Source organism: Loxodonta africana, chromosome 7 (genome assembly GCF_030014295.1).
Source record: "Loxodonta africana isolate mLoxAfr1 chromosome 7, mLoxAfr1.hap2, whole genome shotgun sequence".
Lineage (NCBI taxonomy): Eukaryota > Metazoa > Chordata > Mammalia > Proboscidea > Elephantidae > Loxodonta > Loxodonta africana.
In genome coordinates, this window is record NC_087348.1 from 25,360,433 (window position 1) to 25,421,380 (window position 60,948).

The 60,948-nt window shown below is 37.4% G+C and overlaps 1 protein-coding gene and 3 pseudogenes across 1 annotated transcript; 1 reads left to right on the forward strand and 3 right to left on the reverse strand.

Annotated features, from left to right (window-relative positions):
- Positions 1–4,751: 4,751 nt before the first annotated feature.
- On the reverse strand, positions 4,752–5,917 carry LOC135231858 (olfactory receptor 5AL1-like). The gene has a single exon (XM_064289057.1). The coding sequence runs from the start codon at positions 5,915–5,917 to the stop codon at positions 4,976–4,978; it is 942 nt and encodes a 313-aa protein (XP_064145127.1). The 3' UTR covers positions 4,752–4,975.
- An 18,524-nt stretch (positions 5,918–24,441) lies between these two features.
- LOC135231859 (olfactory receptor 5AL1-like) lies at positions 24,442–25,409 on the reverse strand (annotated as a pseudogene).
- Positions 25,410–32,118: 6,709 nt separating this feature from the next.
- Positions 32,119–58,906, forward strand: LOC135232062 (olfactory receptor 8U3-like; annotated as a pseudogene).
- Positions 44,192–53,759, reverse strand: LOC135231765 (olfactory receptor 5AL1-like; annotated as a pseudogene).
- Positions 58,907–60,948: the final 2,042 nt, after the last annotated feature.

The following is a 60,948-nucleotide window of genomic DNA, read 5'->3' on the forward strand; positions in this document are numbered from 1 at the left end:
ATTATTCTTCTGTCTTCCTTACTCATTGCCCAGCTTCTGCACGTATATGATACAATCAAAATTACCATGGCTTGGGTCAGGTGCACCTTAGTCTTCAGGGTGACATCTTTGCTCTTCAACACTTTAAAGAGGTCCTTTGCGGCAGATTTGCCCAATGCAGTGAGTCTTTTGATTTCTTGACTGCTACTTCCATGCGTATTGATTATGGATCCAAGTAAAATGAAATCCTTGACAGCTTCAATCTTTTCTCTGTTTAGCATGATGTTGCTTATTGGTCCAGTAGTGAGGATTTTTATTTTCTTTATGTTGAGGTGTAATCCATACGGAAGACTGTAGTCTTTGATCTTCATCAGTAAGTACTTCAAGTCCTCTTCACTTTCAGCAAGCAAGGTTGTGTCATTTGCATAATGCAGGTTGTTAAAGAGTCTTCCTCCAATCCTGATGCCCCATTCTTCTTCACATATTCCAGCTTCTCAGATTATTTGCTCAGCATACAGATTGAATAGGTATGGGGAAAGGATATAACCCTGAACCACACTTTTCCTGACATTAAACCATGCAATATCCCCTTGTTCTAGCAGAACAACTGCCTCTCGATCTGTGTACAGGTTCCTCATGATCACACTTAAGTGTTCTGGAATTCCCATTCTTTGCGATGTTATCCATAATTTGTTATGATCCACACAATCAAATGCCTTTCAATGGTCAATAAAACAAAAGTATATATCTTTCTGCTATTCTCTCCTTTCAGCCAGGATCCATGTGATATCAACAATGATATCCCTGGTTCCATGTCTTCTTCTGAATCCAGCTTGAATTTCTGTCAGTTCCCTGTCGATCTACTGCTGCACCCCCATTTGAATGATCTTTAGCAAAATTTTGCTTACATGTAATATTAATGTTACTGTTCAATAATTTCCACTTTCAGTTGGATCACATTTCTGGGGAATAGGCATAAATATGGACCTTTTCCAGTTGGTTAGCCAGGTACCTGTCTTCCACGATTCTTGGCATAGACGAGTGAGCACTTCCGTCACTGTATCCATTTGTTGAAACATCTTAGTTGATATTCTGCCAATTCCCTGGAGATTTGTTTTTTGCCAATGCCTTCAGTGCAGCTTGGCCTTCTTCAGTACCATCGGTTCCTGACCATATGCTACCTCTTGAAATGTTTGATTGCTGATCAATTCTTTTTGGTATAAGGACTCTGTATTCCTTCCACCTTCTTTTGATGCTTCCTGCGTGTTTTAATATTTTCCCCATATAATCCTTCACTATCGCAATTTGAGGGTTGAATTTTTCCTCAGTTCTTTCAGCTTGAGAAACGCTGAGAGTGTTCTTCCCTTTTGGTTTTCTATCTCCAGGCCTTTGCACATGTCATTATAACACTCTTTCTTCTCAAGCTGCCCTTTGAAATCTTCTCTTCAGTTCTTTTACTTCATCATTTCTTCCTTTTGCTTTAGCTGCTTGACATTCAAGAGAAAGTTTCAGAGTCTCTTCTTACATCCATTTTGGTCTTTTTTTTCTTGTCCTTTTAACGACCTCTTGCTTTCTTCATGTATGATGTCTTTGAGGATTAGACAGGTTAATCTATGAATTTCTTTGAACAAAATCTACAGTAAAAAGTTCTATGTAAGTGTTCTTTTTGTGACTGTTAGATATATGTGTTTGTTATATGTAGTTAAAGATGAGCTCATTGAGCTCTCAAAGGCTTATCAGTCTTTAACTAAGAGGAATACAACCTGGTGGGATTCTACTACTTGCCAGGCACTTAATCAATAGCCCTACTAATTCCAATCAAACAAACCTAAAAGGTTGGTGAGATATCATCTGGAGTCAATTCCAACTCATGTCTACACATGAAATTTCAGATAGAAATCTCTGCAAATACCTTGGCAAAATGGCTGATAACTAAGAGAAGCTTAAGTAAATAGCTTTATTACAAATATTGCCTACTACATTAGCCATATCACAATGACATTTTCTTGTAAACAAAGGAATTATTACTATTTTGTATCTACAATGGACTAGCAGTATAATTTCAATAAAAATCAAATTGATTGTTTTTGGATATTGATATTAAAATTTTAGACTTTGTATAAGACTTTCTTAGCCTTAGCTACTTTTCAACACTTTTCAGCAGGTTGCATGAGAACTGCCTTGTTTTAAACAGAACAGAGTCCTCTCCATACAACATAAGATTTTTAAACCTCACATTTGCATAAAAGAGCATCAGCAAGGTCTAAAATTTCTACACTATTCGTAATAATAACAATAAAATTGCTAGCATTACTTGACTTTTTTCTAAGTGAGTAGCATTTATCAATTCATTTAGTCCTCTTATTAATACTAAGAAGTACATACAATTATTATTTACAATTTTATAAGCATGAAAAGAGAAATACAGAGAAGGTAAATAAGTTATCCAATGTTACACAGCTAATAAGAAATAGTTACATATTCAAGCTCAATATGTGAAAAATGAGAATTTACAGAATAGATAAATTAAGTGGTCTTTAATCCTTTGGGAACCCTGGTGGCGTAGTGGTTAAGTGCTAGGGCTGCTAACCAAGAGGTCAGCAGTTCAAATCCGCCAGGCGCTCCTTGGAAACTCTATGGGGCAGTTCTACTCTGTCCGCTAGGGTCACTATGAGTTAGAATTGACTCAATGGCAGTGGGTTTGGTTGGGCTTTTAATCTTTAATCAAAAAATAAATAATCCAAAAATGCATGAAGGTAAAATTCCTTAAAAATATGCTCTAATATAATTATAAAATTATTTTAACATAAGTTTTTGGGAATACTTTTAGAATTTAACTATTCTCATGGAGCTTCATTTACACTTTTTTTGTAGACTAGTTTGTAATTCCTTCATATTTTCTCAAATGTATTTCTTATTTAAGAATTAGTTTAGAGATACCCATATTTGGATGCCTTCCTCTTGGCACTTTATTTGGTCTGTTACTAAGCATAGGAAGTTGACATTTTACTAGATTGGCAATCACACAGCTTGAGATCCATTAGACATCATTTCTCCTAAAGACCCAACTTATAGATAAGAAAACCATGCCTCAGAGTTGTTCAGTGTCTCTTCCTTATATTCTAAACCAAGACAGTTGAGCAAATGGGACCCAGTGACATCAAAGTGTCAAAGTGGAATTCAGTTTTCATAATATATACCGAATCTGGCTATGGGGGCAAGTGGGAGATTCCCAGACACATTTGAAGTTAACGTCACTGATAGACAAAAGGGTGATAAAGAAGACAGAAGGTCTCTGCCACTATGTATGGTGACCTTTTCCTTCACTTTATTTTTCAATTTATATGAGTAATATGGGGGGAAGGTCCAGGTTCTGTGCCAGACTCAGGCTCACATATCTTTTTGAGCTTACAAAAAATTTTTACTGAAATATACTTTCTGAGTGATTTTGTGAATCGACATTCACTTTTTAAAAAATATTCCAACAGTGTACAACAGTACTTGGAAGTATAGAAAAGTAATTAAAAATTGAGCTTTCTGATTTGACAAAACTAGATTCAAACCTTGGTTCTTCCAGATATTAGCTACGTGCATGTTAGTATATTGCATAAACTACCATATTCTCTTGATAGAATGGAGAATTTTATCTCAGCCGGGTATTATGAAAATTGAGACCATTGGTTTAAAGCACTGCGCTAAACACCTGACACAACAAAAAATCCAACTGATGTTTGCTCTAATTTTATTTTAAATACTCATAACTGAGTAAATTAATAATTTATTAATCTAACCTTTACTAAATATAACAAGAATGAATCGATTTTTTTTTTAGAAAATGATGAATATTATCAATAATATTGAGTAGTAGGTATGAGGGAACTGCCCCCCCTATAAAAAATCAGTTCAAAAGATGTTCATTAACTCACATAAACATAAATTTAAAAGTGCTGAATTGCTTTAAAAGATCAAAAGAAAATAACTTTTTGGTTTTCATAGTTTCATTTTGTGGATTTGAAAATGAAGTACTTCAAGTTGGCAACTATTTCCAAAAAGGCTACTCCATTTTCTAAGACCAAATCAAAAGACTCATTAATGCAATTATAATGTTAAGGATTAAATGTAGTAGCCAACATTTATGAACTGTGCAATGTCTTTCATATTTATAGCCTGGTCTAATCTTCACAATCAGTCTAAGAGAAAGGAACTATTACTGCCTTCTGCAGATGAGGCAGTTGAGATACACAAATGTGAACTAATTCATTCATCACATTAACTGGAAACGCTAAAATTCTTAGCCAAACTGTTTGAATGAAGAATCCAAGTGCTAACCACACTCTTAGATAGACTAGGCCTAACCACATGTGCACATATAACAGGCAGTGAATTATAATGACAGGAAGTGGCTCCAATGAGCTAAACTGATACTGAATTGGTGCCACTCACTAAATGTTCAGTGTCATGGTAACTCTCCTAGTGTTACTGTTCCCAGTGGGATGCAGAGAAAGGAGAGTGTTGGGAAAATTACCCAGAGTATTCGAACCCAAAATTCCTGCTTTTAAATGTTGGCATGTTTTCCAGATAATCTATGCAGTAGGTTTGCAAATTAAAATAGCAGATGTTGATCTATTTTACTCTAATTCAAGTTTCTCAATATTCAAGTTTCTCAATTTCAGATAAAATAAGTATTTCTCAATACTTTATTGATGAAGAATATCATGGTCGAAAAGGATTTCACTCTCTCCTCTTTTCCTCTCTCTCTCCCTCTCCTTTCCTCTCCTTTCAAAAACTCTAATAAAATTTATAAATCTCATTTCGTGTGCAAATCATTGGGAATAAACAGTGGGTGAGACTCACCATGAGTCTACAGAGCTATTCCTTAAAAACTGTGTTTGAACACTCGAAGTAAGGGGGTTTTGTCATTTGTCATTTGCCAGCACTGTGACACTAGACAAGACATAACTCTAAGTTTCCTGATCCCTGCCCTATGATTCTTCATTTATCTGATAGCCAAACACAACTTTTCCTTAATTCCCTTCAGTGCATTTTTTACCTCCTGGTTTCTCAAGCTATAGATCAGTAGGTTTAGCATGGGAATCACCACCACATAAAACACCGAAGCAAATTTATCTGAGATCAGAGAATGGCTTGACTTGGGTCGTAGGTACATAAAAATGATGGTCCCATAAAATATTGTGATGGAGGTCAGGTGAGACACGCAGGTGGAAAAGGCTTTCTGTCTTCCTTCAGCAGAGTGGATCCTAAGGATGGCTGAGATAATGAAGCCATAGGAAATTAACACAATCAGTAGAGAGAAAAGTGTATTGAACCCAGCAACAATTAACAACATCAGCTCTTTGACTTGGGTGTCAGAGCAGGCCAAAGCAACCAAAGGAACATCGTCACAGTAGAAGTGGTTGACCACATTACAGTCACAAAAAGATAAATGGAACGTCTCCACTGTCTGTACAAGAGCCACAGTAAAAGCATACACATATGTAATAACAACCAGTTGAAAACAGAGTTTTCTAGGGATGAGAATGACATAGAGTAAAGGGTTGCAGATGGCAATATACCGATCATATGCCATGATGGAAAGCAAGTAGAATTCGCAAACTACAAATGTGATAAAGCAACACACCTGGGTGGCACACGCATAAAATGTTATACTTTTAACTTCACACAAAAAGTTCACTAAGGTGTTTGGGGTGACAGATGAAGTAAAAGAAAAATCAATAAAAGCCAGGTGTTTGAGAAAAAAATACATGCGTGTGTGAAGCTGAGGACTGATTTGGATTAGCACAATCAAACCAAGATTACCCAGGACACTAATTAAGTAGATCACTAGGAAGACACTAAAGAGAATGGCTTGAAGGTCTGGGTTATCTGTGAGTCCCAAGAGGAGGAACTCAGTCACAGCTGAATGGTTGCCTTTGGCCATGGAAATATCACAATAAATCCCTACAGAACAGGGTTACGAGTAATCTTGAGTCTGTTGGCAAAGATCAAGCAGATGTTAGAAGTTGGTTCTGACCCCCCAGCAGAATCTTCACGCTAGTTCTGCATTCAAAATAAAGCATCTGTTCTAGGCAGGAATTCCAAAACATGAAATTATTGTAAATTATAAAAGTAGAAAAGTAGTATTTTATTTAAAATTTTATATAACTGAAAAATCTATTTTTTATCTGTTTTTAATAGGAGGAGAGTTTTTTGAACACAGATGTCAGAATTTTTTTTTAAGTTATTGAAATACCTTTAATAAAAGTATAATAAATAAAAATAAATTTCAGTTAAAAGGAAATTAATTTAAAAAATCATCCCAAAATAGTTCATATAAAAGGTCAGATTTAAAATTTTGACTACTGTTGTTCTCTGGACCATAAATTCAGGATACTTTTTTTTTCCTCTTCCCTGTAATTCTTAGTTTTTTGTTCAGTTGTGTATTTTTTCTCTTTTTGGATTAAAGGAGAAAAATGGCATAGAAATATGGATAGCATCTTTCAATTTGAAAATTGTATAACCATATAACCAAGTTAGACAGGCATTAAATGATTCAGAAAGCTCATTTATGGTGGATCTTCCAATGTCCAAATGCAAAACAAGGAAAGAAAAACATCCTAAAACGAGTTTGTAGAAATGCAAGTCGCCTTCTAGCTAATTAAAATGCAATCACTTTTAATGAACTTTACATGAGCACAAAGTGATTTGCCTTTCTAACTTTTGCCTCCGATTATATTTCAACTGAACTGAACTCATTGCCACTGAGTCCATTCCAACTCATAGCGACCCTATATTTATTTATATCAAGATTATAGATTGATAATATAGCTATCTTTATCTTGAGATATACAAACTCAGGCAGATAGTTTAGGTTTTATTTATGGCTCTTGACCAGCAGGACATGAAAAAGAATAACTCACTAACTAGTCCCAGCCTTGAATCCCTAACCTCAACTCATAGTTTATTCAAATGATTTCCTTTCAGAGAGGAAAGAATTGCCCCTTTGACCAGAAACAAAGCAGCTTTGAAAGGCATCCCACATCCATGTCAAATGCTTAGAACAGTGCCTATCTCATACTATGTGCTAAATAAAATTTAGCTCTTAAGAGTATTAATATTATTTACATTGAGGTTTACTCTGCAGAAACGTGTGCAATCTCATCATAGTTATGGATGTATGAGTTTGTTTTGCAATATTTTGATAACTGTTCTCCCTTTGCCTTGCTAACTTTTGATCTTGAATCACTGCCCCTCCTGGTTCTTATTCTCTCTAATACTAACATCTCTGTGATGTTTTCAAATATGTGTAGATCTTGCTTTGATGTGACCAAATTCTCCAACATCTTCAATCATTTTATCCTCCCTTGCTTGTGCTACAGCTGCAATCCAAGAGGTCGGCAGTTTGAATCCACCAGGCGCTCCTTGGAAAATCTATGGGGCAGTTCTACTCTATCCTGTAGGGTCGCTATGGGTCAGAATCGACTCGACGGCAGTGGGTGAGTTGGGGGTTGCTTAAACTAAAAGTTGGCTCCCCCTTGAAGACCTACTTCTCTCCAGGCCACCTGTCCACAGGCTGCTCAATTTGTAACCATCCACATATTTCTAATTTGGAGGTGAGATAAGGCGTATTCATACTCAGAGCTTTGTGTTTTTTATTTATTGTTACATCTTGCATTTGAGTAAACTCTCCTGAATTTTGAGGCTAATACCCATCATCATTGTTATCACTTATATATTCCCAGGTCACTCCTTATGTACTGAAGATTTTAACACCAGGATCATTCTGTCCCTTTTCCATAAAGTTGGCATCAGTGCCCACACAGACCACACTTTTAATGCATTGCTTCTTGAATTCTTGAAATCTTGATATCAGTGACCCGAAAACCAATACCCTTGAACTTCCCACTCTCATGGCTCCATCTTGGATCTTGTCTTAGCTGGAAATTGATTAAATGCTAAATATCCAAAATTAAGACATTATCTTAAGATCACAAGCATTTACTCTTCCCTATAAACATCTCAGTATGACAATACAACTTTTCATACCAAAGCTGCACTCATATCGCTATTTCCCACTAGTTATTTGTCTTTTATTTTGTCACCTCCTATATTTAATTCTTCCCCTACATAGCTTAGATTCCATGATTTATTACTACAATTATTCTTATCAACATCCTAAATATCCTTGTCTTATTTTTCTCAAGATACTCCAAAATCTAAATGTTTTGAAATGTTCTCTTCACAATTGTGCCTGAAGTACCAAGAAACCAGTCAGACAAAAGGGAACAGTTACAAGCTTATCACACTCAAAAGTAGCTACTTACTTGTGTCCAAAAGATTGGTTTTTCCCTAAATCAACTATCTCTTACTTTGTAAGTAGCTATTATTTTAGACTCTTTGAATTTCTTCATACACTTCTATGCCATGCCCCTTACTCCCAGTAGATGCCAAAATTCCAACATAAGAGAGAAATTTAAAGTAACAACAACAGAACAACAACAACAAAAAAAATCAACTTCTTTTGAAAATTTCCACAAACCTACCTGCTTCCCCATTTTTCATTTCCTTTTTTTTTTTTTTTTTTTTAGGGGAGGGAATGTTCTATTGCTAATGTTGTTGTTAGGAGCCATTAAGTCAGGTCCTGCTCATTGTGGCCCTATTTACAACAGAACAAAGACTGCTTGGTCTTGCACCATCCTCACAATAATTGCTATGTTTGAGCCCATTGTTGCAGCCACTGTGTCAATCTATCTCTGCCATAATTCAAATGCATAAATTCTCCTTCAGTCTTTCTTATTTATTGTCCAACTTTCACATACATATAAGGCAACTGAAAATACCATTGCTTGGGGTCAGACCCACCTCTGTTTCTAATACCAAAACTTATATTTTGATCACATACTCTTTTGCATTCCATATCTTCTCCATTTGCAAATTTATTCAACCTTTCACATTGATCTATAAATAAAGTATACGGTCAAACCTCACCAGCGTTCTTTCATTTCTGTTCCTCTCCCTTTACCTAAGTTACCCCTCTACCTTGCTCTTGCCTTCACTTCTTCTTTGCCAAACACCCTAGAAAAGTCACCAACATTTACCCTGTCTTTCACATTCATATCTTGACCTACTGTATTATTGTCATGTTTTTTCTCAGTGTTGCTTTGAAATTGCTTTCATCAAGTACACCAACACTCTCCTTATTTCCAAATTCAATGAAGACTTCATATTGACTTCTCTGTAGCATTGGACACCACCGACATTTCCTTTTATCCTTTTGGCTTTCACGTCACCAGAATCTCTGGGTTTTTCCACTCTTTTGTCCACTTTTACTCTCTTTGATGGCTACGCTTTCTTTGTCCATATTTTAAATGACTCTCTTGCTTTAGAGTTCTACCCTAAGCCTACCCGTTTCCTTTTGAGCATTCTTGTTCAGAGCTCTCCTTTAATGATACAAAGATGATTGTCATTTATGTACTGATGATGCACAAATCTAAATATTTAGGCCAGATTTTTCTCTAATGTCCTCTGTATCATGTATTCTTTTCTTTATTTAGACTTCTATCATGTCTTTCCTGGAGGAAAGGCCTAAATATTACTCCGTAACTTTTACACTAGTGTCTAGTTTTAGAATCCTCTGTACATACGGCAGCCTGAAAGTTCTTCCCAAATTTCAAATCTTAGTTTGTTCTGCAACTGACCTTAGGATAAAGTTCAAAGTCCTTAAGGTGGCTAAAGCAACCCTTGAAAAACAAGCCCCTGCTTTGCAGACTAATCTCATTTCTTGTAACATCTCTCATGTAATCTCCATGCCTCAGCCATGTGGCTTTAGTTTCTCAGATATGACCACATATTTTGTACTTAGTTTTGTCAGAATACTCCATTCTTTACCTTCATTCCTCTGGTTGGCTACTTTCTTTCAACTTCTCCTTCCAATCCCATGTGAAATTTCACTTCTTTCTATAAGCCTTTTATTATCTCTCAAGTGTTCGTCTGAACAATTGACCACCAGTTAATTTGTCTGTAACCTACAATAAATTTCAAATTCTTGGTAAGCCAAGATGCTTCTAGATTTTCCTCAGTTTTATCTCCAATACGCAGTATGACTCAGCAATTAGTAGATACTGCAAATGTACTTATAGAATAATTGAACAAACAAATTCAAATTTTGTGTTACTCCAAACCCTTTTTTACTATCTTAATTACCTTTAATATTTTTTTCCTACTGTTTTGCTGTCTTTGAGTAATCTACAACAAATCCAAAAATAATTCAGTCAAAGTTGAAGCCAATTCCGGGAATGCCAACAATACTTACTGTTACTTAAGCACTGTTAGTACATTTTGTACGGTTTGTTAGTCCCTCTAGGGCCTTTTCATTGTATTACATCATTCTTTAAACTTTATGAAAAACAATGTAATGATGTCTCAAGAGCATAACAAATTACCTTATGATAGATCTGTTGGAATCCAATTTGCCCCACAGTCAAGGAACACCTACTTGAAATGGCAGATCATCTTGCTGAGCCCAAGTCTAATAATGAATAATTAATTAACAAAGATCACTTTAATGTTTTGGAAAACAACATGAAAAATGTTTAATTGTACTTGGTTTACCTTTTTAGACTTTAATATTGGTCTTTTTAAATTTATGAATTCAATAAATGGTCATGTTATGCATTAGATCAAAGTATATTAACCCACTCCTAAGTAATGATTTGGATTGTACCAAAGATCCAACACTGGATGAGAAACTGAACCTGTTGCAATTAACAGTTAGCATGAATTTCTTATTGGCCTACTGGTGTATTTAGCTCAATTTCAGAGAATCACTCTTGAAAGTTCTGGTCACAAACAGTAATAACTTCAAAAGAACTCTTTTTTTTCCTGCACTGTGCTGGAAAACATTTAATGGTATACAAATCAAACCCACTAATGAACTCCATTCATTCCACTTCACGCATATATGTATATATAGAATAATAAATAGAAAAATGAATAGAAGATAGAAAAATCATAATCAACCCCTTCTTTTTATACAGTTTTTTTTTTTTTGCACACACACACAATGAAACTTATTTACTGTGAGTATTTTGTGCAAGAAACATTATTCTCCTGGTTCTTAATAATAGTATTCTGGGTGGCACTGTGGTTAAGTGCTCGGCTGCTAAACTTAAGATCCACTGCTCAAACCCAGCAGCTGCTACATGGGAGAAAGATGTGGCAGTCTGCTTCTGTAAAAGTTATAGCCTTGGAAAACTCTGTGGGACAATTCCACTCTGTCTTATAAGGGTTGCTATAAGTTGGAACTGATGGGAACAGGTTTGGTTTTGGTTTTTCTTTCTCGGTATCATGAATTTATCAACTAGAACAAAGTTATCTTGAACAGAAATTTTAAATTTCTAATTAACCTGTAATGATTACACTAATTGTAGTTTTTCCACAGAAATGTGAGAGAATTTCAAGGAAGCTTTAAAGACATTTGGGTCTGAGAATCTGTTGATTGTTTTCGGAAGATATTTTAAATTTCTTTCCATCTATCAAAACTACTAAGTCTATTTCCAGGATTATATGGACAGGCAGTCCAGATGTTTATATCACCTATCTCTCAAGTGTTGTGTGTTGTGCAAAGTTCTTTCTGTCAATCCAGGCATGGGTTAGGGATTCCCTACAACCAACTGATGAGGTTAGTATTTGGGCGTAGTCCACAGATGGTTGTTACATTATGTAAGAACTAGTTAGAAATAAGCTGGTGTCTCATCCCATATCCACTTAGATGTGATAGTCCCAGTGGGTAAAACATTTAGCTGCCCACTTGAGCTGGAGAACTTATGGCCTAAGGCATGGAGACTTACTGATTCATAAAACAGTGGTAAACAGGCCTGGACAGTTGGTTAGGGTACTTGGAGTAACAAGTCTGCAAAACATGGAACTTTGAGGAAGAGAACTTGGCACAAACCATGTCGATATAAATTTTTAACTACTAAAGAGTACGTGTAGCAGGGGGGATTTGCAACCTTGAGCAGGATTAGAGGATCTGCTTTATGGATGGAAATCACCTTCTCTTCTCTTTCACAGAATGTCATGTTCTGTTACTCCCAGTGTTTTATCCAACTCTCCAGGGGTATTTCTCACTATTTATGAATCACTAGGAATCCACTGGTGTACAGAATCAATACATATTTTGTATACAAATCTGCCTTCCCTAACTGCAGTGTCCCAGGGAGTAGAATCTTCCAATGGCTTAAACCCATTGCCGTGGAGTCAATTCTGACTCAAAGAGACCCCTATGAAAAGAGTAGAACTGCCTCGTAAGTTTCCTTGGAGCAGCTGACCTTTTGGTTAACTTTGGATTTGTATTGTTGACCTTTAGGTTAATAGATGTAGCACTTAACCACTTGGCAACCAGGGCTCCAATCACTTAAAAACAGCCATATTCATTGGTAAGGTAATCTACACAATATTGCTTCAGAAGAAATACATTTTACAACATTAAAAGTTTAACACGACCACACATAAATTGATGTTAAACATGAAGTGGATGGTCAATCACAGTGAAGTAAGAAAATTCATTATTTTAAGATACTGTATTTTTCATCTCTATTGTTGAAACATCTGATGGTCAAAGAGGGTTGACACCTTTTTTCTATTTTAGTATTCAACAACTAGACAGACATTTGTGAAATGCCTACTATCTGTAAACCCGAAAGGATAAAACAAAGTGCAAGAAAAGTAACTGCTTTCAAGGAACTAGATATTAGGAAACTGAGCTCCAGTGGACAAGTGTTCCCACATTGTACAAGCCTTGACTCAAAAATCTCCTAACTCTGTATCTTGCATTTTTTTTTAGTGACAATGAATCTCACTACTGATTATTAGAATACATTTTTTCAATAATTCTATTTAAGGCCTTTTTTACCTCCTGATTCCTCAAACTGTAGATTAACAGGCTTAAAGTGGGGATCATCACCCCATAGAACACTGAGGCACATTTGTCTTTATCCAGTGAACGGCTTGACTTGGGCTGTAGGTACATAAACATTAAGGTCCCATTGTACATAGTAATAGAACATAGATGAGGAACACAGTTGGAAAAGGCTTTCTGTCTTCCTTCAGCTGAGTGGATCCTCAGGATGGCAAAGAGAATAAAGACAAAGGTGATGAGAACAATAATAAGAGAGTAAAACACATTGAATCCATCAATAATTAACAGCATTAGCTCTTTGGCATGTGAATCAGAATAAGCTAAAGCAATCAAGGGAACATCATCACAGTGGAACTGGTTGACTACATTAAAGTCACAGAAAGACATATGGAACGTAACCACCACCTGTATAACTCCCACTATAAATCCATAAATATATGTGCCAGTGAACATTTGGATTCCTGGCGGTGCAGAGGTAAAGAGCTCCAGTGCTAACCAAAAGGTCAGCAATTCTAATCCACCAGCTGCTGCTTGGAAACCCTACGGGCCAGTTCTAATCTATCCTATAGGGTTGCTAGGGATTGGAATCAACTCGATGGCAATGGTTTTTTTTTTTTTTTTTTGGAGTGACCATTCGAATGCAGACTTTCGCAGGCATGAGAACTACATAGAATAAAGTGTTACAGATGGCCATATACTGATCATATACCATGACAGTGGTAATAATTCCCAAACTGAAAATGTGATAAAACAACACACCTGAGTTGCACATTTAAAAAGGTACTTTTAAATTCACCGAAAAAGTTCACCAGAATGTTTGGGGTAATAGAGGAGGTGCCATAAAAATCAACAAAAGCCAGATGACAGGGGAAAAAATACATGGGTGTGTGAAGCTGAGGGCTAATTGGAACTAGTACAGTCAAACCAAGATTATGCATGACTAAAAACTAAGGAGATCACTAGGAAGGCATCCAAGTGGATGAACTGACTCTCTGGATTGCCTGTAAGTTCCAGAAAGATGAAGTCAGTCACTGCTGAGTAATTGTCTTTGGCCATGAAATAGATACTTTACAGGAAAACCCACCAGGCCATATGGTCTGAATAATTTTGATTCTATAGAAAATGATCAATTCGGGTAGGGGAAGGTGGCCCTGGCTCTCCAGGATGTTATATTAAATTCTGGTGAAGGAGAATCCTGTTATGTTTAAACATTACTTCTGCTGTCAGTGTGAAGGGATTTGGTTCAGGCAGAAATTCCAGTCCACTGGGGAGTTGTAAAAGAAGATATAGACTGTTTCAATTAACATTTACAATCAATAATATAGCAAAATTTATATTGTATTTTCTTCAAAAAATAGTAAAAAAAAAAAAACATTGAAGCATTAAGAATGTGAATGGTGTTCAAAACATATTAAAATGATTTTTTGTGCTGTAAGTTTATCTCCAAATTTTATGGATTGAATACACTAATTTGCAAGTAAATTATGAATTACCAGAATTAAGTGTGGAAAATGTAGTATGAGAATTCAAAAGCAAAATACTATTTTTTAGGTATAGCTTTTAAACATTCAAAAAGAAATTTTTTTTTGCTTACTTCAATTTTTTCCCTTTTTTTTGTTCAATAGACTTATAAGACTAATATTAGGAAAAAATGATTGTTAATTTTCTGTCTTTAGCTCTTTTACAACATAAACATTAATAAATAATTTTCCAGATTATAAACAGTTTCAGATGTCGAAGGCACATTATTTTTACCCTCTATCTTTAAGCATCTATATGATATAAAGTGTAAAGCATTTGGGCAGTGTTTTAAAAAAGCTAAATTCCACAGAACATTTCCACAAACCTAAGGAAACACTGGTGGTGTAGTGGTTAAGTGCTGCAGCTGCTAATCAAACTGTCGGCAGTTCGAATCCACCGGGTGTTCCTTGGAAACCCTATGGGGCAATCTATTCTGTCCTACAGGGTTGCTGTGAGTCAGAATTGACTCAATGGCAGAGGATGTTTTTCCTTTTCTTTAAACTGGGTTCTGAATTTTGAAAGCAGACAGAATTGAAATCACTCCCATTCAGAGCAGAATATAAGTTAACTTGACTTTTCTTTTTTATCACATTGTCTCAGGTTACTTCAACCTTATAGATCCATAAAAACCCATTGCTGTTGAGTGGATTCGACTCATAGTGACCCTATAGGACAGAGTAGAACTGCTCCATAGAGTTTCCAAGGAGTGCCTCGTGGATTTAAACTGCGGACCTTCTGGTTAGCAGCTGTAGCACTTAACCATTACATCACCAGGGTTTCCATAGATCTGTAAGACAGGGAAAATATAATCAAATATAATCCCTACTCCCTTAACCTTTGACTGCCATCTACTCAGAACCTTTATCACAGTAACTTTTTCATTTTTTGTCTCCCCTTTACCACTTTTCAACTAAATATCTTGTAATATCTACCTCCACTTTCTCAGTTATACTTAGAACTCAACCTAGTGTAATTTACCTTCCTTTTCCATCATTCCACTGAAATTCCTTCACCAAGTTCACTATCAACCTTCCTGTTCCCAAGTCCAATGAAGGCTTTTAGTTTATCTGTTTGTTTTTTTCCCTTTGGCAGCTCTGTAGCATTAGACTCTGTTGAATATACGTTTGGTTTCTACAGCAAAGTGGTAGCTGATTTTGTTTACTATTTCTTTGATTCTCTAACTTAGAAGTTCCTTTTCTATTATCTGTGCTTTAGATGATCTGTTTTTTTGGTTCCCCCCAAAGCTCTTCTGCCCTTACTGTTTTATACTTTCTTGATTTTATTCATTCCAATGTCCTCAGTAGGCATCTATATGCTGATTTTGTCTGTCTGTCTGTCTAACCCTCTGTCTTTCTCTCCATTTCTCTCTATTAAATCAAACCAAACCTGTTTCCCTGAAATCGATTCCAGCTCGTGACAACTCCATATGTCACAGAGTAAAACTGCTCCATGCATTTTTCTTGACTGTAATCTTTATAGAAGCTGATGCCCAGGACTTTCTTCCATTGTACTCTTGGGTGGATTCGAACCTCCAAAGTTTAGGCTAGTAAATGATTGCAAACTGCTTGTGCCACCAAAACAAATCTGTTGCCATTGTGTCATTTCTGACTCATAGTGACCATATAGGACAGCATAGAACTGCTCCATAGGGTTTTCAGTGAGCAACTGGTGAATTTGAACTGTTGACTTTTTTGGTTAACAGCTGATTTCTTAACCACCACGCCACCAGGACTTAGTAGTAAATATCTACCATAGTTAAAATTCTCATTGATACCTTTATCCCCCCATATGGTTTCCTCCGATATTGGTTTGACAGGAACCACAATAAATCTTGAAGTTTTATAAGAGCAACAAAAGAAAAACTTATGTATTCTCTTTTAAGCAAAAACAAACAAAAAAAGAGATAAATTATAAATATACCTCTTCCCTGCCACCATCTTTCAATGAAGATTGTCTAGTTAATTATTATATTACGTGGTAGCCTAAAAGTTCGATCCACCAGGAGCTCCTTGGAAACTCTATGGGGCACTTCTACCCTGTCCTGTAGGGTCTCTATGAGTTGGAATCGACTCGACAGCAGTGGGTTTTTTTTTTTTTTTATGGTAGCCTTATAATTATCCTCAACTAGGGTTCAAATCATAACTTCATTATTGGAATTGAAAGAAAAGACTTTGTGATAAAAAATTGAATGTATTTAAATATCATATTTGCATTAAAAAAGCCAGTCAACATTCAGTAGATTCTGAAACACCGTGACCATGAGCGTGTCAGAGTATATCTCCATAGGGTCTTCAATAGCAGGTTGAGCAATGGCTCATTTGACTTTTCTTCTGAGGCATGTCTTGATGGGTTCGAACCTTCAATCTTACGATTATCAGCCAAGTACATTAACCATTGGCACCACCAAGGAACTCCCATTAAATTTTTATGAGCCTAGAAAAGATAATGGTGGCAAAAATACTGACATACCAGCTGTGGTTGACTCAAGTGGTTTAAATTAGGTAATACATAATTTGTTTTAATCAAGATCATCCCTTATTTTCTAAAATTAGAAAGAAAAATAACTAAAAATTTTTTTATTTTGCTTTAAGTGGACGTTTACAAATCAAGACAGTCTCTCATACAAAAATTTACATACACCTTGCTATATACTCCTAATTGCACTCCCCCTAATGAGATAGCACACTCCTTCCCTCCACTCTCTCTTTTCATGTCCATTCAGCCAGCTTCTGACACCCTCTGGCCTCTCATCTCCCCTCCAGACTGGAGATGCCAACATAGTCTCATATGTCTACTTGATCCAAGAAGCTCGTTCTTCACCAGTATCATTTTCTATCCCACAGTCCAGTAGAATTCCTGTCTGAAGACTTGGCTTTGGGAATGGTTGCTGTCTTAGGCTAACAGAAGATCTGGGGACCATGACCTCTGGGGTCTTCTAGTCTCAGTCAGGCCATTAAGTCTGGTCTTTTTATGAGAATTTGGTGTCTGCAGCCCACTGCTGTCCTGCTCCCTCAGGGGTTCTCTATTGTGTTCCCTGTCAGGGCAGTCACTGGTTGTAGCTGGGCACCATCTAGCTCTTCTGGCCTCAGGCTAAGGCAGTCTCTGGTTTATGTGGCCCTTTCTATCTCTTGGCCTCATAATTACCTTGTGTCTTTGGTGTTCTTCATTCTTCTTTGCTTCACGTGGGTTGAGACCAATTGATGCAACTTAGATGGCTGCTTGGTGGCATTTAAGATCTCAGATACCACTCTCCAAAGTGGGATACAGAATGTTTTCTAAATAGATTTTATTATGTCAATTGACTTAGATGTACCCTGAAACCATGGTCCCCAAACCCCCTCCCCTGTTATGCTGGCCTTCAAAGGGTTCAGTTTATTCAAGAAACTGCTTTGCTTTTGGTTTAGTCCAGTTGTGCTGACCTCTCCTGTATTGTGTGTTGTCTTTCCTTTCACCTACAATAGTTTTTATCTACTATCTAGTGAAAAGCCCTCTCCTTCCCCCATCTCAACCATCAAATAATATTTTCTTCTCTTTTTAAACCATTTCTTGAGTTCTTGTAATAGTGGTCTTATACAATATTAGTCCTTTTGAAACTAACTAATTTCACTCAGCATAATGCCTTCCAGATTCCTCCATGTTATAAAATGTTTCACGGATTCATCATTGTTCTTTATCAATGCATAATATTCCATTGTATGAATATACCATAATGTATTTATCCAGGCATTGGTTGATGGGCACCTTGGTTGCTTCCATCTTTTTGCTGTTGTAAACTGCTTCAGTGAACATGGGTGTGCATATATCTGTTCATGTAAAGGCTCTTATTTTTCTAAGATGTATTCCAAGGAGTGGGATTGCTGAATTGTATGGCAGTTCTATTTCTAGCTTTTTAGTGCCAAATTGATTTCCAAAGTGGTAGTACCATTTTACATTCCCACCAGCAGTGTATAAGTATTCCAGTCTCTCCACAACCTCTCCAACATTTATTATTTTGTGTTTTTTGGATTAATGCCACCCTTGTTGGAGTGAGATGGAATCTCACTATACTTTTGATTTGCATTTCTCTGATGGCAAATGATCATGAGCATTTCCTCAAGTATCTATCTGTTAGCTATCTGAATGTCTTAAGCGAAGGACATGTTCATATCCTTTCCCCATTTTTTAATTGGGTTATTTGTCTTTCTGTAGTTGAGTTTTTGTGCACTAGCAATGACTTCTTCATTGCAAATACCTTCTTTCACCAACATAAACGGTGACTATACACATGGGCCTCACCAGACGGAGTACACAGAAATCAAATTGACTACATCTGTGGAAAGAGACGATGGAAAAGCTCAATATCATCAGTCAGAACAAGGCCAGGGGCCAACTGTGGAACAGACCATCAATTGCTCATATGCAAGTTCAAGCTGAAACTGAAGAAAATCAGAGCAAGTCCACGAGAGCCAAAATATGACCTTGAATACATCCCACCTGAATTTAGAGACCATCTGAAGAATAGATTTGATGCATTGAACACTAGTGACCAAAGACCAGACGAGTTGTGGAATGACATCAAGAACATCACCCATGAAGAAAGCAAGAAGTCATTGAAAAGACAGGAAGAAAGAAAGACCAAGATGGATGTCAGAGGAGACTCTGAAACGTGCTCTTGAGTGTTGAGCAGATAAAACAAAAGGAAGAATTGGTGAAGTGAAAGAACTGAACAGAAGATTTCAAAGGGCCTCACCAGAAGACAAAGTATTATAATGACATGTGCAAAGAGCTGGAGATGGAAATCCAAAAGGGAAGAACACGCTCGGCATTTTTCAAGATAAAAGAACTGAAGAAAAAATTCAAGCCTTGAGTTGCAGTAGTGAAGGATTCCATGGGGAAAACACTAAATGATGCAGGAAACATCAAAGGAAGATGGAAGGAATACACAGGGTCATTATACTAAAAAGATTTAGTCAATGTTCAACCATTTCAAGAGGTGGCATATGATCAGGAACCGATGGTACTGAAGGAAAAAGTCCAAACTGCTCTGAAGGCACTGGTGAAAAACAAGGCTCCAGGAATTGATGGAATATCAACTGAGATGTTTCAACAAACAAATGCAGCACTGGAGGTGGTCACTTGTCTATGCCAAGAAATGTGGAAGACAGCTTCCTGGCCAACTGAGTGGAAGAGATCCATATTTATGCCTATTCCCAAGAAAGGTGATCCAACCGAATGTGGAAATTATAGAAAAATATCATTAATATCACATGCAAGCAAAATTCTGCTGAAGATCATTCAGAAATGGCTGCCCCAGTATATCGACAGGGAACTGCCAGAAATTCAGGCTGGTTTCAGAAGAGGACATGGAACCAGGGATATCACTGCTGATATCAGATGGATCCTGGCTGAAAGCAGAGAATACCAGAAGGATGTTTACCTGTGTTTTATGGACTATGCAAAGGCATTCGACTGTGTGGATCCTAACAAACTATGGATAACATTGCAAAGAATGAGAATTCCAGAACACTTAATTGTGCTCATGAGGAACCTTTACGTAGATCAAGAGGCAGTTGTTTGGACAGAACAAGGGGATACTGATTGTTTTAAAGTCAGGAAAGGTGTGCATAGGGGTTGTATTCTTTTACCATATGAGAAGAAGAACAGGGCATCAGGATTGGAGGAAGACTCATTAACAACCTTCTTTATGCAGATGACACAGCCTTGCTTGCTGAAAGTGAAGAGGACTTGAAACACTTACTAATGAAGATCAAAGACCACAGTCTTCAGTATGGATTGCACCTCCACATAAAGACAACAAAAACCCTCACGACTGGACCAATAAGCAACATCATGATAAATGGAGAAGATTGAAGTTGTGAAGGATTTCATTTTACTTGGATCCACAATCAAGAGCCATGGAAGCAGCAGTCAAGAAATCAAAAGATGCATTGCATTGGGTAAATCTGCTGCAAAGGACCTCTTCAAAGTGTTGAAGAGCAAAGATGTCTCCCTGAAGACTAAGGTGTGCCTGATTCAAGCCGTGGTATTTTCAATCACATCATAGGCATGTGAAAGCTGGACAACGAACAAGGAATAGGAAGACTGAAGAAGAGTTGACGCTTTTGAATTGTGGTGTTGGTGAAGAATATTGAATATACCATGGACTGCAAAAAGAAGGAACAAATCTGTATTAGAAAGACTACAACCAGAATGCTCCTTACAGGCAAGGATGGCGAAGCTGTGTCTTACATACTTTCGACATGTTGTCAGGAGGGATCCGTCCCTGGAGAAAGTCATCATGCTTGGCAGAGTACAGGGTCAGCGGAAGAGAGGAAGACCGTCAATAAGGTAGATTGACACAATGGCCGCAAGAATGAGCTCAAGCATAACAACGATTGTAAGGATTTCTCAGGACAGGGCAGCGTTTCATTCTGTTGTGCATAGTGTCACTATGAGTCAGAACTGACTCGATGGCACCTAACAACAACAACAACATCCTAGCTTTTTGTTTTGTTTTGTTTTGATATGCCAAAGTGGTTTGCTTGAGTAAGCTAGCTTGACTATTTTCTCCTTTGAAGCTCTGAAGTCCTGTCACCAGATGACTAGAGTTGTTATCAGGTGTATCAGTCTAGGAGTCCATTCACTTTTCTTGTATGGATTCAGCTCATTTGTCCAGGTAGTTGGTCATCAAGTGTGTGGTACACCTCTGTCCCACAGTCTTAGAGGGCAGGGGTGATCGGTGTAGGTACCAGTATCTGGTTGCAGCAGGAGGTCGTGCTCTGAACAAGGCAGGGGGCTGAGAACCATCCCCCGAGTATCTGTGAGGAAAGTGCATCCCTGTTCCCTAGTGCATACAGGTGGGTGGGTTTTGCAGATGGGCCATGGGCACCCAATGCTTTTGTTTGTAAGAACTGGGAGGTACCAGTTATCCTTGGACCTCTGTCATGGGTGGCTGGGTAACCTGAGTGGAGCCACCAGCCCTTAGGCCCCTAATGTGAGTAGGTGAGGACCCTGTTTAACAGGCAAAGTGGTGTCGAACATCTAACACCCAACTCTTCACACACAGCTAAAACGGGTGGAGTCTGCTAAAAAGGGCTATTCTCCTGAAATCAGCCCACACATGTCCACGCGTGGGGGAAAGGTATTCAAAGCCCACAGACTCTTTATGCCCGGACAGGAGCCTCTTCTGTCCTGAGCTCCCCAGGTTAGTGGAGCTGGCGTATTATCTTTTCCCCTAATTGTGAATTTATTCCTTCTCCATGGCTGGGAGGATGGCTCAGGGAGCTCAACAGCACCTATATCAGGCTCAGGAAACTTAACAGCCACTGATTGAGGCTTGGGGGCAGGTACATGATAAAATACACACAAGTACTTAGCTTTTGCTGAGAGCGCTGTTCTTCTCAGTGGTTCTGGAGTTGTGAGTAGGCTGTGCATCTGGCTCTTTCTCCCTGAGGAAACTGCGGCCGAACACTACCATCAGCCTCCCCAGCCGTTCCTGGGCATAGTGCCTGAGGTTTCCTGGAGATTCAGGTCCAGTAACTCCTCTCCACTTCTGAACCGTCTCTCCCTCCCCCTTCAGCTCAGTCTGTTTTCTAACTTTGCCTTTGATGTTCAGGGCTCCTAGCTTGTCATAATCCTTTCACTCTTTTTTTGCTGTTGTTGTTGTAAGAGGGATCACTGGAAGTATCTGGCTATTCTGCCATCTTGGCCCTGCCTCTTCAAAAAATAACTTTTAAGAAGGCTATTATGAAATTAAAAAAACACAATGTTCCATGGGCAAGAATAGAAGGTAAAGGCTAAGGTGCACTTTTTGCCCATTGGATGACATAATTCAAGGCTGATAAGCCATCAGTGATCATCTTCCCTCAACACTGGCAGGGACCACGAGAGTTGTCATTTTTATTCTTCAAATCTGCAACGTCCACTGGCATAAGTGGCTACTGTTAATATCACTTAAATCACTGAATTCATTCTCAAAGGCATTGTGGTATTTTTAGTTATTTTTTTATCTGGTCACAGTCCTGGGGAACATTGGATTGATTATCTTAATCAGGACGGACACTCTACTCCACATACCTATGAACTATTTTCTCAGTCACCAGGCCATAGTAGGCCTCTGCTACTCCTCTGCCATTACCGCAAAGATGATGGCGAACTTTGTTGTGAAAGGCAACACTGTTCCTTTTCATGCTTTTGTAACACTTCTGGGCTACTTTCTTGCCTTCATGGTCACCTAGTGTTACTTTTTAGCCTCCATGGTGCATGATAGCTAGTCATCTGAAGTCCCCTGCATTATTCAATGCTGATGTAAAAAAAAAAAAGTCTACATTTAATTAGTTCTAATTAAAAAAAAAAGTCCCAACATTGTACAACTGTACTTGGAAATATGGAAAGTTATTAAAAATTGAGCTTTCTGGTTTGATAAAACTAGATTCATATCTTTGTTCTTCCAGATGTTAGCTATGTGTGTGTAAGTAAATTACAAACGCTACTTTGACAATTCTTTTGGTAGAATAAAGAACTATATCTCTTTGTTGGGTATTATGAAAATGAACTGAGAAAGTCGACTTAAAGCATTGCACTAAGCACCTGACACAACAAAAACACTGAATTGTGTTAGCTCTAATTTGATTTTAAAAATATGTAACTGAGTAAATTAATAATTTATTATTCTATGCTTTACTAAATATAACAAAAGTGAAATGATTTTTTTTTCAAGAAAATGATATATATTATCAGTAACATTGTGTAGCAGGTATGAGAGAACTGCCCCCTCAATAAAAAGTCAATTCAAAATATGTTAATCAACACACATAAAAAGAAATTTAAAAGAATTGCATTGCTTTAAAAGATCACAAGAAAATAACTTTTTAGCTTTTACACTTTTGTTTTGTAGATTTTAAAATAAAGTATATTATGTTGACAAGTATTTCCAAAAAGGCTACTCCATTTTCTAAGACAAAATCAAAGGAAACATTAGTGCAATCATAATATTAATAATTAAATGTAATAGCCAAAATTTATGAATTATTTTTTATGTGTTTGGAAATGCTCAATGTTCTTCACATTTATAACCTGATCTAATTCTCACAATCAGAGCCTTGGTGGTGCAGTGATTAAGAGCTTGGCTGCTAACCAAAAGGTCCACAGTTCAAATCTACCTAGCTGCTTCTTGGAAACTCTATGGTACAGTGCTACTCAGAGTCAGTCTAAAAAGGAGCTCTTACCACCTATTGCACATGAGGCAGTTGAGATACAGAAATGTGAACTAATTCTCTATCGCATTAATTGGAAAAGTTAAAATTGTTAGTCAAACTATTTGAATGAAGAGTCCAAGTTCTAACCACACACTTATATAGAATAGACCTGACCACATATTCATATATAACAGGCAGTGAATTATAGTAGTGTAAACTGGCTCAGCAATCTAAACTGATATAGAATCAGTATACCACTAAATGTTTGGTGCCATGGTACCTCTACTAGCACTGTCCTTCCCAGCTGGATGCAGAGAAAGTGGACTGTTAGGAAAATTATCCAGAGTGTTCCAACCCAAAAATCCTGCTATTAAACTTTGGCTGGTTATCCAGATTGTTCCAACCCAAAAATCCTGCCATTAAACTTTGGCTGGTTTTCCAGATTATCTATGCAAAAAGGTTTGAAATATAAGATACCAGACGTTGATCTCAATATTACATGGATTTCATATAAAATAAGTATTTCCCAACACTCTATTGAGGAAGGATATCATGGCCAAAAAGGATTTCTCTTTCTTTCTCTAACTCTCTCCCTTCTTCTCTGTGTCTTTCTCCTTCCCTCTCTCTCTCCTCTTTCAACAACCAAGTAAAATTTACAAAATATATTTCCTGGGGAAAATACTGGGAATAAACAGTGGATGAGACTCACCTTGAGTCTACAGAACTATACCTCAGAAAAGTGAACATGAACACTTGAAGTAATATATTTGGCTTTGTCATTTCTCAACACTGTGACACTAGACAAGACATAACTTTAAGTTTCATGATCCCTGCCCTGTGGTTCTTCATTTATCTGATAGCCAAACACAACTTTTCCGTAATTCCCTTCAGTGCATTTTTTACCTCCTGGTTTCTCAAGCTATAGATCAGTGGGTTTAGCATGGGAATCACCACTACATAAAACACTGAAGCAAATTTATCTCTGATCAGGGAATGGGTTGCCTTGGGCTGGAGGTACATAAAAATAAGGGTCCCATAAAATATTGTGATGGAGGTCAGGTGGGACACACAGGTGGAAAAGGCTTTCTGTCTTCCTTCAACAGAGTGGATCCTAAGGATGGCTAAAACAATGAAGCCATAGGAAATTAACACAATCAGTAGAGAGAAAAGTGTATTGAACCCAGCAACGATTAACAACATCAGCTCTTTGACTTGAGTGTCAGAGCAGGCCAAAGCAACCAAAGGGACATCGTCACAGTAGAAGTGGTTGACCATATTGGAGTCACAAAAAGACAAACGGAATGTCATCACTGTCTGTACAAGACCCACAGTAAAAGCATACACATATGTGCTAGCAACCGGTTGAATACAGAGTTTCCTAGGCATGAGAACGACATAGAGTAAAGGGTTGCAGATGGCAATGTACCGATCATATGCCATGATGGAAAGCAAGTAGAGTTCACAAACTACAAATGTGATAAAACAACATACCTGTGTGGCACATGCTTAAAATGTTATACCTTTAACTTCATACAAAAAGTTCACTAAGGTGTTTGGGGTGGCAGATGAAGTAAAAGAAAAATCAACAAAAGCCAGATGGTTGAGAAAAAATACATGGGTGTGTGAAGCTGAGGACTGATTTGGATTAGCACAATCAAACCAAGATTACCCAGGACGCTAATTAAGTAGATCACTAGGAAGACACTAAAGAGAATGGCTTGAAGGTCTGGGTTATCTGTGAGTCCCAAGAGGATGAACTCAGTCACAGCCGAATGGTTGCCTTTGGCCATGAAAAGATTACAATAAACCCCTCCAGATCACAGTTCCAAGCAATCTTGAGTCTGTTGGTAATCATCAAGCAGACTTTAGAAGATGATTCTGACCCCCCAGGAGAATCTTCAGGCTAGTTCTGCATTCGGAATGAAAGCATCTGATCTAGGCAGAAATTCCAAAACTTGAAATTATTTTAAATTGTATAAGTAGAAAGGTAGTGTTTTATTTAAAATTTTAAATGTAAATTATAATATAATAATATAATTGAACCATTTTTTAATCTATTTTTAATAGGAAGAAAGAAAGAGTTTTTTTGAGCATGATGTCAGAATATTTTTTTTAAGTTATTGAAATATCTTTAATAAAAGTGTAATAAATGAAAATAAATTTTAGTTAAAAGGAAATTAATTCAAAAATTCATTCCAAAATGGTTAATATTTAATTTTTTTTTTAAGATTTAAATTTTTTTTTAAAGATTTAAAATTTTGACTGCTGTTGATCTCTGGACCATAAATTCACAATAATTTCTTTTTTTCTCTTACCTGTAATTCTTCATTTTTTATTCAATTATTGTGCAGTATTTTTGAATTAAAGGAGAAAAATGGCATAGAAATATGAATAGCCTCTTCCTACTTGAAAATTGTATAACAAAGTTAAACACGCATTAAATAATTCAGAAAGCTCATTTATGGTGTATGATGCAGTGTCCAAATGCAAAACAGGAAATGAAAAACATCCTAAGCTGAGTCTGTAGAAATGCAAGTTGGCTTCTAGATAATTAAAATGTGGTCAATTTTAATGAACTTTACCTGAGCACAGTGATTTGCCTTTCTAACTCTTTTGTCTCAGATTATATTTATATGAAGGTTATAGATTGATAATATAGCTTTCTTCCTTATTTTGAAGATACATGAACTCAGGCAGATAATTTAGTTTTTATTTGTGGTCTTTGATCAGCATGAGATGAAAAAGAATAACTCACTAACTAGTCCCAGCCTTGAATCCCTAACCTTAACTCACAGTTTATTCAAATGGTTAATTTTCAGAGCGGAAAGAATTGCCCCATTGACTAGAAACAAAGCAGCTTTTGAAAGGCGTCCCATGTCCATGTCAAATGCTTAAAATAGTGCCTATCTCATACTATATGCTAATTAAAATTTATCTCTTAGTAGTATTAATATTGTTTATGTTGAGCCTTACTCTGCAGAAACGTGTGTAATTCCATCATAGTAATGGATGTATGAGTTTGTTTTGCAATGTTTTGAAAAATGTTCTCCTGTTGCCTCACTAAGTTCTGATCTTGAATCCCTGTCCCACATGGATCTTATTCTCTCTAGTACTAACATCTCTGTGATATTTTAGATCTCGCTTTGATATGACCAAACTCTCCAACATCTTCAAACATTTTATCCTCCCTTGCTTAAACTAAAACTTGGTTTCGCCTTGAACACCTACATCTCTCCAGGCCACCTCTCTGCAGGCTGCTTAATTTGTAACTCTCCACATATTTCTAATTTGGGAGGTAAGGTAAGGCATGATTTATGCTCAGAGCTTTGTTTTTTATTTATTATTACACCTTTCATTTGAGTAAACACTCCTGATGCTTTGAAGCTAATACCCATCATCATTGTTGTCACTTATATATGCCTAGGCCACTCCTTCGTATGTGTTGAAGATTTTAACACCAGGATCATTCTGTCCCTTTTCCATAAAGTTGGCATCAGTGCCCACACAGACCACACCTTTAATGCATTGCTTCTTGAATTCTTGAAATCTTGAGATCAAAACAGTGACCCCAAAACCAATACCCTTGAACTTCCCACTCTCATGGCTCCATCTTGGATCTTGTTTTATCTGGAAATTGGTTAAATGCTAAGTTTCCAAAATTAAAACATTATCTTAAGATCACAACCATTTGCCCTTCCTTATAACATCTCAGTTATGACAATACAACTTTTCATACTAAGGCTTCACTCATATCACTATTTCCCATTGATTATTTCTCTTTTATTTTGCCACCTCCTTTAATTCTTCCGCTACATAGCTTAGATTCCATGTTTTATTACTACAATTATTCTTGTCAACATCCTAAACATCCTTGTCTTATTTTTCTCCAGATACATCAAAATCTGAGCATTTTGGAATGTTCTGCTCTTCACAATTGTACCTGAACTACCAAGAAATCAAGCAGGCAAAACTGAACAATTACAAGGTTATTGTACTCAAAAGTAGCCACTTACTTGTGTCCAGAAGGTTGGCTTTTTCTTGAATCAACCATCTCTTAGTGTGTATGTAGCTATTATTTCAGACTCTGAATTTCTTCATACATTTCTATACCACCCACCTTACTCCCAGTAAAAAAAAAAAAAAGATGCCAAAATTCCAACATAAGAGAGAAATTTAAAGTAACAATGACAACAAAATATTTCAACTTCATTTGAAAATTTCCACAAACCTACCTGCTTCCACATTTATCCTTTCCAAATTTTTTTTTTTTTTTTGTGGTGGGTGGATGTTCTATTTCTAATGCTGTGAAGTGTCATGAAGTCAGTTATGACTCATAGCGACCCTGTTTACAACACTACGAAACACTGCCTGGCTCTGCACCATCCTCACCATCATTACTATGTTTGAACCCATCGTTACAACTGCTGTGTCATTTCATCTCCACTATAATTCAAATGCAACAATTCTTCTTTAGTATTCTTTATTTACTGTCCTACTTTCTCATACATAGGAGGCAATTGAAAATACCACAGCTTGGGGTCAGGCCCAACTTTATATCTACTACCTAGACTTATATTTTGATCACATACTCTTTTGCATTCGATATCTTCTCCCTATTCTAATTTAATCAACCTTTCACAATAATCTATAAGCAAAGTATATGGTCAAACCTCACCAGTGTTCTTTCATTTCTATTCCTCTCCCTTTACTTAAGCTATTCCTCCCCCTCTCCTCTTCTCTTCATCCCTTTATTACCAAATATTCTAGAAAAGTCACTAATATCCTCTCTTTCACATTCATATGTTGACCTATTATATTATTGTTACGTCTTTTCTTAGCATTGCATTGAAATTGCTTTCATCAAGTACACCAACACTCTCCTTATTCCCAAATCCAATGAAAGCTTCATATTTGACTTCTCTGTAGCACTGGACACAGCAGACGTTTCCTTTTATGCTGAAAACCATTCTTTTTTGGCTTCCAAGTCACCAGAATATCTGGATTTTTCCATTTTTTTGTCCACTTTTACTCTTGCTTGATAGGTATGCTTTCTTTATCCATACTTTAAATGACCTTTTTGCTTTAGAATTCTACCCTAAGCCAACTCATTTCCTTTTTGAGCATTCTTGTTGAGAGCTCTCATTTAACAATAGGAAAACAATTGTCATTTATATAACAATGATGCACTAATCTAAATATTTAGGCTAGATTTTCCTCTAAGCTCCAGGTACATACATCCAACAGCTTTCCAGGTAACATTAGTTAGATATTTCAGAGATACCTAAATCTAACATATTCAAAAGAAAAATCAGACATTCAAAACCACCTCACCGCACTCATAGGCCTTAGAGCACATGTTTTCTCAGTGAATGCTCTATCTCCCAGCTATCATCCAGGTGAGAAACCAAGAAAACATTTCATATACCTTCTTTCCCCCTCTAACAAATAATTCATTATTGAAAACTTCTAAGTGTTTAATCCATTTTTCTCAAATGCATCCTCTTCTAATGTCCTCTACATTACATATATATTTTTTTTTTTTTAGGCTTCTATCACACCTTTCCTGGAGGAAAAGCCTAAACACTACTCTCTAAATTTTATCCTGGTCTCTAGTTTTTTTTTTTTTTTTTTTTTTTAGAAACTTCTCTGTGCTTATGGAAGCCTGAGAGTTCTTCCTAACTTGCAAGTCTTAGCTTGTTCTCCAGCTGACCTTAGGATAAAGTTCAAAGTCCTTGAGATGGCTAAATCAACCCCTGATAAACAAACCCTTGCTTTGCAGACTAGTCTTATCTCTTGTGGCATCCCTCATGTGATCTCCATGCCTCAGACATGTGGCTTCAGTTTCTCAGATGTGACCACACATTTTGTACATAGTTTTGTCAGAATACTCCTTTCTTTACCTCACCACTCTGGTTGGCTACTTTCTTTCAGCTTTTCCTTCCAATCCCAGGTGAAATTTCACTTCCTTCTGTAGACCTTTCAATATCAAGTGTTACTCTGAACTATTCATCCACCTGGTATTTGTCTACAACCTACTCTAAATTTCAAATTCTTGGTAAGCCAAGATGCTTCTGTGTTTTCCCTAGTTTTATCTCCAATACATAGTATGACTCAGCAATTAATAGACACTCCACATGTACTTGTGGAATAATTGAACAAACAAATTCAAATTTTGTGTTACTCCAAACCCTTTTTTACTATCTTAATTATCTTTAATATTTTTTTCCTACTCTTTAGCTGTCTTTGAGTAATCTACAACAAATCCAAAAATAATTCAATCAACCTTGAAGCCAATTCTGGGAATGCCAACAATACTTACCATTACTTAAGTACTATTAGTACATTTTGTATGGTTTGTTAGTCCCTCTAGAGCCTTTCCTTGTATTACATCATTCTTTAAAATTTATGAAAAACTGTGTAATGATGTCTCAGAAGCATAACAAGTTATGTTATGATTGATCTTTTGGGATGCAATTTGCCTCACAAGCAAGGAACAATCGCTTGAAATGGCAGATCACCTTGCTGAGCCCACATCTAATAAGGAAGAATTATTTAACAAAGATCATTCTAATGTTTTGGAAGACCACATGGAAAATCTTTAATTGTACTTGGTTTACCATTAGATCAAAATATATTGACCCATCACTAAGTAATGATTTGGATTGTGCCAAAGATCCAATACTAGATGAGAAACTGAATCTGTTGCAATTAAAAGTTGGCATGAATTTCTTTTCGGTCTACTGCTGTATTTAGTTGCATCTCAGAGAATCACGCTTGAAAGTTCTGGTCACAAAGGATAATAACTTAAAAAGAACTCATTTTATTTCCTGCACTGTGCTAGAAAGAATTTAAAGGTATAAAAATCAAACCCTCCGATGAACTCTGTTCATTCCTATTTCGCACATAAGTGTGTATAGAGTAATAAGTAGAAAGATGAACAGATAGAAAAATCATAATCAACCCTTCTTTTTATACATACACACACACAATCTTATTTAATATGAACATTATGTCCAAAAACATCATTCTTCTGGTTCTTAATAATACAGTTCTGAGTGGTGCAGTGGTTAAGTTCTTGGCTGCTAACCTGAAGTCCCCCGTTCAAACCCGCCAGCCACTCCATGGGAGAAAGATGTGGCAGTCTACTTCTGTAAAGATTACAGTCTTGGGAACCCTAAGGAAGAGTTCTGTTCTGTCCTATATGGGTCACTATGAGTTGGAATTGACTCAATGGCATCAGGTTTGGTTTTTCTTGTTTGGCATCATGGATTTAACAACCACAACAAAAATATCTTGAACAGAAATCTTATGCTGACTTCTATAAGAAGCCAGTATAAGAAGCCTTATAGAAGTCAGTATATCTTTTTGCATTTTTTATTTCTAATTAATCTATAATGATTATGCTAATGGTATTTTTTCCATAGAGACATGAGAGTGTTTCCAGGAAGCTTGAAAGACACTTGCCAGCATATACACAGTTTTATGGGCCTGAGAATCTGTCCACTGATCGTTTAAGGAAGGTATTTTAAACTTCTTCCCCTCTTTCAAAACCACAAATTCTATGTGCAGGATTATAGGAACACATTATATGGACAGGTAGTCCAGATGTTTATATCACCTATCTCCTAGGTGTTTGTTGCAGGAAGTTCTTTCTGTCAATCCATGCCATGGTTGCATGGGCTAGGGATTCCCTACAACCAACAGCTGGGGTTAATATTTGGGCCTAATTTACAAATGGTTGTTACATTATGTAAGGATTAGTTAGAAATAAACTGGTGTTGAGACATGAAGCCGCAAAGTTCAGCACTTCAAAGAGACAAAGGTAGCCTCAGGGCTCAGCCTTTCTAAGAGACACTTCTGATATATCCACCTACACCAAGCAGAATAGGGTGCACATTTTTCTGAAACTGTCCTTGACAAGATAGCTATAGAATGGACCAGAAATTGTCCTTGACAATATAACCACAAAGCACCCATAGTGGGTCTCAACCAGTCTTAGCAGGTTTTTTATGCCATCTCTACACTTCAAGTGACCTATTAGCTCATTAAGTATAAAATATTTACCTAAATACCCCACCAGAGAATGGAACCCTTGTCTAGAGAAAATGCATAGTCATCCAAGCCCTGAGTGTATGAGTTAGGTTCAATCCTGAATATTCATGAAGAACTTGCATTTCCTTGTCTGCTTTCTGTAAAAGTTCCCCTCCTCAAGCTTCCTGCAAGCAGTCTTGGAGGCAGCAGCCCTGATTGCTCCTTTCCTTGTGCAATGAAATAAAGGTGCCTTTCTTTTCCGACCTCAGCCTTTTGTTTACTGGCTGTAACAAGTTACACTGAGCAGAACCTGAGTTTGGTTTCCACCAGGCAGCATTTCTGGCCAGCCAGTCAGGAGTCATTGCTCGGTTCCTGAGATGGGTTGTGCCAGGGACCCCGCCTGATATCTGGCCCACCTGGAGAGTTCTCCAGGAGACCTCAAAGAAGTCCTAAGGGCCTATCTGCCTCAGACCCAATGGTGTCTATGTGAGCGACATGAAATGTGCCTGCGGTTATTTGGTAAGTACCTAGGTAAAAGCCTTAAAAGAGGCTGAAGAAGCAAGAATATTGACCATTGATGGCATAAAAAGCTCTAGGTATCTGAGATTATTTGGTAAGCACCCAGATAAGACCTTAGAAGAGTCCAAAGAAGAGGGAGTATTTACCATTGAGGGGGTAAAAGGCTCTAGGTTTGGTAAGTAACAGGGTAATTCCAACATAAGTTCTTACAAGAGTCCCAGGAAGCAGGAATATTGATGGTTGAGAGTGTAGAAGACTTTGGGTGCCTGTTGGTGCACTGAATTAGGTTGTGTGAAAGTATAAGTGTGTGTGAGTCTGGGAAATGAGGAACGTTCATGAGATCCTGAAATGCAGCCAAATAAGATGCATCTTTAAAAACTGGGGCTATTTCAGGTTAGACCCAATGAAAAAGAAAAAGATGATTTTCTTTTGTAATGCCACATAGCCTCAGTATGAATTGGCAGATGAGTAAAAGTAGCCAGCAAATTGGTCTCTTAACGATACTGTCCTCCATCTTGATCTTTTCTATCCTTGCAAGGGTAAATGAGATAAAAAGTATTAGGTAAAAGTTTTCATGACTCTGTACTAGAACAAAGAGTTACAGAAAAACATAAAATCTTAGTTCAGAAAGAGACTGTTAAATCACAATTGCCAGTCCTCTCTCTTGACTCCCAAGAGGATCTTACAGCTCCCACTGCTTCAGCATGCGTACCAACCGGTATAGCCCCCACTGTTAAGCCCCCTCAACTTTCATATCCACCCCTCCCTGGTCCTTCTGTCCTGCCAGTGGGCTCGCTGCCCTCACACACAGAACGGAACGACTTTGGGCACCCTCATTTGTCTGTTAGGGAAAATGAAAATGCCCCGGTCGACACCAGTTCTTGAGGGAGTCATGGTATCTTAGAACCATGCTCATGAGTTCACTGCTCTGAATTCCAAAAGCCCTGAAAATACTCTCATGGTTAATATAATCTTTTAGGCAAAGTGCCCCCAATATTAAAGGAAAGCTTCAGAAAGTACAAGGAGGTATAGGGTTAAAAATCTCTCAGCTAGTGGGACTGGCCTGCCAAGTTTACTCTAACTGAGATAAGGAGCAAGCAAGAAAGTCACAATCTAAAACACCAAGCAACCTTCCTAGCTGCTGGCTTGCAGGCTGGAGGCCATCCCCTAAAGAAATAAATAAGAAGAGGGAGATGAAGGCCTCAGGACATGAGAAGGCCCCACATTCCTTTGAAAAGAAACAGGTGCAGCTGATGTAAAGAGAAAAGACATTGAATAAGAGTGTACAAAATGCCAACCAAAGGAACTAAAAAACAGAGAGGTGACGCAGTGCCCAATCATGCCACTAGAAGATGAGTCAAACTGAGGCAAGTCCTTCACCTGATCTTCTGGTTATAATGAAGGTGGAAGAGAGAACCTGTAAAGTTTCTGGTAGATACTGGAGCAGTCCATTCACTTCTGACTCCTCTCCTCAAAAAAAATTAATGATAAAAGAAACTACCCCAATGAGACAGACGCTGTCCATTGTGGGAGTATCAAGAAAAGAACGCCCTACCTTCCTACAACCTCTAACTTTTTCTATACAAGGAAAATCTTTAATATACTCCTTCCTTTACAAAAAACAGGTGGCAGTTACAAATGGCCCACACTATTGGGCCACCAACTAATTACAGGAAAGAAGAACATACCAAATTTAGTTGATCCAGTTATCAGAGATGCAGTAGTGTCATAGGTGTGGGCCAACAGAGTACAGGAGAGAGCAAAAATGTCCCTCCCATTGTCACTGAATTGTTACCTGGTATAGTTCTCCCAAGGCTTAACCAGTATCCCATCAGAGCTGAAGCCTGACAGGTACCGGGCAAAATCATCACCAGATACCAGAAACATGGACTGCTCAGACCATGTTCAACACCCCCCGTGCGGCCAATGAAGAAGAAAAATGGAGACTACCCGTTCTTTCAGGACCTTTGAGCTGTCAACAAGGGAACTGTTATGGTCCACCCTGTAGTCCCCAAACCATATATCCTGCTGTTGACCTTATTGCCCACCTTTTCTAGGTTCACTGTTCTAAGCCTGAAAGATGCCTTCTTTTGCATCTAAATGGAGGAAAAATTCAAGAAACCTTCACCTTTGAGTGGGAGGACCCAGGAACAGGACAAACACAGAAGTTGCATTGGCTGGTAAGTCCTCCCACAGCTCTTTAAAAACAGTCACACTCTTTTTAGATCAGCTTTAGTCCGAGAATTGTGACAACTGACCCTAACCAATGGTGTCTTCCTCAATATGTGGATGATCTACTTGTCGCCAGTCGCAGACCTTGAGCTGTTCACTGATGGAAGCAGTTACATTGAACAAGGATAAAGAGAAGCTGGATATGTGGTGGTCACTTTAGAAAAGGTTCTAGAGCACCTCCCCCAGGTATCTTTGCCAGAAGTCCAAGCTCATTGCCATGTTGCAGGCCCTTAAAATCGCCAAAGGTAAGAGAACAACTATTTGTACTGATTCCAAGTACATGCCTGGGGTATTGCATGCACAGTGGCAATCTGGAAGGAAAGCCTCCGGAAAGCAGGAGGTAAGGACATTAAATATTCTCAAGAGATCTTACAGCGTTTATGAGCTGTTCTCCTACCCACCCAAGGAACAGTAGTACACTACAAAAAGCATTAGAAAGTGGACATCGTGGTGGCCAAAGGTAATTACAAAGCAGATGCGAGAGAAAATAAAGCTACGATCCAACAGAAACCTGTTGTAGTAGCCCTGCTAATTTCCCGTTTAGAGTTATTACCACCTGACCTCCCCCTGGACTGTCCCTAACAAGATAAAAACATTGCCAAGATGGGGGGGGGAGGGCACTTTAAACAAGGATGGATGGCTGTACACCCTTCATGGGTAGATTTTCATTCCATAAAAACTCATACACTCTATTCTACAGAGAGGCCACCTATCCACCCATTATGGACAAGATGGACTATATGATTGAGTTAAGAGACAATTAATTGGACCAAAGGTCCACTATTTCAGCAATGATAAAGAGCTGCCCCACCTGTGTGAAAAATAATCCAAAGAACACTGCTGAATCATCCCCAGGGGTCCAGCAAACTGAGACAATGTCTGCAGACTACTGACAAGTGAATTTCACTGACTGTCTCAAGCTCCCAGGAATTACAAATATCTACTAGTTTTTATCGACACCTTTACTAACTGGGTTGAAGCTTTTCCTTGCAGGCCACTGAGGTTGTGAAACACCTCCTAAACGAAATTATCCCTTGATTTTGGCTTCCCATCTCTATTGGCAGTGACAATGGGCCCCATTTTGTGCCTTGGTGGTGCAATCAGTGGCAACTTCCCTGGCCACTAATTGGAACTTACACACAGCCTTGAAACCACAGTCCAAGAAGACTAGAAAGACAAGGCTATCATCAAACTTAGTCAAGCCGTTGCTACAGGAGGACATTTAAAAAACTGCTGGGTCTGTCACCCTCTCCCAATTTGGAGTTCAGAAGATCCTGACAGTTTATTACTGACCCAATTTGTCCAAAGCCTAACAGGCATTTCCCTTTGGACACCAGGAAACCCTGAGTCCATGGCCATAAAAGTATTCACCTGTCTCATGCTCCAGATACATGCTTCAATCTAACCCCCAGTAAAACTGTCCATGTCAATTACAGTTTTTACTCCCAATGCCTAATGGGAGCATCGACGGTATCCTTAAAGCCAAGAGAATCAACCAGTGAAGTGTTTTCCCCATCTTGTAACCAAGTTATTTCCATTTGGAAAGAAAGTTGTGTGCTAGTAGACCATCCCGATAGACCTACCTGTGATACCAATGTTACTTTTCATGTTTTTCACTAACCTTCTGCCTTTGCCAAGAAGACCAAAACTCCCCACATTTTCTCTTTTGGTAATAGGTCTTGTCACCAGGACCCCTGATATTTAAATATCACCAGTTTCTTAAATAACACATCTTGCTTAGCAGCATGTGCCCTCCACTCAGGATATGTCTTTGTCTGGCCCAGCTGACCCCTGTACAGATGGGTTATTTGACACCTCAACACCAAAATGACTGGGCAGTGCTCTTTGGGCTCACTACCCCATTTCAAGTGTTTAATGTAACTAACTGTTCTGTGTCCACAGCTCACCGAACTAAACGCAGCCTACAGGACATTGTCCAATGGGGGTTATTTAGAGCTAGTTTCTTTATCCCTTGTATAGACATAGCCTCCCACGAACTACTCCTCCACAAACTGTCCCACTCCTCACAAGTCATTGCCTATTCAACAACTCAAGCTGTTAGGACCCAACAAACATCCTTAGATGCTTTAGCTAGAGTGGTTTTAGATAACCACGTTGTGATGAACTTCTTCTTAGCTAATCAAGGAGGGGTCTGGGCTATAGCCAATACCTCTTGCTGCATGTGGATGAATAACTCAGGAATTGTAGAACAAATTGTCAGACATGTTTGGGAGCAAGTTATCTGGCTCCAGAGTGTTAGGGACCACTGCCCTTCTTAGCTGGCTCACTTCCTGGTTACCCAGTACCTCCTGGATACAAGAAGTGTTTTCATTTCTTTTTATCTGCTTATGCATTTCGGAAACCCTGGTGATACAGTGGTTAAGAACTATGGCTGCTAACCAAAAGGTCGGCTTTTTGAAGAATCCACCAGGTGCTCTTTGGGAACGCTCTGTCCTATAGGGTCGCTATGAATCTAAATCGACTCAACGGCAGGGGGGTTGGAGTTTTTGGATTTATGGATTTTACTATGCTGTTGCATCCAAGTTTTTTCCCACATGTTTTAATACCTTCTGACCCAAAACTTCTTTAATAATGATGGTACAATGAAGAGTTAACCTCCACAAAATCCCAGAACTTTACATCCAGCTTGTCACCTCACCAGAGTCTTCCCACCAGGCAAAATATGCAGCTGCACAGTGGTCTAGAATGAACCCTGACCAGTAGTGGTCACGGTTCAAATAAAAAGAGGAAATGAGACAGGCAGCCTCAGAGCTCAACACTTCAAGGAGACAAAGGTAGCCTCAGGGCTCAGCACTTCTAAGAGACACCTGCTCTGGCTTTCCTCCTACACTAAGCAGAATAGCCTGCACATTTTTCTGAAACTGTCCTTGACGAGATAGTATAAAATGGGCCAGAATTTGTCCTTGAAGTCATGGTGGGCCTCAACTGGTCTTAGCAGATTTTCTATGCCATGTCAACACTTCAGGTAACCTATTAGCTCATTAAGTGCAAAATACACATAAATATCCTGCCAGAGAATCAAATCCTTGTTTAGAGAAAATGCATAGCCATCCCCAAGCCCTGAGCACTTGAGTGAAGGTCAATCCTGAATGCTCATGATGAATTTGCATTTCCTTGTCTGCTTTCTGTAAAAGCCCACCTCCCCAAGCTGTCTGCCAGCAGTCTTGGAGGCAGCACCCCCAATCGCTCCTTTCCTTGTACAACAAAATAGAGGTGACTTTCTTCTCCCACCTGAGCTTCTTGTTTATTGGCTATGACAAGTCACCCTGAACAGATCCTGGGGTTTCCACCCAGCAACATTTCCTCATCCTATTTCCACTTAGATATAATAGTCCCAGCGGGTAGAACACTTAACTGTCCACTTTATCTGGTGAGCTTGTGGCCTTAGATTTGTATACACACTGACTCATAGGCAGTGGTAAACAGACCTGGACAGTTGGTTAGGGTATCTGGAGTAACAAGTCTACAAAAAATGGAATTTTAGGAAGGAGAAACAGGCACAAAACATGTTGATTTTAGTTTTTAACTACTAGTAAGTAGCTACAGCAGAGTATGTTTGCAATAGCCAGGAGGATTAGAGCATCTGCCTTATAAATGGAAATCACCTTCCCTTTTCTTTCCCAGAATGCCATGTTCTGTTACTATCCCTAGTACTTTAACCAACTTTCCAGGGCTATTTACAATGGTCTGTAAGTCACTAGAAAGACTCTATTGCACTGAATCAATACATATTTTGTATATGAATTTGCCTTCCGTAAGTGCAGTGTACGAGGGAATGAAATCTTCTAATGGCTTAAAGACTGCCACATTCATTGGTATGGTAATCCACACAACATTGCTTCAGAAAAAAATGTATTTTACAACAACAAAAGTTTAACATGACTACACACATATTGATCTTAACATGAAGTGGGTGGCCAATCATAGTGAAATAAGATAAATTCATTATTTAAAGAGACTGTATGCTTCACTTGTATTATTGAAACATCTGATGGTCAAAGAGGACTGATAATTCTTTTCTCTATTTTAGAATTCAATAACTAAACAAACACTTATGAAATGCCTACTATGTGTAAAACAAAAAGGATAAAATAAAAGACAATGAAATACCTGTTTTTAAGGAGCTTTTTTTAGATGTTAGGAAACTGACCCCAAAGGACAAAGATTCCTACACCTATCAACACTGTACCATTGTACAAGCCTTGACTCCCAAATCTCCTAACTCTGTGTCTGGCATTTTTTTAGGACAACATATCTCACTATTGATCACTAGAACATTTTTTTTTTTTCAATAATTCTTTTCAGGTCATTTTTAACCTCCTGTTTCCTCAAACTGTAGTTCAATGGGTTTAGCATGGGGATCACCACTGCATATAACATTGAGGCAAATTTGTCTTTATCCAGTGAATGGTTTGATTTCGGCTGTAGGTACATAAACACTAAGATCACATTAAAAAAAAAAAAAAAAGATCACATAGTATATAGTGTACAGTAATAGAAAATAGATGAGAAGCACAGGTAGAAAAGGCTTTCTGTTTTCCTTAAGCTGAGTGGATCCTCGGGATGGCAAAGAGAATGAAGACAAAGGAGATGAGAACAATGATAAGAGAGCAAAACACATTGAATCCAGCAATAATTAACAGCATCAGCTCTTTGACAATGTGTCTGAACAAGTTAGAGCAACCAAGGGAACATCACGACAGTAGAACTGGTTGACCACATTAGGGTCGCAGAACGACATGTGGAATGTAGTCACACAGCCTGGGCAGCTCCCAGGGTGAATCCATATATGTGCTAATGACCGTTTGGATCTCTGGTATCCCAGAGGCTGAGAGTTCTGCTGCTAAACAAAGTGTGGGCAGTTTGAATCTACCAGCCACTCCTTGGAAACCCTATGGGGCAGTTCTACTCTGCCCTATAGTGTCGATATGAGTCAGAATCAACATGATGGCAACAGGTTTTTTTTGAGTGATCTTCTGAATGCAGAGTTTCCTAGGCATGAAAGCTACATAGAGTAAAGAGTTGCAAATGGCCACATTCCAGTCATAGGCCGTAAGAGAAAGCAGTAATAATCCCAAAACTAAAAAAATGATAAAACAACACATCTGAGTAACACATGCAAAAAATGACATACTCTTAATTTCATGCTAAAAGTTCACCAGGGTTTTTGAGGTAATAGAGGAGGTACCATAAAAATCAATAAAAGTCAGACGACAGAGGAAAAAGTACATGGGTGTGTGAAGCTGAGGACTGATTTGAGCTTATACAATCAAACCAAGATTACCCATGACAGTAACTAAGTAGATCACTATGAAGGCACCAAAGAGAGTAGTTTGGAGCTCTGGGTTATCTGTGAGTCCCAAGAGGATGAACACAGTCATGTTGAATAATTCCTTTGCCCATGAAATAGATATACAATTCTTCTACAAGAAACCTCTCCAGACCACATGGTCTTAATAATATTGATTCTGTAGGAAATGATCAATTTAGAGAAGATGGTGATCAATATCAGAAGATGATCCTGGATCCCCAGGATGTTATGTTAAATTCAGGTGAAGGAGAAATCTGTTATGTTTGGATATTTCTTCGGCTGTCAGTATGAAGAGATTTTTTTTAGGCAGAAATTCCAATCCACTGGGGAATTGCAAAAGAAGAAAGAGTGTTTAGATTAAAACTTGCAATCAATAAAATTGCAAAATCTCTGTTGTATTTTCTTTAAAATAGGAAAAAAACATTGCAGCATTAAGAATGTGAGTGGTTTTTACAACATGTTAAAATGATTTCTTGTACTGTAAGTTTATCTCAAAATATTATGGATTGAATATATCAATTCACAAGTAAATTATGAATTACCAGAATTAAGTGTGGAATATGTAATATGACAATTTCAAAACCAAAATATTAATATTATTTATCTTTAGGTATCAAGTTTGGTATAACTTTAAACATTCTTTTTTTTTTTTTTTTTTTGCTACTAATTCTTTTCTTTGTTTCTTCAATAGACTTAAATACTAATATTAAGGAAAAACTAAGATTGCTAATTTTCTGTCTTTGTGTCTTTTACAACGTGTACATTAGTAAACCGTTTTCCAGGTAATAAACAGCTTTAGATGACTAAGACACATTGCTTTACCCTCTACCTTTAAGCATCTAAATGATATAAAGATTTTGGAAAGAGTTTTAAAAAACTAACTTCCACAGAATATTTCCACAAATGTAAACTGGGTTCTGAATTTTGAAAGCTGGCATAATTGAAATTTTTCCCATCCAGAGCAAAGGATAAGTTAACTTGACTTGCCTTTATCACCACATTTTCTCAAGTTATTTCAACATCAACCTTACAGATCTGTAAGACAGATAAAATAAAATAAAATATAACCCCCCTCCCTTAACCTTTGACTTCCATCTACTCAGAACCTTTATGTAAGTTACTCTTTTATCTTTTGTCTCTCTTTTACCACTTCGCAATTAAATATCTTGGAGCATCTATCTCCACTTTCTCAGTTACTCTTATAGCTCAACCTAGAGTAATTTACCTTCGTTTTCCATCATTCCACTGATATTTTTTCACCAAGTTCTCTATGAATCTCCCTATTCCCAAATCTAATGACGGTTTTTTGTTTATCTGTTTGGTTTTTGCCTTTGGCAGCTCTATAGCATTAGACTCTGTTGAATATACTTTTGGTTTCTAGAACAAAGCAGTCTCTGAGTTTATTTACTATTTCATTGAATCTCTAACTTGGAAGTTCTGTTTCTATTATCTGTGCTTTAGATGATCTGTTTTTTGGGGTTCATGAAGGTTATTATGCCCTTACCTTTTTATACTCTCTTGATTTTGTCCGATCCAATGTCCTCAATAGGCATTGCTGATTATGTCTGTCTGTCTCTCTATCTATCTCTCTCTGTCTATTAAACCAAACCAAACCTGTTTCCCTCAGATGGATTCTGACTCATGACAACCTCATATGTTACAGAGTAAAACTGCCTCATAAGGTTTTCTTGGCCGTAATATTTATAGAAGCTTATGAGCAGGCCTTTCTTCCATTGTACTCTTGGGTGGATTTGAACCTCCAAAGTTTAAGGTAGTAACTGATTGCAAATTGCTTGTACCCCCAGACCAAACCTGTTGCCATTGAGTTGATTCCAGCTCATAGTGAACATATAGAACAGAGTAGAACTGCCCCATATGGTCTCCAAAGAGTGGCTGGTGGATTTTGAACTGCCTTCTTAGTTAGTAGCTGATCTCTTAATCGCTGCACCACCAGGACTTAGTAGTAAATATCTACCATAGTTCAGGTTCTCATTGATACATTTATGTCCCCATACAGTTTCCTCTGATTTTGGTTTGACAAGCAACTTGGGACAACAATAAATCCTGAGGTTTTATAAAAGCAATAAAAGAAAAAAAACTTGTGTTTCTATTTTAAGCAAAAAAGAAAAAAAATTATAAATAAACCTCTTCCCCTGAGATCATCTTTCAGTGAAGATGGCCTACTTTATTATTACCTTATATGGTAATCTTATAATTATCTTCAATTAGGGTTCAAATCATAACTTCATGGTTGGAACTGAAAGAAAAGACTTTGTGATAAAAAATTGAGTATTTTTAAATACCATATGCAAGTAAAAACGTCAGTTGCCATTGAGTAAATTCTAAATCATGGTGACCCTGTGTGTGTCAGAGTAGATCTCCAGAGGGTCTTCAGTGGCTGATTTTTGAACAGTAGGTCATTCTGCCTTTCTTCTGAGACACCTCTGGGTGGACTCAAACCTCCAACCTTATGCTTACCAGCTTAGTACATTAACCATCTGCATCACCCAGGGACTCCCATTGTGCTTATATGTGCATAGAAAAGATAACGGCAGCAAGAACAGTGAAATATTAGTGGTGGTTGCTGCAACGGGTTTAAATTAGATAATATTTTGTTTCAGCCAAGATGATTTCTTACTTTCTAAAATTAGAAAGAAAAATAACTTTTAAGAAGATTATTCTGAATGGCAGATAAAAGCTAAGGTGCACTTTTTACCCATCTGATGATGTAATTCAAGGCTGACAAGACATCAATGATCATCTTTCCTCTACACTGACAGAGGCCACGAGAGTTGCCATTTTTATTCTCCAAATGCAACAACATTCACCGAATATAAGTGGCTGCTGTTAATATCACTTAAGTCGCTGAATTCATTCTCAAAGGCATTACAGACAGGCCAGAGCTCCAGACTCCATGATTTGTGGTATTTTTATTCATCTATCTGGTCACAGTTCTGGGGAACATTGGATTGATTATATTAATCAGGATTGACACTCGACTCCACACATTTATGTACTATTTCCTTAGCCACCTGGCCTTCATGGATCTTTTTTACCCCTCTGCCATTATCCCAAAGATGATGGTGAACTTTGTTGGGGAATGCAACACTATTTCTTTCCATGCTTGTGCAACACAACTGGGCTGCTTTCTTACCTTCATGATCATTGAGTGTTTCCTTTTGGCCTCTGTCATGGATTGAATTGTGTTCCCCAGAATTATGTGTGTTAATTTGGTGGGGCCGTGATTCCTGGTATTGTGTTATTGTCTACCATTTTGCCATCTGATGTGATTGTCCTATGTGTTGTAAACCTGATCACTATGATGTTAAGGAGATGGGTTATTGGTAGGTGTGTTGATGAGATCTATAAGATTAAATTGTGTCTTAAGCCAATCTCTTTTGAGATATAAAAAACAGTATGGAGCAGGGAGATGGGGGGTCTCACACCTCCAAGAAAGCAGCACCTAGAGCGTAGCATGTCCTTTGAACCCAGGGTCCCTGTGTAGGAGAAGCTCCTAGATGAGGGGAAGCCTGATGGCAAGGACATCCTGGAGAATTGACAGACAGAGAAAGCCTTCTCCTAGAGCTGATGACCTGAATTTGGACTTCTAGCCTATTAGATTATGAGAGAATAAACTTCTGTTCATTGAAGCCATCCATTTGTGGCATGTCTGTTATAGCAGCACTAGATAACAAAGACAGTCTCTATGGTCTATCGTTGCTATGTAGCCATCTGTAGTCTCCTGAATTATTCAATACTGATGTTAAAGAGTCTGCATTCAATTAGTTCCAATTTTTTAAAATACCATATCATTGTACAATTGTCCTTGGAAGTATAAGAAATAATTACAAAATGAGCTTTATGGTTTTACAAAACTAGATTCAAACCTTTATTCTTTCAGATATCAGCTATGCATGTGCTAGTAAATAACATAACCTACTTTGACTATTCTCTTGATAGAATGGAGAATTATATCTATCTCAGCTGGGTATTATGAAAATTAACTGAAACAGTTTATTTAAAAACACTGCACTAACCACCCGACACACCAAAAAGACACAATTGATGTTAACTCCAATTTTATTTTAAAAGTTTGTAACTAAATAAATTAATAATTTATTAACCTAATCTTTACTAAATATAACAAGAATGAATTGATTCATTTTATCAAGAAAGCAATGCATATTATCAGTATCATCGAAGTGCTGGTATGAGAGAATTGCTCCCTCTTAAAAAATCGATTAAAAATGTGCTCATCAACACACACAAAAGAAATTTAAAAGCATTGTATTGTTTTAAAAGATCACAAGAATATAACTTTTTAGCTTTTATAGCTTCATTTTGTTGATTTTAAAATAAAGTATATCATGTTGGCAACTATTTCCAAAAATGCTCCTCTATTTTCTAAGACTGAATCAAAGGAACCATTAGTGTAGTTATAATATTAATAATTAAATGTAATAGGCAACATTTATAAATTGCTTGTTATGTGCTAGGAACTGGGCAATACTCTTCATATTCATAACCTGATCTAATTCTCACAATCAGAGCCCTGGTGGTGCAGTGCTTAAGAGCTCCGCTGATAACCAGAAGGTCCACAGGTCAAATCCACCAGCTGCGTCTTGGAAACTCTATGGTGCAGTTCTACTCACAATCAGTCTAAGAGAAAGGAACTCTTCTTGCCTATTGCAGATGAGGCAGTTGAGATACAGAAATGTGAGCTAGTTCTCTTATCACATTAATTGGAAAAGCTAAAATGGTTAGCCAAACTGTTTGAATGAAGAATCCAAGTTCTAACCACACATTTATGTAGAATAGGCCTACCCACACATTCATATATATGGGCAGTGAATCATAATGGTATGAAGTAGCCCAAATGATCTAAATTGATACAGAATCAATGCCACTAAATGCTCAATGTCAGGGTAACTCTGCTTGAGTTATCTTTCCCAGCTGGGTGCAGAGAAAGTGGACTACTAGGAAAATTATTCAGAGTGTTCCAACCCAAAACACCTGCTATTAAACTTTGACATGGTTTCCAGATTATCCCGGCAGCAGATTTTCAAAGTAAGATATCAGATGTTGATCTATTCTCAATATCATATGGATTTCAGGTAAAATAAGTATTTCCTAAAACTCTACTGCTGAAGGATAACATATCCAAAAAGGATTTCTCTCTATTTTTCTCTTCGCCTCCCTCCCTCTCTCCTTCCCACACTCTTCTTTCAACAACCCAAATAAAATTTACAAAATGATTTTCATGTAGAGATTATTGGAAATAAACAGTGGATGAAACTCACCTTGAGTCTACAGAACTATACCTCAGAATAGTGTGCTCGAACACTTGAAATAAGGGATTTGGCTTTGTCATTTACCAGGACTGTGACTCTAGACAAGATATAACTCTAAGTTTTGTGATCCCTGCCCTATGGCTCTTCATTTATCTGATAGCCAAACACAACTTTTCCATAATTCTCTTCAGTACATTTTTTACCTCCTGGTTTCTCAAACTGTAGATCAGTGGGTTTAGCATGGGAGTCACCACCACATAAAACACTGAAGCAAATTTATCTCTGATCAGGGAATGGGTTGACTTGGGCTGGAGGTACATAAAAATAAGGGTCCCATAAAATATTGTGATGGAGGTCAGGTGGGACACACAGGTGGAAAAGGCTTTCTTTCTTCCCTCAGCAGAATTGATCCTAAGGATGGTTAAGACAATGAAGTCATAGGAAATTAACACAATCAGTAGAGAGAAAAGTGTATTGAACTCAGCAATGATTAATAACATCAGCTCTTTGACTTGGGTGTCAGAGCAGACCAAAGCAACCAAAGGAACATCGTCACAGTAGAAGTGGTTGACCATATTGGAGTCACAAAAAGACAAATGGAATGTCATCACTGTCTGTACAAGACCCACAGTAAAAGCATACACATATGTGCTAGCAACCAGTTGAATACAGAGTTTTCTAGGCATGAGAACGACATAGAGTAAAGGGTTGCAGATGGCAACATACCGATCATATGCCATGATGGAAAGCAAGTACAATTCACAAACTACAAATGTGATAAAGCAACATACCTGGGTGACACACGCATAAAATGTTATACTTTTAACTTCACACCGGAAGTTCACTAAGGTGTTTGGGGTGACAGATGAAGTAAAAGAAAAATCAACAAAAGCCAGATGGTTGAGAAAAAAATACATGGGTGTGTGAAGCTGAGGACTGATTTGGATTAGCACAATCAAACCAAGATTACCCAGGACACTAAGTAGATCACTAGGAAGACACTAAAGAGAATGGCTTGAAGGTCTGGGTTATCTGTGAGTCCCAAGAGGACGAACTCAGTCACAGCTGAATGGCTGCCTTTGGCCGTGAAAAGATTGCAATAAACTCCTCCAGATCACAGTTCCAAGTAATCTTCAGTCTGCTGGTAATCATCAAGCAGATGTTAGAAGATGATTCTGACCCCCCAGGACAATCTTCGTGCTAGCTCTGCATTTGGAATGAAGGCATCTGATCTAGGCAGAAATTCCAAAACATGAGATTATGTAGGGAATAGTAAAAGTAGAAAGATGGCATTTTATTTAAAATTTTATATAACTGAAAAATCTATGGCATATCTACTTTTAGCAAGAGGAAATAAAGATTGGCAGATTTTTGAACACAGATGCCAAAATGTTTTTAAAGTTATTTTAATACTTTAAATAAAAGTATACTAAAACCCAGTGCCTTCGAGTCGATTCCGACTCACAGCTACCCTATAGGGCAGAGTAGTACTGCCCCAGTATACTACATCCTTTAAAAAACAAAAAAAAAGTATACTAAATCCTTTAAAAAATCATAATAAAAATGAAATAAATTCCAAAAATTCATCCCAGAATAGTTAATATAAAAGTTCAGAGTTAAAATTTTGAATACTGTTGAGCTCTCTACCATAAACTCAGGATCGTTTAAATCTTTTTCTCTTACCTGTAATTCCTGTTTTTTTTCTTCAATTGTTGTGTAGTTTTTGTGAATTAAAGGAGAAAAATACCGTGGAAGTATAAACACACTCTTTCTATTTGAAAATTGCAGAACAAGTTAAAGATGCATTAAATGATTCACAAAGCACATTTATCACGTATCTTCCAAGTTCCAAATGCAAAGCAGGAAAACATCCTAAAACGAATTTGTAGAAATGCAAGCTGGTTTCAAGCTAAACAAAAGGAGGGCCCTTTTAATGAACTTTACATTACCACAAAGTGATTTGCCTTTCTAACTATTTTGTCTCAGATTTTATCAAGCTTATAGGTTGATAATATAGGTGTCACCTTTATTTTGAGATATACAAACGGAGGCAGAGAGTTTAGGTTTCCTTTACATTTCTTGATCAGCATGGGATGAAGAAGAGTAACACACTAACTAGTCTCAGCCTTGAATCCCTAACCTCAATTCATAGTTTATTCAATGATCTCTTTTCAGAGGAATGATTTCCCCCACTTACCAGAAACAAAACAGCATTGGAAAGGCAACCCACGTCCATGTCAAACGCTTAGAGCAGTGCCTATCTCATGTTGTGTTGTTAGGTGCTGTCGAGTTGGTTCCGATTCATAGTGACCCTATGTACAACAGAACGAAACACTGCCCTGTCCTGAGCCATCCTTACAATCGTTGTTATGCTTGAGCTCATTGTTGCAGCCGCTGTGTCAATCCATTTTGTTGAGGGTCTTCCTCTTTTCTGCTGACCCTGTACCCTGCCAAGCATGATGTCCTTCTCCAGGAACTGATCCCTCCTGACAACATGTCCAAAGTATGTAAGACGCAGTCTCGCCATCCTTGCCTCTAAGGAGCATTCTAGTTGGGCTTCTTCCAAGACAAATTTGTTCATTCTTTTGGCAGTCCGTGGTATATTCAATCTTCTTCGCCAACATCACAGTTCAAAGGCATCAACTCTTCTTCGGTTTCCTTATTCATTGTCCATTATCTCATACTATGTGCTAAATAAAATTTAGCTCTTAGTAGTGTTAATATTATTTACATTGAGACTTACTCTGTGTGCAATCCCATCACAGTTATTTATCAAGGAGTTTATTTGTTTTGCAATATTTTGAAAAGCGTTCTCCCATTGCCTCACTAAATTTAACTTTGATCCCTGCCCGTCTTGGCTCTTATTCTCTCTAGTACTTACATAGTTGTGTTGTTTTGAAATATGGGCAGCTCTTGCTCTGATATTGCCAAACTCTCCAACATCTTCATTTTATTCTCCCTTGCTTAAACTAATGGGGCCCTGGTGCCACAGTAGTTAAAGAGTAGGCTGCTAACCAAATAGTCAGTAGTTCAAATCAACTAGCCACTCCTCGGAAACTCTATGGGACAATTCTGTCCTATAGGTTCACTATTTGTTGGAATGGACTTGAAGGCAATGTTTTTTTTTGTTTGGTTAAACTAAATCTTGGCTCCCCTTGAAGACCTACTTCTTCTAGGTGGCTCAATTTGTAACTCTACACATATTTCAAATTTGGGAGCTAAGACAAGGCCTTATTCGTACGCAGAGCATTGTTTTTTTACTTATTATTATATCATCCATTTGAGTAAACTCTTCTAATGCTTTGAAGCTTAAAACCATCTTCATTGTTGCCACTTAGATATTCGTATGTCACTCCTTATTTATTGAAGATTTTGGCACCAAGACCATTCTGTTACTTTTCCATAAATTTGGCATCAGTGCCCACAAAAACCACACATTTAATGCATTGTTCCTTGAATCCTTGAAATCTTGGTATCAGTGACCCCAACAGCAACAGCCTTGAACTTCCTGCTCTTATGGCTTCATCTTGGGTCTTATTTATCTGGAAATTGATTAAATGCTAAATATTCAAAATTAGAACATTTTCTTTAGATCACAACCCTTCCCTTTAACATCTTAGTCAGACAATACAACTTTGCATACCAGGTTTCCACTCATATCGCTATTTCCCACTAATTATTTCTCTTCCATTTTGTCACCTCCTTTTTTTAGTTCTTCCCCTACATAGCTTAGATTCCATGATTTATTACTACAATTATTCTTGTCAACATCCTAAACATCCTGGTCTTATTTCTTTCCAGATCAACTAACATCTAGGTATTTTTAAATATTCTTCCTTCACAATTGTACCTGAACTCCCAAGAACATCAAGCAGGCAAAAGTGAACAATTAGAAACTTATATTCAAAAGTAGTCACTTACTTTTCCCCAGAAGATTGGCTTTTTCCTGAATCAACTTTCTCTCAGTCTATATGTAACTATTATTTCAGGCCCTTTGAATTTCTTCACACTCTTCAATAAAAAAAAAAAATACCACCCCTTTATTCTCTACCAATAATTCCATCATAAGATTTTAAATAACAAAACAAAACAAAACAAAACAAAAAATTCAACTTCTTTTGAAGAGTTGTGCAAAACTACCAGCTTCCATTTTTTTTTTTTTGGAGGATATTTTTTTTCTAATGCTGTTGTTAGGTGGCATTGAGTAGGTTCCAACTCAGAGCAACCCTATTTACAACAAAATGAAACACTGGTCCTGAGCCATCCTCACAATCATTACTACGTTTCAGCCCATTGTCTCAGGCACTGTGTCAATCCGTCTTTTTGGTGGTCTTCCTCTTTTTTCACTGACTCTCTGGTTTACCAAAGATGATGTCCTTCTCCAGGGTCTGGTTCCTCCTAATAACATGTGAAAAGTTCATAAGACAAAATCTCACCATCCTCACTTCTGGGAAGCATTCTGACTGTATTTTTTCCAAGACAGATGTGTTCATTCTTCTGGCAGTCCATGGTATATTCAATATTTTTCACCAACACCATAATTCAAATGCATCAATCCTTCTTCAGTAGTACTTTTTTAATTGCCCAGCTTTCACATATATATGAGGCCATCAAACAGACTATGGCTTGGATCAAGCACACCTCTATTTCTAATGCCTAAACTTATATTTTGATCACATGCTGTTTTGCATTCCGTATCTTCTCCTCTGCTAATTTATTCAACCATTTGCATTGTTCTATAAACAAAGTATATGGTCAGACCTCACCAGTGTTCTTTCATTTCTACTCCTGCCCCTTTACCTAAGATAACCCTCTACCTCTGCTCTTGTCTTCCACCCTTCATTACCAAACACCCGAGAAAAGTTGCCAACACTTACCCCCTCTTTCACATTCATGTCTTGACCTATTGTACTATTGTTATGTTTTTTTCTCAGCATTGCATTGAAATTACATTCTTGAAGTACAGCAACACTCTCCTTTTTCCCAAATCCAGTGAAGACTTCACCCTTGACTTCTCTGTAGCATTGGACACCATTTACTTTTATCCTAAAAAACATTGTTTTTTGGCTTTCAAGTAGCCAGAATTTCTGGGTTTTTCCATCCTTCTGTCCACTTTTACTCTCCCTTGATAGCTATGTTTTCTTTGTCTATATTTTAAATGACTATCTTACTTTAGACTTCAACGCTTAGCCAACTCATTTCCTTTTTGAACATTCTTGTTGAGAGCTCTCATTTAATGATATGAGGACAATTGTCATTTATGTACTGATGATGCATCAACTTAAATATCTAAGATAGGTTTTTCTCTAAGTTCCAGGTACATATATCCAACAGATTTCCAGATAACATTAATTTAAATATTTCAGAGGTACCTAAATTTAACATGTTCGAAAGAAAAATCAGAGTTTCAAAACCACCCCACCCCATTCATATGCCTTAAAGCGTGTATTTTCTATCTCAGTGAATGGTACCATCTTCCAGACATTTATCCAGGTGAGAAACCAAGAAAACATTTCATGTACCTTCCTTCTTTTACCAACAAATAATTAATTATTGAACACTTCTAATTTTTTAATCCATTTTTTTCAAATACGTCCTCTTCTAATGTTCTCTATATCATGAATTCTTTTCTTTATCTAGACTTCTATCACACCTTTCCTGGAGGAAAAGCCTAAATATTGCTCTCTTTTATCCTAGGCTCTAGTTTTATAACCCTCTTTGTGCATATGGCAGCCCAAGAGCTCTTCCTAACTGGCAAGTCTTAACTTTTTCTTCAACTGAACTTAGGATAAAGTTCAAAGTCCTTAAAGTGACTAAATCGACCCTTGAAAACAAACTCCTGCTTTGTAGACTAGTCTCATCTCTTCTGACATCCCTCATGTAATCTCCATGCCTCAGCCATGTTGCTTCAGTTTCTCAGGTGTGACAACATAGTTTGTGCATAGTTTCGTCAGAATACTCCTTTCTTTACCTTCACCCCTCTGGTTGGCTACTTTCTTTCATCTTCTCCTTCCAATCCCAGGTGAAATCTCACTTCTTTCTGTAGGGCTTTTATTATCTCTCATGTGCTACTCTGAACTATTCACCTACCTGTTAATTTGTCTGTAACCTACTCTAAATTTGAAATTTTTGGTAAGCCAAAATGGTTCTATATTTTCCCCAGTTTTACCTCCAATACCCAACAGCAATTAGTAGATACTCCAAAAACACTTGTAAAATAATTGAACATATGAATCCAAAGTTTGTGTTACTCCAAACCCTTTTTTACTACCTCAAATGCCTTGAATATTTTTCAGTACTGCATTGCTGTTTTTGAGTAATCTATGACAAAACCAAAAAGAATTCAATTAGTCTTGAAGCCAATTCTGGGAATGCCAACAATACTTACCAGTACTTAAGTACTGTCAGTGCATTTTGTATGGTTTGTAGTCCCTCTAGAGGCTTTTCCTTGTATTACATCATTCTTTAAAATTTATGAGAAACAATGTAATGATGTCTCATGAGCATAGCAAATTATGTTATAGTTGATCTTTTGGGATTCAATTTGCCTCACAAGCAAGGAACAATTATTTGAAATGACAGATAACTTTGCTGAGCCAAAGTATAATAAAGAATAATTGCTTAACAAAGATCATTCTAACGTTTTAGAAAACAACATGGAAAACATTTAATTGTACTTGGTTTACTTTTTTATACTTTAATATCGGTCTTACTAAATTTATAAATTTCAACAAGTGGTCATGATATGCATTAGATCAAAGTATATTAACCCACCACTAACTAATAATTTGGATTGTACCAAATATCCAACTCTAGATGAGAAATTCAATCTGTTGCAATTAACAACTAGCATGGATTTCTTATTTGCTACTGGTGTACTTAGTTTGATCTCAGAGAATTATGCTTGAAAGTTCTGTTCACAAGGGATAATAACTGAAAAAGAACTTATTTTATCCTGCACTGTGCTGGAAAGCATTTAAAGGTACATAGATCAAACCCTGCAATGAACTCTATTCATTACCATTTCATCCATGTATGTGTGTAGAATAATAAACAGAAAGATGAATAGATAGAAAAATCACAATCAACCCCTTCTTTTTATACAAACACACACACAAGATCAACCTTAATTATTGTGAATATTTTGTCCAATTAACATTATTTTTCTAGTTCTTAATAATACCATTTTGGGTGGCCCAGGGTTTAAGTGCCCTACTGCTAATCTCAAGGTCCACTCTTCAAACCCACCAGCTCCTCCGTGTGAGAAAGATGTCACTGTCTGCTTCTGTAAAGATTACAGCCTTGGAAACCCTATGGGGCAGCTCTGCTCTGTCCTACGAGGATCAGTATGAGGTCAGAATTGACTTGACGGTAACAGGGTTGGTTTTTGTGTTTTAGTTTTGTGAATTTAACAACCACAATAAAAGTATCTTGAACAGAAATTTTACAGAAGTCACTATATATTTTTGCATTGTTTTATTTCTAATTAATCTGTAATTATTAACTTAATTTTAGTTTTTCTACTGAGATGTGAGAGAATTGCAAGGTAGCTTGAAAGACACTTGGGCCTGAGAACACGTTCACGCATTGGTTTACGGAGATATTTTAAACTGCTTTCCCTCTGTCGAAACCACAAAGTCTATTTCCAGGATTGTATGAACACGTTATATGGAAAGGTAGTCTAGATGTTTATATTACCTATCTCTTAAGTGTTGTTCATTGTACATAGCTCTTTCTATTGATCTATGCCATGGTTGCCTGGGTTAGGGATTCCCTACAATGACAAAAAGGCAGGGTTAATATTTGGGCCTAGTCCATAGGTCGTTGTTATATTATGTACTAGTTAGAAATATACTGGTGTCTCACCCCATCTCCACTTAGAATTCATCATTTCAAGAAACTGTATGCTCTATCTCTATTGATGAGATATTTAATGGTCAAAAAGGGCTGTTAATTCTTTTCTTTATTTTAAAATTTAACAATGAAACAAAAATTTATGAAACACCACCAAAAAGGATAAAACAAAGGACAAGCAAATAACTATTTTCCATAAACTGAGCCCCAGAGGGCAAGGATTCCTACACTTATTAGCACTGTACCATTGTACAAACTTGACTCAAAAAACTCCAAACTCTGTTTCTGGCATTTTTTTCATGAAAATGAATCTCACCATTGATCGTTAGAATATATTTTTTTTCAATAATTCTTTTCAGGGCCTTTTTTACCTCCTGATTCCTTGAACTATAGATCAATGGGTTTAGCACGGGTATCACCACTGCCTAGAACACTGAGGAAAATTTGTCTTTATCCATTGAGTAGCTTGACTTGGGCTGTAGGTACATGAACATCAAGGTCCCTTTGTAAATAGTAAGAGAACATAGATGAGAAGCCCAGGTAGAGAAGGCTTTCTGTCTTCTTTCAGCAGAGTGGATCCTCAGGATGGCAAAGAGAATGAAGACATAGGAGATGAGAACAACTATAAGTGAGAGAAACACATTGACTCCAGCAATAATTAACAGCATTAGCTCTTTGGCATGTGTATCAGAACAAGGTAGAGCAATCAAGAGAACATCATCCCGGTAGAACTGGTTGACCACATTAGAGTCACAGAAAGACATGTGGAATGTAGGCACTGCCTGTACAATTCCCACTGTCAATCCAAAAATATATGTGCTAGTGACCATTTGAATGAAGATTTTCCTAGGCATGAGAAGTACACAGAGTAAAGGGTTGCAGACGGCCACATGCCAGTCATTAACCATGACAGAGAGCAGTAATAATTCCCAAACTGAAAATATGATAAAACAACACACCTACATTACATATACAAAAAGTGACATACATTTAATATCACACAAAATGTTCACCAGGGTGTTTGGGTAATAGAGATTGTTGTTGTTGATAAGGTGCCGTCGAGTTGGTTCCGACTCATAGTGACCCTATGCACAGCAGAGTGAAACATTGCCCAGTCCTGCACCATCCTTACAATCATTGTTATGCTTGAGCTCATTGTTGCAGCCAGTGTGTCAATCCACCTCGTTGAGGGTCTTCCTCTTTTCTGCTGATCCTGTACTCTGCCAAGCATGATGTCCTTCTCCAGGGACTCATCCCTGCTGACAACATGTTTAAAGTATGTAAGATGCAGTCTCGCCATCCTTGCCTCTAAGGAGCATTCTGGCTGTACTTCTTCTAAGACAGATTTGTTTGTTCTTTTGGTAGTCCATGGTATATTCAATATTCTTCGCCAACACCGCAATTCAAAGGCGTCAACTCTTCTTCAGTCTTCCTTATTCATTATTCAGCTTTCACATGCGTATGATGCAATTGAAAATACCATGGCTTGGGTCAGGTGCACCTTAGTCTTCAGGGTGACATCTTTCCTCTTCAACGCTTTGAAGAGGTCCTTTGCAGCAGATTTGCCCAATGCAATGCATCTTTTGATTTCTTGACTGCTGCTTCCATGGCTGTTGATTCTTGATCCAAGTAAAATGAAATCCTTGACAACTTCAATCGTTTCTCCGTTTATCATGATGTTGCTCATTGGACCAGTTGTGAGGATTTCTGTTTTCTTTATGTCCAGGTGTAATCCATACTGAAGGCTGTGGTCTTTCATCTTCATTAGTATGTGCTTCAAGTCCTCTTCACTTTCAGCAAGCAGGGTTGTGTCATCTGCAGAACGCAGGTTGTTAATGAGTCATCTTCCAATTCTGATGTCCCGTTCTTCTTTGTATAGTCCAGCTTCTCATATTATTTGTTCAGCATACAGATTAAATAGGTTTGGTGAAAGAATACAACCCTGACACACACCTTTCCTGACTTTAAACCAATCAGTATCCCCTGGTTCTGCCCAAACAACTGCCTCTTGATCTATGTAAAGGTTCCTCATGAGCACAATTAAGTGTTCTGGAGTTCCCATTCTTCGCAGTGTTATCCATAGTTTGTTATGATCTACACAGTCAAATGCCTTTGCATAATCAATAAAACACAGGTAAACATCCTTCTGGTATTCTCTGCTTTCAGCCAGGATCCATCTGACATCAGCAATGATATCCCTGGTTCCACGTCCTCTTCTGAAACCGGCCTGAATTTCTGGCAGTTCCTTGTCGATATACTGCTGCAACTGTTTTTGAATCATCTTCAGCAGAATTTTGCTTGGTGTGATATTAATGATATTGTTCTATTATTTCCAGATTCAGTTGGATCAGACCTTTCTTGGGAGCAGGCATAAATATGGATCTTTTCCAATCAGTTGGCTAGAAAGCTGTCTTCCATATTTCTTGGCATAGACGAGTGAGCACCTCCAGCGCTGCATCTGTTTGTTGAAACATCTCAGTTGATATTCCATCAATTCCTGGAGCCTTGTTTTTCGCCAATGCCTTCAGAGCAGCTTGGACTTCTTCCTTCAGTACCATCGGTTCCTGATCATATGCCACCTCTTGAAATGGTTGAATATCGACTAATTCTTTTTGGTATAATGACTCTGTGTATTCGTTCCATCTTCTTTTGATGCGTTCTGCATCATTTAATATTTTCCCCATGGAAGCCTTCACTATTGTAACGTGAGACTTGAATTTTTTCTTCAGTTCTTTCAGCTTGAGAAATGCTGAGCATGTTCTTCCCTTTTCATTTTCCATCTCCAGCAAGGAACATGTCATTATAATACTTTACTTCGTCTTCTCGAGAGGCCCTTTGAAATCTTCTGTTCAGTTCTTTTACTTCATCAATTCTTCCTTTTGCTTTAGCTACTTGATGCTCAAGAGCAAGTTTCAGAGTCTCCTCTGACATCCACCTTGGTCTTTTCTGTCTTTTCTGTGACCTCTTGCTTTCTTCATGGATGATGTCCTTATGTCATTCCACAACTCATCTGGTCTTCGGTCACTAGTGTTCAATGCATCAAATCTATTCTTCAGATGGTCTCTGAATTCAGGTGGGATATGCTCAAGGTCATATTTTGGCTCTTGTGGACTTGCTCTGATTTTCTTCAGTTTCAGCTTGAACTTGCATATGAGCAATTAATGGTCTGCTCCATAGTCGGCCCCTGGCCTTGTTCTGACTGATGATATTGAGCTTTTCCATTGTCTCTTTCCACAGATGTAGTCAACTTGATTTCTGTGTGTTCCATCTGGAGAGGTCCTTGTGTACAGTCGCCGTTTATGTTGGTGAAAGAAGGTATTTGCAATGAAGAAGTTGTTGGTCTTTCAAAATTCCAGCATTCGTTCTCTGGCATTGTTTCTATCACCAAGGCCATATTTTCCAACTACTGATCCTTCTTCTTTTCCAACTTTTGCATTGCAATCGCCAGTGATTTTTAATGCATCTTGATTGCATGTTGGATCAATTTCAGACTGCAGCAGCTGATAAAAATATTCTATTTCTTCATCTTTGGCCCTAGTGGTTGGTGCATAAATTTGAATAATAGTCGTATTAACTCATCTTCCTTGTAGGCGTATGGATGTTATCATATCAGTGACAGCGTTACACTTCAGGATAGATCTTGAAACATTCTTTTTGACAATGAATGCAACACCATTCCTTTTCGAGTTGTCATTCCTAGCATAGTAGATTATATGATTGTCTGATTCAAAATGGCCAATACCGGTCCATTTCAGCTCACTAATGCCTAGGATATCGATGTTTATGCATTCCATTTCATTTTTGACGATTTCCAATTTTTCTAGATTCATACTTCATACATTCCAGGTTCCGATTATTAATGGATATTTGCAGCTGTTTCTTCTCATTTGGAGTCATGTCACATCAGCAAATTAAGGTCCCGAAAGCTTTACTCCGTCCATGTCATTAAGGTCCACTCACTTTGAGGAGGCAGCTCTTCCCCAGTCATCTTTTGAGTGCCTTCCAACGTGGGGGGCTCATCTTCCAGTACTATATCAGACAATGTTCTGCTGCTATTCATAAGGTTTTCACTGGCTAATGCTTTTTAGAAGTAGACTGCCGGGTCCTCCTTCCTATTCTGTCTTAGTCTAAAAGGTCAGCTGAAACCTGTCCTGCATGGGTGACCCTGCTGGTATCTGAATACCAGTGGCATAGCTTCCAGCAACACAGCAACACAGAAGCCTCCACAGTACGATGAACTGACAGACATGTCGGAGGGTAATAGAGGAGGTACCATAAAAATCAACAAAAGCCAGATGACAGAGGAAAAAACACGTGTGTGTGTGAAGCTGAGGACTGATTTGAATTAGCACAATCAAACCAAGATTACCCACAGCAGTAACTAAGAAAATCACTAGGAAGACTCCAAAGAGCATGGCTTGAAGCTCTGGATTGTCTGTGAGTCCCAAGAGGATGAACTCAGTTACTGCTGAATAATGCCTTTGGCCATGAAATAGATATACAGTTCTTCTAAGGGAAACCTCTCCAGAGGACAAGGTCTGAATAATCTTGATTGTGTATGAAGTGAGCAGTTTATATATGAGAAGACGGCCCTAGTTCACTGGGGCGTTCTATTAAATTCAGTTGAAGGAGAACCCTGTTATGTCTGAATATGTCTTCTGCTGTCAGGGTGAAGAGATTTGTTTCCGGCAGAAATTCCTATCCAATGCAGAATTGTAAAAGAAGAAAGATGTTTCAATTAAAATTAACAATCAGTGAAATAGCAAAATCTATGTTGTATTGTCTTTAAAAATATGGAAAATAAACATTGTAGCATTAAGGCTGTGAGTGGTTTTCACAACATATTAAAATGGTTTTTTATGGTATAAACTCATCTCATAAAAATAATGGATTGAATACATCAATTAATAAGTAAATTATGAATTAGCAAATTTGAGTATGACAAATGAAAACCAAAATATTAATACTATTTATCTTTAGGTATCCAGATTGGTACTATTTTTAAACACTTTTTTGTTGTTGTTGTCTTTCATTTCCACTTCTTTCTTTTTTTTTCTTCTTCCTCTATATTTTTTTTTCAGTAGACTTATAGTACTAATATTAAGGAAAAAATAGGATTATTTTCCATATTATAAACAGCTTTACATGATTAAGACACATTTTTTCACCCTCTATCATTAAGCACCTAAATGATGTACAGTGTACAACATTTGGAGACAGTCTAAATAAATAAATTCCAAAGAACATTTCCACAGACCTAAACTGGATTCAGATTAAGAGATTATTTTAAAAGTGTGTACTATTTCCTCAGCCACCTGGCCTTTGCAGACTTTTGTTACTCATCTGCCTTTACCCTGAAGATGATGGTAAATTTTGTTGTGGAATGCAAGACTATTCCTTTTCATGCTTGTGCAACACAACTGGGCCACTCTCTTACCTTCATGATCACTGAGTGTGTCCTTTTAGCCTCCATGATGTATGGTCGTTATATAGCCATCGGTAGTCCCTTGCGTTACTCACTATTAACTTTAAAAAGAGTCTGCATTCAATTAGTGGCTGTTCCATATATATATGTATATATATAGTATCACTTTCTGTCTATCTTACTGTGGACCCAATGTAATTATCCATTTTTATTACAATGACCTTCACCTCTTAGATCTGTCCTGTTCAGACACACACAAAGGGAATGCTGATCTTTTCTTTTGCTGGCTTTGATATGATCTGTTCCTCTTCAATTGTACTCGTCTCCTACATCTTTATCATTGTTGCCATTTTAAAGACTTCCTCTACCCAGGGGTGACTCAAGACCATCTCCACCTGTGGCTCTCATATGGTGGCTGTCACTATTTTCTATGGCACACTAATCTTCATGTATCTAGAGCCTACAGCAATCCACTCACTGGACACAGACAAAATGGCTCCTATCTTTTACACTGTAGTGATCCCCATGTTGATCCCTCTCTTCTATAGTCTAAGGAACAAGGAGGGAAAAAAAGCCTCCAAGAAAGCCTTGGATAAAGATTGTGAAACTGTAAAGATGTTGCAGTTATGAAAATAATAATATAAGTGCTTTGTTAACTAAAAACATGCAACTAAATATCTTGCTTATATTTCTTATAATTCTTTCCCAACTGACTGAAAAAGTGGCTGTTATTTCAATAGATATTGTCATTTTCTGTAAGTATCAGGGGCACACTTGGAAAGTCTGTACACTTTAGATTCCTGTTCAGGCCACCAATGTCTTTAGAGACTACGAAAATTTGCTCAAAAACAAACACAGATATGCACACAAAAAACCACTTGTGTTTTCCAAGCAAAGGCAGGAGCAAATTTTTGTTAACTCTTAGGGCTCAGGAATAAGACTGCCTGAGTTTGAATACAATTTCCTTTCCTTATTAGCTGTGTATTCTTGGACAACTGACTTAAACTGTGCTTCCATTTGTATCCAATTTTAGAAATATTAGAACTCAACTTACTGGGTTCTGCTAAGGATTAATTGTTTGGCCAGGCACTTAATCAAGTAGCCCGAATTATTCCAGTCAAACAAACTTAAGAGGTTGGTGAGGCTGCATTTTTTGCTGTTGAGTCTGGAGTAGATTCCAACTCCTGTCTCAGTATGAAAATTTAGATAGAAATCTATGTAAATACTGTTGCACAATGGCTGAAAACCAAGGGAGGCTTAATAAATAGTTTATTATCAATACTGCCTGAGACATTAACCATATCACAATGACTTTTCTTGTAAACAAGGGTATTATTATTATTATTTTGTGTCCACAATGGATTAGTAGTATAATTTGAATAAAAAACAAAGTGATTGTTTTTGAATACTGGTATTAAAGCTTTTAGACTTTGTATTAGATTTTCTCAGCCTCAGCTACTTTTCAACAATTTTCAGCTGGTTGAGTAAAGACTGCCTTGTTATAAACAGAACAGAGACCCCTCTGTAGAATATAAGATTTTTAAACACTATATTTGAACAAAAGAGCATCACAGAGTTCTAAAATCTCTATAGTATTTATTATAATAATGATAATAGCAATAGAATGGCTAGCATTTATTGTTTGCCATTAGTTGCCTCTATTCTACGTGTGTAGCATTTATCCATTCGTTTAATCCTCTTATTAGTACCAAGAAGTGCATGTGATTATTATTTACAGTTTTAAAAATGTGAAAAGTGAAACATAAAGAATGTAAATGACTTATCCAAATTACACAGGTGATAAGTCATAGCCAAGCATGTAAGTTCAGTATGTGAAAAATGAGATTTACAGAGTAAATAAATTAAGTGGTCTTTAATCCTTTTATCAAAAAACATACAATTTAAAAATGAATGAAGTTAAAATTCCTTGAAAATATAGCTTAATATGATGACAGGATTATTTTTTATCATAATTATTCTGGAATACATTTAGAAAGTAATTATCCTCATGGAGTTTAATTTACACCTTTTTTGTAGACTAAATTCTAAGTCCTTCATATGCCCTGAAATCTATTTATTATTTAAGAATTAGTTTAAAGAAGCCCATAATCCTTTTATATATTTTTAATCCCCTCAAGGTAATATTGAGGTATAGACAATGAATTGTTGTTGTTGTTGTTAGATAACTTCAAGTCCATTCCAACTCACAGCAACTCTGTGGGTCATATGAAGAAATGATGAAGTAAAAGAGCTGAACAGAAAATTTCAAAGGGCACCTTGAGAAGACAAAGTATTACAATGATATGTGCAAAGACCTGGAGGTAGAAAATCAAAAAGGAAGAACCTACTCAGCATTTCTTAAGCTGAAAGAACTGAAGAAAAAATTCAAGCTTCAAGTTGCAATGTTTAAGGATTCTATGAGGAAAATATTAAAAGAAGCAGAAATCTTCAAAAGAGGAAGGAAGGAATATACAGAGTCAGTATACCAAAAAGAATTGGTCGACATTCAACCATTTCAGGTGGTAGCATGTGATCAGGAAACAATAGTGCTGAAGGAAGAAGTCCACACTGCACTGAAGGCATTGGCAAAAAAAGAAGGCTCCAGGAGTTGATGGAATACCAAATGAGATGTTTCAAGAAATGGATGCAGCCCTGGAAGTGCTCACTCGCCT

Bases quoted from the DNA above. Each gene is read 5' to 3' on its own strand.
- LOC135231858 (XM_064289057.1), bottom strand. From the start codon at position 5,917: ATGGCCAAAGGCAACCATTCAGCTGTGACTGAGTTCCTCCTCTTGGGA.